We start from the raw sequence: 72,089 nt of genomic DNA, 5'->3' as shown, positions 1-72,089 counted from the left end.
TCTGGAAAGCCTTCAGGGACATCTCCAAGAAGAGAGAAAAACACCTGACATCTACAGCGTGCTTACTATATGCTGGGTCCTGGTCCAAGAACTTGATTTTTTCAAAAGTTAATCCTGTCAACGACTCCACGAGGAAGGTATTACTATGACTTCCATTTTACAGATGAAGAAACAGAGGCCCAGAAAGCTTAAATAACTGGCCCAAGTTAATAAGAGGTGAAATTGGCATTTGAACCGTTGGATCTGGAGCCTTGAACCTTTTGCTCTATTGCCTCCTGTGATACACCCAGTCTAGTAGTTTCAGGGCCTCACCCTGGGCCCCCTCAGAACACACCTGTTGCCCCTGCCTCATGACAGCCCTTCAGGTGTGTGGAGAAAACTCTCAGGTCCCGCCCGGAACTGCTCTTCTCCAGGCCAACATTCACTGTTCCCTCAACTGGCCTCCCTGTGACGTGGTTCCATAATCACAGCTGCCAGTTGGATCACCACAGCTGGCTCCTGAACGCTGGAAGCTTCCACATCATCCTCTCATTGGCTGCCTTTGATTTCTCCGATTTCCTGTTTCAGATCACAGGGCCCAAGCCTTTGCATCAAGAATGATGACAGGGCTTCCCTGGTGGCGCAGTGGTTGAGAGTCCGCCTGCCGATGCAGGGGACACGGGTTCGTGCCCTGGTCTGGGAAGATCCCAGGTGCTGTGCTAGGCCCGTGAGCCATGGCCGCTGAGCCTGCACGTCCGGAGCCTGTGCTCCTCGACGGGAGAGGCCACAGCAGTGAGAGGCCCACGTACTGCAAAAAAAAAAAAAAAAAAAAAAAAGAATGATGACATGACATGCATGCTTTCTGAAAAATCTCATTTTCGAAAGCCATTTCCTATTGATTTCCTTCCTTATCGAGGCCCCTCCCAGCCTGGCTTGTGTTAAAAAAAGAAAGAAAGAGGAAAAAAATAAAAGAAATCTGTGTTTTTCCACGCTCAGACTGGCTAGCAGAGCTGCTGCTTGGGTCCCCTTATGGATGAGCTGCTCAACCAGTGTCTCCCAAAACCATGGGCCTTGGAACCATCTCTGCAAACCCAACCACTGAAACTCCCCTTAAATGCCTACCTTCACCACCTGTGTGGGATTTGTGGCAGTCATTTCGCTTAGGGAATTCTCTGGCTTGAAAGATCAGCCTTGGAACTGAAAGGACCACTTCTCACCTTTCCTCAGCCTAGGAAGTCTAGTTTTCTCATCTTAGGAGACACACGGCTGCACTTCTCAAACACCCTCACTTCTCACTTGAAGGAGGTCTGAGTGCTGTCTTTAAAGTCTGATAAGCCTGAGCTTGAATGGGAGTTCCTTGTTAGCTGGGCAGCTTTGAAGAAGGCATTTAACCTCTCTGATCCAGTTTTCTCATTTGTAAAATGGGGCTAAAGATAATGCTGTATTAGTGTCCTAGGGCCGCAGTAGTAACAAATGAGCACAAACTGGGGGGCTGAAAACAAGAGAAATGCTCGCTCTCACAGTTCTGGAGGCCGAAAGTCCAAAAGCAAGGTGTTAGCAGGGCTGGACTCCCTCTGAAGGCTCTGGGGGAAGATCCTTCCTTGCCTCTTCCAGCTTCTGGTGGTCCAGGTGTTCCCTGGTTTATAGCTGCATCACCCCAGCCTCTGCCTCCATCTTCACTTTCCCTTCTTCTCTTTCCTTTCTCCTCTGCCTCTACCCCCACCCTGCCCTACTCCCTCTCCTGGGAACAGGTCTCCTGAGCTGACTGCTTCCAGCTGGCCCAAGGCCAGTAACAGTCATGTTAACAACCTGTTTGTGATCGTGGCTCCATGAAGCCCTCTTTACGTAGACAGACCCATCTGACTCATATCAACAGCCTGGTTGGTATTTCATGGCATGTACTTCATTTATCCCCATTTTACAGATGGGTACATGGAAGCTCAGAGAGGTTACATCACTTGCTAGGCCCACTCAGCCGGTAACTCAGATCAAATGAAGCTATCAAATTTCCCTGAGCTCTAATGTGTGAGCAGAGGGTGACCTTGAGGATGATGCCCAGCTGTGAGTTGTCTGGAGGTGCCAAGAATGCAGGGAGATGGCTGCCCAAGGAATGCCATTCCTGCCAAAGGTCAAAATCCACTTCTGCTTTAGCTGCTCACCAGACCTTAAGTGCAGACAATACAGCCATCCCAACGGCTGCACCAGAGCACCTGCCCACCTCACCCTTCCACTGATATTAGAATAACTTCAGAGTTGAAGTTCTTGTTTCAGAGTCTTGTCATGGTCGAAGGACTCAAGTGGGAAATAACCTCAAAACCACGAGTGCCTGGCCTAGTATAGGTGCCCCAAAAAACTTTTGTAGGAGGAAAGGAAGAATGAAGCTCTGCCTGGGTTGGAGACCCAGTTCAGATGCTCACTCACAAGTTGTGTGATGTTAGGCACATACCAAGCCCTCTCTGTGCCTCAAAGTAGGTTTGGATAGGCTGATTTCCTCAGAGGGCAGGCTGCTGGTTCATTCATTCTCATTCATTCAACAAACAGTTCCTGAATCCCTCCTTGAGTTGGAGGCTGTGCATACTATTGGGTCACAGCGACAAACAAGACCTGACCCTGCCTGGAGGAGCCCAGTGACCAGTGGGGGAGACAGGCACGTCCGCAGATCGTGGCTTGCGGTCCAGTGAAGACCACGGTGGAATCTGAGTGGAGGGCAGAGCATGGAGGAGGGAGGTGGCTGGCTCTGGGGGGAAAAGCAGGAAAGGCTTCAGAGAAGAGGAAGCCTTGCATCTGGGCCTCCAGGTGGGAGAAGCTCACACAGCAGTGGAGGGAGGGAAAGGACATTCCCAGCAGAGAGGCAGCTCTAATAGCAAGGGGGCCTGAAGGGCTTCGGGGTATCAACTGAACAGACGAGGACAATGAGTGAACAAGGGAAGTGAGTTGGGCTAGGAGCGAAAGAGGCCATGTGGGCCTTGCCAAGGAGTCTGGACAAACAGAGCCAGAGACCCAGCAGATCTGACTTTGTCCACAGTGCTGTCCGCAGGCCAACACTATCAGTATCACCAGGAGATACTTAGAATTGCACATCCTTCTGCTCATCATGCTGTATACCCTAAACTTATACAGTGCTGTGTGTCAACTGTATCAAAAAAACTGGAAGAAAAAAAAAGTAATTAATTTAATTTTTAGAAAGGAAAAAGAAATACAGATCCCCAGGCCCCACCCTGTACCTGCTGAATCAGGAGCCATGGGGGTGGTACCTAGGAATCTGTGTTTAACCAAGCCCTCCAGGTGATCCTGTGGCAAGATGCAGTGTAAGAGAACTAGTCTCAAACATATTAACTAAGGGCTCCTGTTTACAGAGCGCCTACTTGGTGGCAGGCACTAGGCCAAGTCCTTTACATGCTTATCTGATATAATCCTCACAACAAGCCTATGAGATGGGTCTGTCATTATCCCCATTTTATAGGTAAGAAAACTGAGGTTCACAGAAGTAAAGTAACTTACTTGAGGTCGTGAAGCTACTAAGTAGCAAATCGGAGATTTTAACTCAAACTGTGAGACTCCCAGGCATCACCGAGAGAAAGGTGGTCTGCCTTAGGAGTTTTTGATGCCAGGAGATAGGAAGGAGCATCAGAGAACTTGAGATTTTCTGGGGCTAAACAACAGGATCCGTTGACCTTAATAGGTACGGGGAGAGAGCAAGAATAGACAAGGGGGCTTCCCTGGTGGCGCAGTGGTTGGGAGTCCGCCTGCCGATGCAGGGGACGCGGGTTCGTGCCCCTATCCCGGAAGATCCCACGTGCCGCGGAGCGGCTGGGCCCGCGAGCCATGGCCGCGGAGCCTGTGTGTCCGGAGCCTGTGCTCCGCAACGGGAGAGGCCACAGCAGTGAGAGGCCCGCGTACAGAAAAAAAAAAAAAAAAAAAAAAAGAATAGACAAGGAAGACCCCAAGCTCCCTAGGTTGAGAAATTGAGGAGGTGGAGACACAGGGGCATCAGGAGGAGAAGGGAAGAGATGAGGCTTCCTACTGGCCTGTGCAGGGCATAAGGAGAACATCAAAGATGCAAAATGTTCCCGTGAGAACTGGAAAGCAGGGCTGTTATCCACCTCTTGGTGGGTGGTATAAACATAGGTATATTGGATTAGACCAAAAAGTATACTTGGCTCAAATTATTTAGGAGCTTTAAACTTTAGGGAGCTAAATCACCCCCAAGATTTATTAGTGGGGAAGGGGTTCAGGCTGAGGGACATTGTACTCACCATGAGCAGCAGTGAGGGGACCCCAAGTCTTTGGAACCCATCCAATTCCTCCCTTGACCTTGATGTGACCTTTTACTGGGTCTCAGAAGGAGAGGGGGAAATGCCTGCCCTCACAGGAGAGGGTGACAGAGCAACTAATAAGGCGGATTCTAAAGCTTCTGAAATGCGAGGATCCAGGTGCTGAATTCATCTGCTCGAAAGATGAGAAAACAGAAAACCCTCTTTTTGTCCCTATTTGGGTAAAGCTGGACATAAATCATTCTTTGAAAAGGTGTCATGGGTGCCTTTGGTTGGAGGGTCTCAAGCTCTTTCCAAACATCACCTCATTAATCCTGGCAAACACCAGGAGAGGAGAGAAGGCCCCGACAGGCGGCCCCTTTTGTGTCACTGAACAGATGAGACCTGGCCTCCAACTTAAAGACCGGACAGGTTCCAGGTGGACGTGGCACAAGACTCTGCTCACTGGTGTTAGCTACTCTGCCCTATGGGGAGGTGTGGGGAGGGGGGCGAGGCGTGAGTGTGTATGTGTGTGTGTGTGTGTGTACTCTCTGTGGCCTTTTAGTCTTCTTAATTATCTCAGACCAGGAAAAGAAAATGAGGCCACAGCAGCTGGAAGGTGGGTGACATGTTACTGCGAAGTCCATATTCTCCTTTGAAAATGACAGATTATTGCAAAGATATAATCCCGTTTTCTTGCAGCCTGTCCTTGATAAATGCCTCTTGTTTATTTCCAGCCCTTCTACATGTGTGGGCATTACTGCAACGGTGCAGTTCTAACCTAAAAAAGGGGGATAGGGAAGGGGAGTGAGAGGAGGAGAAAGTTAAGAGCTAACTCCACCATCAGATGCCCAAGTGTCATTTGTCTCCTTGGGGTTTGTCTGGGGGTTGAGTCCGCTTTGGTGTTTCAAAGTCAGGAAAAGATCTAAAAGTAGCAGGTTGTCTTAGAAATGGAAACTATTTGATGTAGTCTCTCCTTTTCTTTTTAATAAAGAAGGGAAAGGAAATAAAAGAGAATGTGAAGAAAGAGGAAAGGAGAAACAGAAAGAAGAGAAAGCAAAAGAGAGAGGGGGAGAGAAAGGAGAGAGAGAGAAGAAAAAGAAAAGAAAGAAAGAAAGAAAGAAAGAAAGAAAGAAAGAAAGAAAGAAAGAAAGAAAGAAAGAAAGAAAGAAAGAAGAAAGGAAGGGAGGGAGGGAGGGAGGAAGGAAGGAAGAAAGAAAGGAAGAAAGAAAAGAGAGGCACAGAGCCGATGGCGAGCGCCGAGTCGCGCTATCCCGGCTCCCTACCCGGCAGAGCCGAGCGCTTTCCTCCGCGGCCGCGGGCTCGGAGCTTTTAAGGGTTTCTAATCCTGGAAGGCTGTCTGACATCACCCCGTTTCTTGTCGGCTGATGTTTCGTACAAGCCTCTCATTTCCTCAGTGTTTTCAGAGCACCAATTACTGCAACAATCTCGTGTTTATGTTTGCTCTCTCTCCTGCCTCGCTGGCCCTCCGCCTGGAGCCTCTGCTGCTCTCCGACGCGGGGAGCCCAAGGGGGCTGGGTGGGGGGAGCGGGTGGGGGGACCTGGATCAGGCACTGCAGAAAAAGGGAGGGGTCCCCCTTAATTTTTTTTCATTGACTTCAGCACCATGTGATCAGGAAGTCTGGCCTCCCTCCATTTCCCCTCCCGACTAAAGGGAAACATTGTGTAGCAGCCGCCGCGGCCACTGGTGGGATGGCCTTCGCTTCCTGACGTAGGGAGATAAAAATAACCGGCATATTTAAGGCAGGAGCAGGAATCCCGGCGCTCACACGCGGCCTGGTCAGTTCCCGAGGCCGGCCGGCCGCAGGGCCTGCAGGGAGGCCCGCGCGCTCCTGCGCGCACGGGAGCTATCGCGAGTGCCAGCGCCGGCGACCTGGGGACCCGGGCAGCCGGGCACCCGGGCCCACCGCCCAGGCCCGCCGAGCCCCGCGGGGCCCCGGAGAGGCCGGCAAGGCTGGTCGCCGGCAGCCTGGCTCCAACGCGCTGGGCCGGGCCTGGGTTCCGTGTCCTGGAGATGGGAAGAAGGAAGGATGCGGTGGCAGAGGGAGGGTGGCGCGGAGCCTGACGCTGAGCCGGAAGGCACACCCCAAGCTGCCACTAAAAAAGCCTGCCAGTCATACACACCACGGTCCACACACTCTCTACTCAAGTCCCCGTCTCCAGCCCCTTTAGACGCTGGAACTACCTATTGCAAAGCAGGACTGGAAACAAACAAAAACCAGCTCGCCAAAGAAAGTGGGGCAAATCCTTGCAAAGTTCAGAGGAGAGCACAGATTTCCCAGGAGCCTGCTACCTAGACACCCACCTAAGGCCTCTACAGATTTCCTCAGAACTCCTTACCACTGTCCTCACCTCTGTCTGTCCAGGGACACAGAAAACAGAAAAGGAGGAAGTGTCCCTGCCCCCTAGGTGAGTCCACATCCCCAGCCTCCACAGCACAAACCATGGGGACGAGTAGTTTACCCGTATGGTACCGCACCGCAAACCGTCCCACATGGGAGGTTTTATGACCCTTATTTTACATAAAAGGAAACTGAGGCTCGGGAGATAAAATGATTGCCCAAGTCCACACGTGGGCAACGCTTCCCCAACACCTCAGTCGCCTCCTTCGACTGCATTTACATGACCCCATTGATGTATCATTCTGGAAACCACCTTCCTTCTGTTTCTCCTACTCCCTAAATAAAATTAATACCAAGCAAAACAGTGGTGGTGAGCTTTGCGCTGACCTGTGAAATCAGAGTTTTGCCTCTGGGCCACAAAGAAGTTTTTATTTCTAATTAATAACGGGAAATCTCCCAGCCTTCTGATGTCTAACGTAGAAAGATATTTCAAATTTTCTGGCAGAGTTTTTTACCTAGCCAAACCGGCTGATGAAAAGTAAGTGATACTCACCCCTAATTTTTTTTTTTGCCATTACAGAGATAACAAATAGCTATTTTCTGGGTGGAAGAGGCAAAGAAGTTTCATTTAGGGAATTTCAGGAATTTTACCACCTGTGAGGATGGAGACACCAGCGTCTGGCATGGTCATTGCTGAATCCCCAGCACAATGCCTGGTACTTAAAGTTCTCAACCCATAATTGTTAGAGTGACTGAAGAGTGGGTTGTGGGAAAGGGAGCAGCTCTCAGAGACACATCGCGGTGATATGTGTTGCTCTTACCTTTGATAACTGTAGAAGCATGACCATATTTAGTCCTTAGAGTAAACCTAGGAAGTAGGCATCATTATCATCCCTGCCTGGCATATGGGGAAACTGTAGCACAGAAAGAACTTACCCAAAGTAACACAGGAAGTACTAGCTCTGGAATTCGAACCCAAGCAGTCTTGCCAAGCCCTCAAGCACTAAAGAAGTAATTTAGTGAAAGGGACCCACCATTTACTAAGCAGCCCCTCTGACTCAAGTTCCACGCTTGCTACTGGATTGTTGGGTGCAACACCACACGCTCCACGCCCTCAGGCAGGTGAGTCCAAGCAAGGTGGGACCAGAGGTTCTGTGAAGGCAGTCTTGCTTCTCATTGTCTCTGTATTTCCAACCTCAACTCTCACGAATGTCTGTTCAACTGTCCATCCTGAGAGAAGCCTTCTTTGGCCACTGCCAGCCCAACTATTCAGCTCCCCTCTCCATCCCCCCAGTAGACACTGCTGATGACTGCATTAAAGCACCTGTCACATCTCCTCGCTCACCGGCCTGCTCTCCCACTGGTTGGGGAGCACCTGGAAGGCAGAATCAAGGTCTGGTTCAGCTCTGTATTCCCAGTACAAGTGCAGGGCATGGTAGCCAACTAAATGTTTGCTAAATGGTGAATGAGTATGTATTAGACCTCCACTAGTCTCCTAAGGATACAGACCCCCATCACCACCACTCCTAATTTTCTCTATCTCAGCAGCCCTCTCTGTTGCACCACAGAATTTGTCACGCTTTGTAATTCGATCTGTTTCCTTCCCCTCCCCCCAGTAATCCATGAGTGCAGGAACCACTTCTGTTTTCCCACCCTAGTATTCCCAACACTATTAAAATGCCACATGTTGCAGGCACTCAATAAACAATTGTGAAATAAATGAGTGAATGAATGAATGAATGACCCTACACTCCTTGGAGCAATCCTTACCTTTCTGTTTTCAATAAGTTTATTCCAAAGTCAATCTTAATTGAGCAAAGCCACTTGAAATAATGTCATTGCCCAGATTGTATTCATAAAGTAAGTGCTTTTTGTTTGGTGACCACTTCAAATCCAAGTCTCATCCATATTGATGATAAGACTTAAAAGGGGGGTTATTGAATAAGGTCCTTCTTCTCATACAATGTGGGCTCCAGTGACCACTATAGTTGGAGCTACACACAGGCTCCCTTTATGCCCCTCTGTTTTCATTAGCTCGGGTAACTTGCCAAAGAGTGATCCTTTTGGGCTGAAATTTTCCATGCTGGGTCTTGGCAAAAGGTGAATTTTGGGGGAAAGTTTGAATAAAATCCCTTCAGCCATTTTTTAGTTTGATGAGGATGAAAAAAAAATACATTTTTTTCTTGCTTTTAATTGAAGACGTTTTATGGACACAGGAAACTCCAAACCAGTTTAACTTTGAAAACTTGAAACTCATGTCTAAGCCCATCTAAGGAAACTGTGGAGATGATTTGGGGCTCAAAAAAAATTATTTTCTAATTAAAAAAAAACCAAACTAAGAAGTAATTGAAAAAAAATTCTTTACAGCTTTAGCAATCAAGACACTTTTTCCCACTTGGGCTACATAAGTCTTTCTGTGATTCTAGCAAATTATAAAAGCTCAGAGCTGTTCAGAAGGGATTATAAAACTTGGATTTCAGCTCCTCTGCCATGACAGATGATATTATTCTCCCCCCCATCCCTGCTTTTTTTTTGTCTCGAGAATCTTCTCTCAACATCGTACCAGGAATATATGATTTGAACCATAGCCTCAGAAAACAAGCTAAGGTTCCCGGAGTGAAAGGACCGCTCCTTCGAAGCCAAATCTACAGCTTGCTTTCCAAAGCTTTCTTAGACAAATGCTAACCAAAATATTCTATCTTACATTGGATTTTCTCACTACTCACGCCAGTATCGGATTCTTGATTTCTTATTCACTGGAAACTACCTTAGACTAGTCATACTCTAGTTCTTGCCACAGAATTATTTTCAAAAAGCAGTGCTAGGCTGGAAAATCAGGAAGACCTGCGTTTGACTCTCTGCTCTGATATTTACGAAGCAAATATCTTAACCTAAGACTCAGTTTGCTCACTTGTTAAACGGGGATATTATTTACTCAGCAGTTGTCATAAGGATTAATTTAGGCCCAGTGTTGCCCACAGTGCCTGGTACAAAATATGTGCTCGATAATGGCAGTCTTTCTGCCCCTCCCCCATCAGCCGTTGATTCACATTTATCCTGTCATTATACCACCTAGTTGGCATCTTATGTCTCTGGTTCACTGTGGTGTCTAGTGCAATCTGAGGCCCATGGTGATTATTTAGCAGAAACACACAGAACAGAATCAATGGTGTGCTGGCCATTTCCATCCATGCTGTATATTTCCAATGACACAAGCAAATGTTCTGTCTTTACCTGTTTCCTTGTCTTTCTCTCTTACTAGAAGGATCTCTTTCACCTTTGTAAACCCAGGATGTAGCTGGGTAAGTGAGTGAGTGGATGAACACACCGGTCAAGGCCTCCTATTCCTTTATAGGATCTGTAGCCTGAATCTTGGCCTCAATTTTCAAGTCGTTTTGTTTTAGCTCAGGTATTGCCTGACAGCCAGGATTTGTTTGGCATGATCACTTACCTTGGTTATATATTCAAAATCAACCACATCTCAAATGATCCTCTTTATATGCAGTTTTATTTAGCAGTGAGCACGCAAGGGATCTTCAACTGAAGTCTTTTGTTGGGGCAAAAACTGCCCCTGTTTGAATTTCCAAGAGGAACTCAAAAGGAAAAAGGAGGGAGGGAGGGAGGGAGGGAGGGAGGGCTCACTTAAGCCAGCATACCTCCACTGCCACCCCCAAATAATGTATATCTGATTATTGGTTTGTTTTTTTCCTTCTGCAAGGTTGGCTGGCCTTCTTGCGTCCTCTTTAATAGTTAATTTTTTTTTAAATTAAAGATGATTGAGTTCCAACCATGTGCCATTTCTTTTGGCACATTTTGTATCACTTCATCCTCATCTCATTTTCTAAATGCGAAAGGAACTCAGAGAGTTTAGGAGCCTTGCTTCCAGTCACACACCTAGATGCCCGAGGGCATTTTAAAAGCACTTCTGCTTTACAAAGTTTCTCCAGTCTTACCCACCACTTCACATCCTTTCCTTATAACACCCAACCCAACACATGTGCTCACACACTCACGCACATACTCACACTTAATGAATTATGTTTTATAGAAAGATTCAAGAGTCGAAGAAGCCTGTCTATTGAAACAAACAGGGGATGAGTATCAGTATGCGAAGGATAAGCCCCAAATCCACTACAGGGTTAACTCTGGGGGATGGAGCAGATACAATCAGGAAAGAGAGCATACAAAGCTTCAGCTGTGTTAGGTCAAGTTTTACCTCTTAGGCAGGGTGGTATTTATATGGGTGTTTTTTTCTGTTTTTTTGTTTTCTTTGCGGTACACGGGCCTCTCACTGTTGTGGCCTCTCCTGTTGCGGAGCACAGGCTCCGGACGCAAAGGCTCAGTGACCATGGCTCACGGGCCCAGCCGATCCGCGGCATGTGGGATCTTCCCGGACCGGGGCAAGAACCCGCGTCCCCTGCATTGGCAGGTGGATTCCCAACCACTGCGCCACCAGGGAAGCCCTATATGGGTGTTTTTATTATTTGGACTTTATAAGTGTTCATTTGCCTTAAATGTGTCATAATACAATTTTTGAAGATTCAGTAGCATTGCCTGGTGCTTACTCCCAGTTCTGGCCATCCGCACACACACACACACACACACACACACAGTCACACTCAGTACACACTCACCCACTGACAAGTGCACTCAAGCACCGACACACACACACTACACATAAACATTCACATGTTCACCTACACATGTTCAGTCCCAGAAGCCACACATTCAAGTGGACACACACACACACACACACACACACACACACTGCCTGCCAGCCCCAGCCTCACCACTACTCCACTCCCTGGGTCAAGGGCAATAGGGCCACACACAGGGACCCTGAAACTTGGGGCACAGAGATGACATAGCTGAGCAATGGGACCACCAGGCAGAGAGCAGAGTGAGGATGCATGGGGCTGCTTTCAGGGGCTGACGCAGCTGATGCCACCGAGGCCAGTCCCGCTGGGGCCAACACGTGATGTTCTCCCACCACAGGCTCATCTGGCAAGGGACGAAGTTAAGGACCGCAGGGAAGATGCTGGTCTTTCACAGTTTGGGGTGGGAAGCAGTAACTTGTGTGGGAAACAACCTCCTCAGAAACCATAGCAACACCCATTTGGCGGCTCTGGATTGGACCCCGACCAGACATTTATTAAGCAGCCTCATAAGCTGTGGTCTCCAGAAGAACAATACCAAACTGATCAAATGTTAATAGCTTCAATCTGTTCCTCCTCACTAAACTCCCGCCCCATCCCCTCTCTCCAGACTTTGCCTTTCTGCTTCCCAGCCTCAGCTGAAAACTGCCTCTGCTGCTACCCCAGAGCCCAAGTTCAAGGCCAGGACCGTGAGGTGCAGGTGACGTAGGCAGGTCAAACACGGGGACCCTGAGAGTCCAAAGAGGTTAGACGGCCCCAGCTGAAAAGGTTCCAAGATCATCTGATCCAGTCATTCTCAATCTGGCTGCATTTGAGAATTACCTGGAGAACTTTTTTCAAACTATGCCAATGTGTGGGGGAAAAAAAAATGCCAATGTGTGGATTGCACCCTAGTCCTATTAAATCTGAATCTCTAGGGGGTGGTGATTTGTATTTTGTAAAGCTCTCCAGAGAATTCTCACATGCAGCCAGGGTTGAGAGCCACTGAATTAATTAGGCCCCCCTGTAGAGGTGAGGGTGGGGACCCCAGAGAGGGCCAGGAATCTGCCCAAGGTCCCAGAGCTGGGGAGGCACCAGCCTGAGAAAGGAACCCAGACATCCTACCTGCCGGCCCAGCCTTCTGTCCACTTGCCTCACCACGAGTCCCACTCTTTTCTGCTAGGAGCCTGGAAGGGGGGCGGAGGGGGGCAGGGACAGGGGGGATAAAATGAATCCAAGGAGGGTGCGAGGAAACGTAATTTTAACAAAAGTATGGGGACCAGACAGTCAAGGAATCGCAACAACCACACTGACTGATTCCCAGTGTTTACCATGGTCACACAGAATTTACTGTGGCTCACCAAGTGACCTTCACCCAGACACCCAAGCCCCAAGCCCAAACCCTGAGAGACATCTTCAACTCGTCCAGCTTTATCACTCACATATGCAGTTGGTCTCCAAGCCGTGAAGAGTTGACCTCCTAAGGCTAGAGCCCCCAGGGTCCAACTCACTGGCTGACGCCCAAGTTCATGCCGTCTATAATGCCTTAACTAGTCTCCCTAAAGGGGCGTACATTCTCCAACCCATCCTCTGCAGAGCTACCAAAATATTCCCTCTCCAACACACGTCTGCCTATGTCGCCCCTCAGCCAAAGCTCCACGGGTCGGCCCCTGTGCATGAGTCCAGATGCACTCAGGCAATGTGCTAATAGCCCGCTAACCACACACAGTGCTAGGGGCCAGGGCCTCCAGGAGTAAACAAGGTCACCACGGTCCCCGCTGATGTTCACCTTACATTCTCGATGAGAAGACAGATGCTGACTAATCATGCGATCACTACTGGGATAGAGCTGAGAGAATGGTACTGGGCGAATGTAAATGGGGAGCAGCCTAATCTGTTCTGGGGGGGTGTCTCAAGAATGGCTCCCCTCAGCAAAGCATGGGACATTTAATCTGATGTTTGAAGGGTAAAAGGGAATTCAGCAAAGGAGAGGACTGGTCTAGACCCAGGGAACAATGGAAGGGGCACAATGTCCTGGGTGGTGAAGGAGTGCCGTCTGGAATCCCAAGAGCAAGGAGAGATGGGGGCAAGAGGATGCTGGTCAAAGGTCAGATCAAGCAGAGTCTTTTCAGTCATGGAAGATGCTTTGAATTTAGCCTTTGGAGTTTAGAAGAGTGACCCACCATCCCAGTGTACCCAGGACTGAGGGGTTTCCCGGGATGCAGGACTTACAGTGCTAAGATGTGGGGGGATGATGGAGAGGAGTGACCGAGGTTGGCTCCCAGGTCTCTGACCTGCACTGCCCATGTGTGATGGAGCCACAACTTGGAAGGGACCGGGATGGGAGGGAGGGTGACAAATTCAGCTGTTGAGTTTGGGAAGTTAGGGCAGTATTCAAGTGGAGATGTCAGTAGCTAGGTTCTTGGTTCTGTGGTCTGAAACTAAAGAAAGATGTAGATTTGAGAGCTATCAGCATAGAAATAGTCATTGAATTATGGGAGTGGATTAGGCACCTAAGGACAAAATTAAAAGACAGCTCACAGGAGGACTTACCCCCCAGCCTTGAGGAATTCCAGTGTTTAAAGATCTGGTAGGGGGCTTCCCTGGTGGTGCAGTGGTTGAGAGTCCGCCTGCCGATGCAGGGGACACGGGTTCGTGCCCTGGTCTGGGAAGATCCCACATGCCGCGGAGCGGCTGGGCCCGTGAGCCATGGCTGCTGAGCCTGCGCGTCCGGAGCCTGTGCTCCGAAGCAGGAGAGGCCACAACAGTGTGAGAGGCCCATGTACCGCAAAAAAAGAAAAAAAAGATCTGGTAGGCAAGAGCAAAACCCAAGAAAGGAGGCTGAGGAAGAGCAGCCATGGTTATAGGAGGAAAACCAAGAGTCTGTGATGTCTCAAAGCCTGAGAAGTGCGTGAGTCTAGAAGGACAGAGTGGTCCATCGTGTCCAGCGGTGCTGGAAAAATCAAGTAAAATGGCCGGAAAATGCCTACTGACTCAGGAACGTTGAGGTCATGACGTCCTTCTCAGAAGTGTCTGAGTGAAGCAGTGAGGGTAGAAGTAGATTGAGGAGTGACTGGGAGGGAAGGAAATGGAGGTGGCAGGCACAGCAGGGAAAACTGATGTGGGGAATTTGGCTGGGAAGGAAATTGATGGGGCAGGAGCTAGATGGAGACAGGAGGTGGATGGAGAGTTTGCTCTAAGGTGAGAGACCTGACGGTGGTTAACCACTGATGGGGAGGATGCAGCAGAGTGGAAGAATTGAAAGAGGAAAGAGAAGGGCTGTCACCACGCCCCACAGTCCACCTCCCGCCGCCCCTCCTGCTGCACCGGCTCTGCCAAGGCCTCCCTCCCGTTGGCGTGCGGCGAGCTTTCCTTTTGTCTGTATCAAAGGCTGACCCCAAGAGGCCTCCCCTCCTCTGTTTTCGTACAGCCCGCTGTGCACACCTCCACCACTGCACTCAAAGCTGGCCGGTTTCCATGTTGTTGCTTCTCCCAAGGCAAGATGCTCATCTCAATTCTTAGCCCACAGCATTGGCTGCCCAGAGTATGTGCTCAGGAAACATTTGTGGAATGAACGCTGTTATGAATGAATAATGATGAACTCGAAGGCGCACATGGGTGACCATGAGGACAGTCTGGGCTGGCATGAGGAGGGGTCTCTGTTCTCCGAGAAGTGCAACCCTAAGAAAATTCCATTGCTGAGGTCCCGGTTAGGGGCAGGGGGGCAGGGTGGGGCGGCCTGCTCACGGGGCTCACATTCTTACCTCCCATTGTTCCTGACAGCTGCACATGGAAAGTAGAACGCTCACCGAGGCCCAAGTGTTCCCCCTCCTCCCCTTTCTCAGCAGGAAGGGAACAGATGGGCGTAATTTATGCTCAAGCCTTTCCCTTGCAGCCCTGGCACTGGGGAATGGGGATGCAGGAGCCGAGATCCACCCAGGTTGCACAAACTTCTCTCAGCATCTAGGCAAGAGGCCAGCTGGGGTCGGGAGCAGGAAAGGGCAGGCGGCGGAGGAGAGGGGGAGGAAGATAAAGGGACCTGTCACTTGCGCATGACCTTGGCATTCCAGCCCAGGAGCCACCAGAGCGCACGCGGTACCTCAGTGCGATTCTACAACAAACAGACTCTTGCACCTGCTTCAAAGATGAGAAAACTGAGGCTCAGAGAGGTGAAGGAACGGCTCCAAGGTCACCCATCTGGTGACTGGGGCCAGAGCCAGGTCCGTCAGGCTCCAAAAACTGTGTCCCCGCCACCAGGCACCCCTGAGGGAGAAAGTCATATTTTCAGGCCTCCCTTCACCCTCCCTCTCGTGGGTCATCTGGGGTGACAGGCGAAAGAGACCCAGAGACCCGGGCTCCTCTGCTGAGGGCATAACACACACTGTAGAAAACACTCAGATGAGAAGGAGACTGTGCTGCAAACACAAAGGGGCGCCTGGAGGGTCAAGGAGCAGCTTTTGTTGGCTTTTGAAGTCAGCCTGCTACAGGGGCCTGTCCTGCAGCCAACCCTCAGGGCTAGGATGGGGTAAAGGGGAGATTCTAAGGGCTTTTGAGCTCTGAGTCACCAAAACATACCTCCCAAGCCCCTGCTTGCTTCCTCATTCAGTTGTAATTGGGGCAATTGCCGCGGAACCTACACATGGCGTCTGGGAGCCAGTGAACGTGGGTTCAAACCCCACATGCTAGCTGTGTGCCTGGGGCCAAGCCATGTCACCTCCCTGACTCTCAGTTCTTTATCCATAACATGGGCTTGTGAGAAGGAGATGGCGGAACCCAACCTGCAGTTGTGTCCATTTGGCCCATTCGGTGTTGTTTTAGTTCCTCTTTGCTCTATTGGATTGGTTGTTCCTTGTAAAACTTGAGACAATGTACCTCAAAGTACAAATTTCCAACTTCTTGAACTAATCAGAAGGCCTGCCGCTTGGGCCTGCAGGGTCCGTGGCTGCAGTTTAGAGGGACGTGCACACTTCAGTTTTCCACTGTCCCCACCGCTCCCTCCCTCCCTCCCACAATGACATCACCTGCTCCTGGGATGGGGCATTTATTACCCCTGCTGTAAAAACCATTTTGCCAGAGTCCTGAAACTCTGAGCACCCTGACAGCAGAGAGTCTCACCGATTACCGTTCATCAACCTCCCCTGCCCCCAGAGCCCAGCACAAGGCCTGGCTGGATACTCAGCCATTCGTTTGTTTAACAAATACATATGTGTTGAGTCCCTGCTCCATGCAGGCACCTCATGAGGGGTTGGACACTGAGCAACAAACAAGCCAGACACGAACAGTATCTCACAAGAATCCATGAGACCAGCTTGGTCATTATCCCTGACACACAGGTGAGATAGGGAAACTGAGGGACCAAGAAAGGCAGGAACTTGCTTGAGATTCCAAGACAGGGCAAGGCAGAGAGGTAAGATTCAAACACGGTTCTGCTGATTCAGACCAATCCATGTTCTGAACCAGGGCTCTGCAAACTACAGCCTAGGAGCAAAATCTTGTCCACTACCTGTTTTTATAAATAAAATCTTGCTGGAGCACAGCCAGGCCCATTGGTTTACATTGTCTGTAGCTGCTTTCACAGGATAATGGCAGAGTTGAGTGCGTGCAGCAGAGACTACGATGCCCCTCAAAGCCTAAAATATTCACTATCTAGCCCTTCACAAAACAAGTTTGCCAGCCCCTGCTCTGAGCCACTATTCTGAGCCTCCTGCCTTCAAGAAACGTCACTGTTCTCATAAGATTATACTGGGGTGGGAGTGGAGGTGTTAGATAATTTAAAAAATACATTAGAGCTTCCCTGGTGGCACAGTGGTTGAGAGTCCACCTGCCGATGCAGGGGACGCGGGTTCATGCCCCGGTCCGGGAAGATCCCACGTGCTACGGAGCGGCTGGGCCCGTGAGCCATGGCCGCTGAGCCTGCGTGTCTGGAGTCTGTGCTCCGCAACGGGAGAGGCCACAGCAATGAGAGGCCCGCGTACAGCAAAAAAAAAAAAAAAAAAAAAAAAGGCACATGCTAAACAATAAGATCTTACTGTATACCACAGGGAACTATATTCAATATCCTGGGATAAACCATAATGGAAAAGAACATAAGAAAGAATGTATATATATGTATAACTGAATCACTTTGCTGTACAGCAGAAATTAACACCACATTGTAAATCAACTAAACTTCAATAAAAATAAATAAATAAGTAGAAAGGCACATGCTATGGTCGAGCAGGCCTAGGTTGCTCTGATACTGAGTACCCAGGGAAGGCCTTTAAATAAAGCCCATTGGGCTAAGATCTGAGTGACAAGGAACCAGTTACACTGAGAAAGGGAAGGAGAGCCTTGTGGCAGGGGGATGAGCCCAGCAGAGGCCCGAGGGCCTGAACAAGTGTGGTAGGCTCCAGGAGCACCAGGAAAGCCAGCATGCCAGAGTCCAGAGGGCAAGGAGGAGGGCACATGGGTAGAAAAGGGTCTGGTCCGAAGGACTTCCTGAAAATGTGTGAACCCATGAGCTAAGCAGGGCCTGGATGTGACATGAAACCTCCATCTGACGTGTGCTGGCTTTCTGCATCCAGATCCTCCCTTTAAACTGGCAGGACCTCCTCTCCCTGGGCTGTAAAATCAGTTCTCACTCTGAGCCGCCCCTCTGGGACTGGCGTGGGTCAGAGACAATAAAGACATGACGGAAAAGCCCTTGGCAACCATTCAGGGCTGCCCTGAGACTTGACAGCTGCCCCGGACGTGTGTGCTGGGAGGTGCTGACCCGCAGACCCCTGAGATGCAGCCTCCTCCCTTCCCAGCCCGCTGGCTTGCGGTGTAGCCTCACACAGGCCCCTCGGCCAGGCCGCTTCCCCTTCACGTAGCCCTTGGCTAGTGGGAAAGTTTTGAAAAAAGGAAAGGTGGCCATTGGAGGGGGCCACAGACAGGGGTGCCTGGTAATATGTGACCAGAGCAAAGCAGGATTTCTAACGGTCATTTATCTAGTTCCTGGGTCTTTGCTGTCAGGGGTACTGCTAAGCACCCATTTAAGTGACTGACTTGTCAATCCGTAAGGAATTAAAAAGTGAAGAAATGAATAACATGAGTAATGCTCAGATGAAAGCCAGAGTCAGCTTCCCAGCTCCACCACTTATAAGCTGTGTGACTTGTGGAAAATCACAGCCTCACTCTCCGTCTCAGTCTCCTCACCTGTCAAGTGGGAATACCACCTCCTACAAAAGGTTGTTTTGAGGATTAAGTAGAATCGGAGTAATTATGTGAAGCACTTAGCAGAGTGCTGGCTTCACAGTAGCTCTCCAAAACATTAGCACCTACCTTTCCCCTCTTGGACCCCCGTGGTCTCACAGCACACCTGGCACAGCTGGGCTGGGGGAAATTCTGAACAGCGCAGGAGCGAGTGGGTTTCTGAAGCCTTTGTGTGCCTGATGAATGCAGAATGAGCTGGCTCTTTGGGACACAGGGATGAGAGTCCTGAGAAAGCCCAGGGTAACAAAATGTCCTATGATGTAGCTTCATTCATTCATTCATCCACTCAACAACAACAGCAACAAAATTTTTGCATTATAGTTGATTTACAATACTTACCTGGCAGGAAAGATACCATGATCATGAAGGTGGTTTTCCCAAGGCAAAGCTTATCCATTTCACACAACGAAAATTGACGGGGCACCCCTCCGTGTGCTGGACCCTGCAGGAAGGCAGGGTATACAGAGAAGAGGAAGAGAACAGGTGTCAGGAAGCTACCAGATCTCCAGGTTGGAGAAGGATGAACAGCACACAGTGGGTACACAAGTTAATCATGGCAAAAGGCAATGAGTCATGGCCATTTTCCTATGTTCTCTGGGTGCTGATGTAGCTCAAACACAGGCAGAGTAGTCCTTCCTGCTCATGGGAAAACATCACCTCCATCAAAAAGCATGACAAGAGGCTTCCCTGGTGGAGCAGTGTTCAAGACTCTGTCTGCCAATGCAGGGGACACGGGTTTGAGCCCTGGCTTGGGAAGATCCCACATGCCGCGGAGTAACTAAGCCTGTGCGCCACAACTACTGAGCCTGTGCTCTAGAGCCCGCAAGCCACGACTACTGTGCCCACATGCCACAACTACTGACGCCCACATGCCTAGAGCCCGTGCTCTGTAACAAGAGAAGGCACGACAATGAGAAGTCCGCGCACTGCAACAAAGAGTAGCCCCTGTTCGCCGCAACTAGAGAAAGCCCATGCACAGCAATGAAGACCCAACACAACACGGCCAAAAATTTAAAAAGCAAACAAATAAATAAATTTATTTAAAAAAAAAAAAGCATGACAAGGGAGCAACACAGGTTTTATACTCCACACAGGTCTGGATTCAAATCCCAGCTCCTCCAACATCCAGCTCTGTGACCCGGGCAAGTCATTCACTTCTCTGAACCTCTGGTCCCTTAAGGAACTCAGCTGGCAATAATACCTACCCCTCTGGCCCAGAGGTTGGGAAGGGTGGAACAGTGGGAAGGGAAGCTCCCATCTGTGGTTCTGACTCTAGTTACCCTCCAATATCGGCTTCCCCCTCCTCTCTTCATAGCAGAACCCCTTGATACTAGCTGAGTACATGGCCGCCTAGAATAAAGTACAGCCTCTCTGGCTGCTATATTTGGCCAACTAAGTTCTGATCAGTGGGATATATTAGTAACTGGACAAGGTTTCTGCAACTTCCAGGAAGTGTGCTTCAAGAGTGCTCGACCTAATCTCTGTCTTTCTTCCTTCCTGCTTTCTGGAATGCAGATATAATGGCTGGAGCTCCAGCTGGCATCTTAGACCAGGAGGTAATCTTGAGAACAGCAACAAGGCAGGAGCCTGAGCCCCTGACACTATGTCACATGCTGAGGGTGTGGAGGAGGGGTGATGTTTCCAATCCCTCCAACAGAATCCAGTTCTGACTCACCAAGCAAATCACATTCAGGGGGTTGGGGACCCCGTGTTCTCACAGCTAGTGAGCTCTTGAGGGGTAAACACTACTCTGCAGGTGGTGGTCTCCTTTTCCTCCTGGCTGAGGACCCACTGGCTCTGCCACTGAAGTGTCTCCCACACCACCAGCCCCTCCCTTGCTCCCAGTTCTCCTTCGGTGAGGTCATAGGCCTTGCAGGACGCCCTTCCCAGCTAACAATGGCTCTGCTGCAGAGTCAGGTGGTTGCAAGATTAAAAGTACGGGAGCACGTTTATAAATGCACCCAGATGAGAACATTTCCAAAAGCGGGGCCCAAATTCCTACACAGACCAAGACCGGCTGGGTGATTCAGCAGTAGCAGCCTGAAATGCACTTGTTCACTGTGTACCAGGGAATGCCTTCTCCAGCTGGGGCACCGTGCCAGGCCCTCCAGGCGGAGGGAGGGAGAGGCCCCATCCCTGAGAACCAGGAGCCAATGGCCAAATGAGGAACTAACATGTTCATACCAAGCAACACAGAACACAGTTCATTCATTAATTCATTCCTTCATTTATTCAGGGACTATTTACTGAGCACCTACTATGTACCAGGAAAAGGGCCAAGGAGCAAATAGATACAGAAAGGAATCAGGAATCCAGCCTGGGGCTGCCCATCGAACATGAAAACATCCATCCTCACCATCTCTATCCCAAAGAAGCCACACACGCACTCACACTCCCTCATTTTGAAGTCCAAATATTTCTAACAATGAAAGGGGGCACAGGGCTTAACAAACAGACTTGAATTTTTAGGAGCTGCCCACTGGTAGGCAGGGGTCAGTAGTGCTGGGAAAAGACCGGCGGTTTCCTACGCGGTCATGGTGAATCTGAGTCCTGGCTCAGCTGCCACCTCAGGCCGTAAGGCCTTCCACCCGTTGAGCCTCAACATGCTCATCTGTAAAATGGGATGGTGATGAAGAGAAAACCCTGTCATCAGGCACGCCTGAGATGGAATCTTGGTTCAGCCACCACACAGCCAACTAACCTGTGTGACCTTGGCAGATTTGTTTAATGTTTCTATAAAATGGAAACAATATGCTACCCACCTCATGTGATACCAGGAGGATAAACTGCTCTCTGTGGAAAAGAAATGAAGGATCAGGAGGGGACAGGGAGGGTGGTGGGAAGAGTCTAAAAGCTCCCACCCAGCATCATGCTGTATCCTATGCTTTATCTATTCATTTTTAAAATCTTTTTAAAAATTATTCTTGTAAAACATGTATAGTATTCAAGCTCCTTCCCCTCTGGGCCTCAGTCTCCCCATTTAGAAAGTGAAGGGGCTGGCCTGGAATGATTCTGCTGCTTGGCCTCTGTCAGAAGAAGTCACCTGTAACATTCAACTAGAGGATTTTCTGGACTTTTCCCAGTGTAACTTCACAGCATAGTTTTATATTTGCAGGGCATTTAACAGTCAATCATCTCGGAGCAACATCAGGTAAACATTTTACTGGGAAGTAAAAGGAGGGGTGGACAGGGGGCACGTGACCTGGCCGGGATGCGCCAGGCATGGAGTGGGGCATGGTGAGTGCTCTGGAGGCTGCATTCCTGCCCCGCTCACCAAACCAGCCAATCCTAGGGCTCCCACTCTATGCAGAAATCTCGTTAAGTCCACTTTATAAGTCTTTCTTGACAAGTGAGGCCTTTAAAACATGTTCCTCATTGTGCAGAGGGTGAAGTTCAGTCCAAACATTTGTCTGCAGGAGACACTGGGTGGATCCAACTGCTGGGGAACCATCATAAACTCCACTCATACTCTGGGGCCCCAAGAAGGGGTGCTTCTTCAAGATACCCTGTCAGGGGCTCTGCTATGAATAATAATTCAATACAAAGAATAAAAAACCCGGTGCCCAAACACCTCTCAGCTGTCTATACTTTCTATGATCTTTAACCTCACAAATGGTTATTTTTATCCCAGTTTGTCATCCAGAGTCACATGGCTGGACAGGGCTAACCCACATCCAAATTCTGGTCCCCTTAGTACCAAAGCCTTAACTCTGTCTGTTCCACCATCCACCCGCCAGTGTGAAAGGGCGACACAGTGAGTGCTGGGAGTGGATTCCCTAACAGCCCAGCTTTTCATGAAGAGTCCCGGGGACCCTAAATCATCTCACTTTTTGTCAGGCTCCAAAGGAAGACCACTCCCCTGTATAGCCTGGTCTTGACATTGTGTGTGGTGGGGAAAGCTGTCTGTAGGAGTTGAGTTTTGCAGCCACAAGTACAGGGCCGCCCTGCTGGAAGGAGATGTACCTCGTAGCAACTGGGGACCAGATTTAAAAGGTCTTTCCTGGTTGAGATTCCATGCTTCCACTGCAGGGGGTGGGGGTTCGATCCCTGGTTGGGGAACTAAGATCCCGCATGCCACAGGGTGTGGCCAAAAAACAAATGGTTTTTCCTGGGAAGTTTCTTAGGGCCAGAGCAGGTGAGATGGGCCCCTCGGTGACTCCTGAACGCCGCTAGAGTCACAACCACAGACTTGTTAAGAGAAGGTCAAGAGGGGAAGTCAGACCCTGGGGGAAGCAGGGGTTAGGACGGTGGAGGGAAAGTCCATTTCGCAACAGCCTCCTGGAGAGAGATTTCTCAAACTCACCTGAGCAAGTCCCCAGTGCCTGTCTTAGAGGTCAAAGTCAGCTGCTTACAGCAGGACACACAAGTCCTTCAAGGAATGGCCTATCTTCCTGAGCAGCCACCTCCCACCCACCTGCCCAGGGCCAGTGCTGGGCCACACGGAAGGGCCGAGCATCTCCAATGCTTTAGGCTCCCCTCAATTTCACACAGTACGTTTCCAATGTTGACTCCACCCCCGACCAACACCTGCTCATCCCTCGAGTCCAGTCCATCTGGCAGCACCACGGGAGGTCTTTCTGAGTCCCCTGGTCCCTCCTGCTGCCCAGCGCTGTTTGTCCCTATGTAAACTATTAGGCCAGTTGATGGCTCAGTTCCCACCTGTGTAAATCAGAGATAATAATAATAATAAGAATACGTTTCTCAGAGGGTTGATGCGAAGAGTCGATGACGTGAAACAAAGCCAGGGTTGAAACAGGGCCTGGCCCGCCTCAGTGCTGATACATCCGGCCATCGTCATCCTTCTTGGGTCTGGGTTCCAAGGGAACTGGTAGGGAATTTGCTAGCAGGAGCTCCAGCCTCAAGGCTCAGCCCTCGCCTTCAAGGGGGACTCCTTGTTTCTCTCAGGGCTTGGCTCAAGCTCTGTACTTGAGGACATCCTTGGCTACCCCAACAGAGAAGCCCTCACCCCTCTGAGGCCCCCATTCGGTTGCATACGTGCCACCATGAAGCCCCCGGGCCCCTATACCGCAACATTCTGTTTACATGCCTCTCTCCCATTACACTAAGATAGGGACCGTCTCTGAATCCAAATGCTGGCTGCTTCAGTGATGAAAGAATGCCAACAGGGGAACTGTTTTCTTCACACAGCCCTGGAGAAATCCCCTATATTCAAACCACAAGTCCAGTTTGAGAGGAGATAGATAGATAGCAGACACAAATAAAACCTGCACTATTTGCCGTAGGCTGTTGTCCATGGAAGCAAGAAAGAGGTAAGGATTTTGTATACACATTTAGTTCACTTTGATCTCAGACTTTCAGAGGTTTGCAGCATCACATTTTGGCAAAAACCCAGTCCAACCCCCATTGGATGCTTGAATACCATTCCAAGAGCACACCTCCAGTGACAGGGCACTCACTACCTGTCAAAATAATCCATTCCATATTCGATACCTCTGACTATTGTAGTTTCCTTTGTGCTGACCTACAGCTTTTTCCATTAGTTATCTTTCTGCCCCTTGATCCCCATAGAATCCATCTGCTTCCTCTTCCCGGGATAGAGATTTCAAGGCAGGGCTCTTATACCTCCAGCCCCATCCTTCCTCCAAAGCAACACCCCAGTTTCCTCTGCCAAGGCTTCAGGGCCCTCCCCAGCCTACTTCCATGTCAATGGACTTCCGCCAATTGGCCCCACTCACAGTGCAGGACCCAGAGCTGTGGGCAGAACTTGGGGTTGGCTCCAACCAGCTCAGAACAAGCAAGGTCAACTCTCAGAACCAGAGGTCCTTAAAGATCATCCCAGGAAGTTCAGCTCCTCCCCCTTACAGATGAGACCGAAGGCCACAGACATGCAGTAATTTACCCCAGTGTTCTGATTCCCAGGAGAACAATGGAATCACATTCGTCAACAGTAAACAATATCATCATTGTTGCTCCTTTCGTTGGCAGTCACATCACAGGATGAACTCATGTTGGACTTCAGTCCCAGAATTTTGATATTTTCTTCAATGTTGTCAACATTCATCTTGGAATTCCTTCCAGTAAACAAGTCAGCAAAAATAAATAAATAAATACACGGTAGAGAGGTAGGTAGACAGACAGACAGATAAAGGAAACCCTTAGAAACAGGAAGTAGGTTAGTGGTTGCAGGGAGGAGAGGATGGGGAGAGATTGCTAACGCGTCTAAGCTTTCTTTGGGGGGTGATAAAAAATGTTCTGAAATTTGATAGCAGGGATGTTGCACAATTCAGTGAACATACTGAAAGTCTCTGAATTGTGCACTTATGAAAGGCGAATCTTACAGTATGTGAATTTTCTCTCAACAAAGCTGTAAGTTTTGGGAAAAATATAGGAATAGCTGACTCCAACTTCCTTCAGCTCAGTAGCCTTTCCTTAGCGCCTCTAGTCAACAGATTCTCCAAAGGATCCCAGGGATTTAGAGGATTGCTATCACCCGTCAGAACAAACCTTGGAAATTCCTTCTTGGGTGTTTCCTAAACTCCTGATTCCAAGTCAGCATTCCAAGAAATGGACTCCATCACAGTCTGTTTGGGTCTCAGATGTGAACTCCCAGGCTCCAGGTTATGAACACTCTCTGTGTGTCAAATGCCTTAAATAACGACCTTGCTTAGTGTTCCCAGAAATCTTTAAGGCAGTGGTACTCAGACTTGAGCGTGCATCAGAAATGCCTGGAGGGCCTGTTAAAACACGGAGAGTTGGTCTCCGCCCTCAGAGTTTCTGATTCAGTAGGTCCGGGGTGGGACTCAAGTTTCCAGGTGATGCCACTGCCGCTGGTGTGGGAACCACACATGACACTTAATTCTCCTGTTGTACTAGCGTGGAAACGGAAGCCCAGAAAGAGTCAGTAAATTGCCCAGAATCGCAGGAGGTGGCAGAGACTACGGTGAACTGCCCCAAGAGTGTCTCTCAAATCTCTCCCCTCAGCTTGCTGCTCTCAAGAAGAGAGGTCGGAAATGTTCATAATCCTTTTCCAACCTTCCTTGCAGCTGGGGATGGCTGGGCAACACGATTCCAACCAGGGTCCCTTCTTCCTGCTCCAAATGCTGGCAAGATGCTGGGAAATGTGTTCTCTGGCCCCACAGGAGTGACATGCTAGAGACACTGAGCAGAAAGACAAAATGTCCCCGGGTCCTTGAGGACTGGCTGCTGACGCAATGATCCCAACACTATGGCAGGACTCTGTTATGTATGAAAAATAAACCCCTATTGATTTAAGCCACTGTTAGTCAATCATTCCATTATTTATAGCTATCGTCCCTAATAATACAAAAGAATGATCAATATTAGAGCCAGGATTTATACCTAAGTCTAACTAACCCCCGACTTATTCTTTCCACTCTCCATACTGCCACTAGGAATGGAATTTTTTGGCTCTGAAGTACTCAACACACCTAAGAAATCTTTTAACTTCCATCTAATAATGTTTGTCAAAGGGAAGTCGCTTGAGTAATTCTCCTCAATTCCCAAGCAAAGGAATTGGATGTGGTTTGAATCTAACCAATGTCCCGTGACTGACCCAAGTAATGGCGCCTTTAGACCCTTACTACTCAAAGTGTGGTCCACCTCCCAGCATAAGCAGCAGTTATCACCTTGGTGACAGAAGCAGAATCTCCAACCCTAACCCAGTGTTACTGAATCAGAATCTGCACATTATCAAGATCCCCAGGAGCTTCACGTGCTCATTGAAGCTTGAGAAGTAGAGTTCTAGTTCAATGGTTCCCAAGAGTGAGCATTAGAATCACCTGGAAATCTACAACCAAATCTACAAACCAAAAAACAGACCTCACCCCAGACCTACTGAATCAAAATTCTGCTTGAGTAGGAACCAGAAGCCACATCTCTAGTTTTCTCTAGTTTTTTTGTATTATTTTGTTCAGGGACTTTTTGAGAAATTCATTTGAGAAATTCATTATATATATATATATATATATATATATATATATATATATATATATATATATATATACACACACACACACACACATTTTACTTCCAATTTCAGGAATTTAGAGAAGTCTACCCAGGGTGCTCCTAGGATGTGTGAACTGCAAAAAGGAGCTCTCTCTACATGTCTGGGCAGTTACAGAAGTGCACTCAGGATCCTAATTAGAAGAGGCAGCCTAGCTCCCGTCAGCCCGGCCAGCCCCGGTTAGTTCTCACCTGAAGATGGTATGTAACCAGCCTGAGCCCAAGGTCACGATTCAATTAGCAGCTTCTGCAGCAAGTACAGCTCTGTGCTCCCTGGGCTTTCCCATCACCCCAGATTACAGAGCTTTTCATTTCATTTTCACCAAATTAACCTAATTCACATGGAGGATGACTTCCTGCTCAACCACTGCCCACGAGAATGCCGCAGAGGCAGGTGCCTTGTTCAATTAGGAGATTTTGAAAAACACACACAGAACACACTCTTCAAAACAAGGTACCCAACAGGCAGGGGCAGAGGACCACCACCTCCCCCAACCAACTGGCAGAATTATCTCCCTCCAGCTACACATTTCTACTGCCACACTTATTTCCGCATTTTATCATGTAATTGATCACTGGTTTTTTCGGACCACGGGTTCCTGGAGGCAAAGGGTGGGTTTTCATCACTGTAGTACTAGACCTAGACCTGGTAAAAGTAGACACTGAAAAGATGATTATTGGTTGGTTGGATGGATGGATGGATGGATGGATAGACAGAGGGACGGAAAGAAGGAGGGTGCTGTTCTTTAAATAGAGTAAAATGAAAAGAACTGGAAGTTAGAGTCTAGAAAACTCAGGTGCAGGCTCTACTTTGCACTAGATAGCCATGAGGTCTCAGTCAAGGCATTTAACCTTGAGTCTTGGTTTACCCTTTATAAGATGGCATCACTAAGCACACACAACTGAATTTCTATTTATTGTGACAACTGAATTAGAGAGTACACGTAGACATATTTTCAGAGAAAGCAGTCCTCAGACTAGGACGGTGGAAAGGGATGGGTCCCAAAGCAGAGCTGAGCCTAAGTCTGACTTCACCATTGCCAGCTGTTTGACCTTGGTCAAGCATCATAAACTCTCTGTGCTTGCTTCCTGTTTGAGTAAGGGGGATGGCAATGACCCCTCCCCAGGGCCTCTGAAGGAGGCACCGAGACGTGGGCAGAGTGTGGTGCTTGCCAAACACGCATCCTCTTCACTTAAGGCCCCTGTGCCCTGTTGCTGGATGGTGTCTACATTGATGGAAGTGCCAGTAAGAGGTAGTTGGATAAGAAAAATTGCTTTTCAATTTAAAAGAAAATTTTAAAAGATATTTTATTTAAATTTAAAGAAAAATTTATTTTCAAGAAACGTGATCAAATTGTGTGGTGAAGCATAATCCAACAAACAGATCTCTAATTAGAGACTGGGAGGGAGCGGGCTGTGCTGGGAGAATTCTCACCACGCAGGCCTCACAGCTCAGCGCTCTACAGAACATAAAGCTTTCAAAGCCAAGTTTCACAATTTTGCACCACATGAGCAAACTTCATTTGCCTCAGTGAGGCAACAACTGCATGCATTTATGTATTTCCCTCTTCCTCCCCCTTCCCCAGACTCCTCACTAACCCACTGCCTTCTTTTTATATTTTATTTATTTATTTATTTATTTTATTATTTATTTTTGGCTGTGTTGGGTCTTCGCTGCTGTGGGCTTTCTCCAGTTGCAGCGAGCAGGGGCTACTCTTCGTTGTGCTGCATGGGCTTCTCATTGCGGTGTCTTCTCTTGCTGTGGAGCATGGCCCTAGGTGCACAGGCTTCAGTAGTTGCAGCACGTCGGCTCAGTAGCTGTGGCTCACGGGCTCTAGAGCACAGGCCCAGTAGTTATGGTGCACAGGCTTAGTTGCTCCGTGGCATGTGGGATCTTCCCAGACCAGGGCTCGCAGCCATGACCCCTGCACTGGCAGGCAGATTCTTAACCACTGCACCACCAGGGAAGTCCCCCACTGCCTTCGTCATAGCCCCCTGCTTCAGCCTACTTCCCTCCTATCCCCTGAGGTGCAAGCTGTTCAGCGATTTGGGGCCAGAGTCCTGGATTCAAATCCGACGGCATGACCTCCCACAAGTCAGTTCGTCTCCCTGGACCTCAGTCCCCTTTGTATCTGGGATCCATCCACTCCAGCCTAGGGGCAGGGGCTGCTGTCGGGAGTCAGTGAGATATCACAGCTGCAGTGGTGGGTGTTTCTCTCTTCTCTGTGTGTGTACGTGGAGATCCAGCTAGAAGAAGCTCCAGTGGATCTGATTCATTTGCTCAGGAAGAAGGGGAAGTGAGAAATCCCCAGACCCAAACCAGTCTTGGATGGAAGCCCTTTACTGCAAACGCCTACAGAAACATCCTGGTATTTTACAAGCCTCTGGCGCCTTCCACAAGGGCTAGGAGGCTGATTCGGCCAGAAGGGCCAGCAGCTGTTCTCTTGATAGCCCGGTGAGTCTGCATGCCTCTCACCCAGCTGCTGTCTGTCTAGAGGCAGTTAGACATCGGTTGCCCAGGAAGAGACATTCTTTGCCCAGAATGATTCTCCCCAAACCCCCAACTCATTCAACCCAAACCGTGGGCAAGCCTGTAATCAGGAAGAGCTCTCACAGCAGAAGAGCAGTGGGGAGGCTTGTGATGGGCTCTGATTCCGCCTCCAAAGTACAGCTCCGTGGGGCAGTGGCCAGCTACCTGTTCACATTGTGTGAGCCCTCCTGCGTCCTGGTGCGGCTCACATCAAGACCAGGCTCACGCACACTGGGGCTCTGGGCAGTGTCCATTATCTTCTCCAGTCTGTCAGTTCTCAATGACGGGGAGAGGAAGAGGAACTATTGAGTAGCCCCGAAGGGCTTCCTGAGAGACTGAGCATGGCCTGAGCAGCTCAGTTCTCTTCCTACAACACACTGGGCTCTTTCACAGGCATCTCATGTCACCTCTCCCCTGTGGTAGACCCTACTGGGCCCATTTTACAGATGAAGAAACTGAGGCCCAGAGAGGATATAACGAGCCCAAGTGAACTCAGCTGGAGCATAGCAGACTCAGGTTTCAAATGCGTGTCTGGTTGATATTCTATCCAGTGGCCTCTCCACTCCCTGGGGGCTGTCAGACACCCACATCCCTGACGTGTAATTTTTCAGTCCTTACTCCCAAGTTTCCAGTGTCTAGGCCCAGCTTGAAGGACAAGCGGAAGAAAGCACAAGGTGCCACCCAGCAGAATACACATGCTGGCAGGTGAATGGGGGCTTTTCTTCTGCACAGTCGTGAGGCAGGAACACCCAGCCTTCACCTATGGTAGTACTGACCACGGCTCCCAGAAGTCACCCCATAGCAGAATGGGGCACAGAAGCCATCCCCATCAGTGCCTGGAATACCCAGAAGTTCCAAAGTTCACGACTTGTCACTGATGTAGCCTCAGGTCTAGGAACTACCCTTCACATGGCCAACTTGGGCCAAACAAGTACCTCTCAAAGGCTGCAGTTATAGCAAGGGAAAATGACCTGGCAAATATGGTTTGGGCCTATAAGCCAAAATGCCAATGTTAAATAACAGGCCAGGGAAAGAAAACAAATAATTTATCAGTAGAATGATAGGAAGCCCATGGGTAAAACCGGAACTGCACTTTCTCACCGTGCAGAGTAGATGTGAAATTTCCCCCCATTTCTCTGTGAATAAGGGGCTGGTGCTATCGGTGAAATAATTTACGATCCAATGAGCTCCACTGTAAATGGCTGTTCTGTTTACGGGCTGTAAAAACATCTCTGAACACACTGACCTTCAGCAGGTGAGCCCTGGAATTTATAGCGCTGAAGAATTGTTTTACTGCTCCAGGACTGGCAACAGTCATGCTGGACACCTGTTGCGGGTGAGAGGTGAGAGATCCAGGCCTCCAGAATTCCAGGAAGACGAAACCCTCAGAAGAGCAAGGAACCCCGTGCGAGCCAACCAGATAAAACAAACCACCAGTGCCCTGGCCAGGTCCAGAGCCAGCATCCGTGTCCAGCATGAGCTAACTAAACAGACCTAGGAGGGAATTCCCTGGTGGGCCAGTGGTTAGGACTCGGCATTTTCACTGCCAAGGGCCTGGGTTCAATCCCCGGTCTGGGAACCAAGATCCTGAAAGCCACGTGGCTTGGCCTAAATAAATAAATAAACAGAAATAGGCTAAGGAGTGCAGCCTGGAGGGCACTACTGGAGTTGGAGGATCCCGTCAGAGGCCCAGAGGATGGAATCCGAGACAAGTCCTGAGGGAATGCCACGGACCAAGCTGGAATAACCTAAATAAATGGATAATTATGAGGGGGGCAGGAGCAAGAGAAAGCTCAGAGGTGGTGTGTTAGTCAGGGTTTCCAGAGAAATAGAGCCAATAGGAGATATCTATATAAAGGTACATATAGAAGAGGAGATTTATTCTAGGAATTGGCTCATGCAGTTATGGAGGCCAAGAAGTTCCACAGTCTACTGTCAGCAAACTGGAGACCCAGGAAAGCCAAGGGTGTAATCCAGTCCAAGTCCGAAGGCCTGAGGATTGGGGACCAATGGCATGAATCCGTGTCAGGGGCTAAAGGCCTGACAACCAGGAGCACCGAGGTCCAAGGGCAGAAGATAGATGTCTTAGCTTAAGCAGAGAGAGAATTTGTCCTTCCTCCCCTTTCTTGGTCTATTCAGGGCCCCAGGGGATTGGGTGATACCCACCAGCACTGGTGAAAATTACCCTCTTCATTCAAGCTACCCATTCAAATGCTCATCTCTTCTGGAGACCCCCTCACAGACACCCAGAAATCAGACACCCGGAAATCATGCGTTACCAGCCATCTGGGCATCCCTTAGCCCAGTCAAGTGGACACATCAAATTAACCATCACAGATGGGGGACTTCTCTGGCTGTCTAGTGGTTAGGGCTCTGTGCTTCCACTGCAGGGGGCACAGGTTCAATCCCTGGTCGGGGAACTAAGATCCCGCAAGCCACATGGCGTGGTCAAAAGCAAAAACAAAGCTTCACAGATGGGAACTACAGCCTGATAGGGAACACATCTAGAACAGAGGTCGACTGAGAAATGTTCTAGAAAGTATTCATGAGCCAAAGAAGCAGAGCATGGCAGCCACCAAACAATGCATGGGTGAATGGAGCTGACAGAAAAGAACAGGTTCAGAGCAAATAAAAATACTCTTTCTTCTTGACCCTTCAACTGGCTCTGAGAATGTTTTCTTTTTCCCATCAATGCCTCAGTATGGAGATTTCAGAGAGGCCCCAGTGCGAAGCTCACATCCCCAAAGCCAATCACCAAACTATCCAGGAGGATGACAGTGCCAGCCTCAGCTGAGCAGATATTCTTTAAGTCTTCACCAGAAAGCTAAGGTGACATCTGACAAAACCTCTAGTGTTTTACACCAAATTATTGGGCACAGACACTGTGAGAACAGAGCATTCAAAAGTATGAAGATTACCCAGCTGAAAGCACACTTGGAGGGTTCCGAGCCCTTAAAGGCAGTGACGAAATCGAGGACTGTGTACAGTTTGTCCACATGAAGAGTCCTGGAAGACGGCTTCCCACTCCACAAGCGTCCTGGCCAAATGAGGAAGAGTCAGAAGGGTTGGCCTGAAGTTGCCCAATACCCTGGGCCTCTGGGGAGAAAGAAGGAGGAAGCAGGCCATTGTGTCCACACCAAGTTAGAAACCTAGTGACTTCCATTCCTGGTATTATTAATTCTGTACCTTTGAAGGGCATTTTCATGTTTTAATTGAAAAAAATATTACGGTTGATGACCTGCCAGTTCTTTGCACATACAATTATCACTGAAAGCCAGAGGCCCCCAGCTTTTTGTAAATAAACAGGTAGAACAATGTCTGAGAAGACCTGAAGTTTGGAGGCTGGGGCTAGGGAGGAGGTCCTTCATTCCTGCTCGCCCCAGTATGCACATCACATGCCCACACACGTGCATGTGCACATACAGAGACACAGGCATGCACACATGCACACACACATGTGACTGCTCAAGCAAGCCTTCTCCACCATCATAACCCAGCTCCTAGCACTGGGGCTGGGATAGTACAACTATTCGGTGACTATTTTGGCAAATAAATCGTTTAACAAATAAGGACATAAATGAGAGCTAGAAACCAGACCCATGAGGAAGAGGGAGAGGAAAGTGTACAAAGCAGATGTGGATTGAAATTCTGCACCCAGAGAGCTCAGCAGTCTATTGGCAAAAACAAAATTGCATAACACTTTCAAGATCACAAAACCCCTCCACAGCCCACATCACTCTTGATTCTCACCCCCTGCAAGAGGTAAGGGTCTCTGTGCTGATGTTATAGAAGAGGAAACTAAAGTCCAGAAAGATCTGCTGGCTTGTCCCAGGTGGAAAGGAACAGAGCTGGGAACTGAAACTTTTGAAGTCAAAGCTCTGGTGGCTCCTGGTCTAGGGCCTTGGAACCCCTGGACTAAATCTACATGATGTAAGCCAGTGACTCCATCACAATCTAGGAAGACTGGAGAAACTAACAATGTCCATCTATTCATTCCTTTACTCAACACCTGCGTAATGGGCACTTGATATGTCCCAGGCTGTTTGTGAGCTAGAGTCACAGCAGTTAATAGGATGGTCACAGTCCCCGTCCTCACCAAAGACCAAAGGGTTAAACAAAGATATAAATGAGATAATTAGAGACTGGGAGAAGTGCCATGAAAAAGAGAAACAAGGTGATGGGATAGAAAATAATTGTGGGAGTCCACTTGGATGGGTAGCTCTACACGCTTCTGAGAAATGGTCATATGGACCAAAAGCTAAAGGATGAAAATGAGCCAGTCTTTCTGAGAGCATTCCAGGCAGAAGGAGGGAGCACATGTCAAGAGTTGGAGGTGCTAAAGAGTTCAGGGGTCCTGGATGAGGAAGGAGGCCAGTGTGACTGGAGTATGAGTCAGAGAGAAGAATCTTTCCATGGATATAGAGGTAAATGTCAACATAGATGTGGATGTTGATGGAGACCATTTGGTTTTACCTGCCCAGCCTCCCACTCCCTTCTTCTGCCAGCAGAACATCATTTTCCTTTGAATAACCACCCTTCCAGTATTCTCATCCCGTGAGGTTTGGGTGGGTTGACCCCGCTCCTATCACCAGAAATGCATGCAAAATCCATGCTTGGGTCATCATTCCCTGCCTCTGTCTACCCCCCATCATCCCAACCAACTCACTCATGCACCTACGCCCCAGCCTGGACACCATGCTACCCAACTGGGCCAATAAATAAGACTTCAAAAAAAAAAAAACTTCCTCAGAACTGTTGGTAAAGATGTAAACGTGAGCTACTGCTGGTGACCATCTCATCACAACAAGAGGAGAACATGCCTTGGAATAAAGCCAGCCCAGAGCAAAGCAGAGCTGAGAATGAATCCTGCAGCTATTGTTTGAGCCCCAGGATCCAGGTGTACCTGAATTTCTCCCCTATGTGAGCCACAAGATGTTTTTTTCTTTTTTCCCCTCAACCAGGTTTGAGACAGAGTTTCTCTGACTTGCAACTCACACATGATCCACCTTTACACATTCATGCTGGCTGTTGGGTGGCAAACTGATTGAGGAGGGACGAAAGTAGACCCTTCAGGAGGTTATCCAGGCTTTGAGAGAGCAGGATCAAAACTTGCACCAAACAACATCCAGAGTTTTGGAGCAACTGATTACACTGAAAAGAGTTGGCCATCTGTATGCTGCACCCCGCTCACAGGTCAAGTTCGCCTGACGTGTGGAGGCGTGTGCACTTTGCACGTGCTCCCTCCCTCTGCCTGGATCACTCTCATTTTCTAGGTCTCAGATCAAATGACCCTTTCTCGGAGTGGCTTCCAGGAAATCTACCCAAGTGGACTCTGCCAATTCTTCTCTATCCCATCTCTCTGCTCACATGTTCACGGCATATCGCCACAGTCCATAATTATCTCCCTTACTTATTTATCCCTTTGTTCTGTCTCCCCGAGGGGAATGAAGGCAAGCTTGAGGAGGACAGGGACATGTCTGTCCTATTCAGCTCCCCTAGCTGTTGTGTCTCTCGCTCCTAAACACAGCCTAGAACACAGCAGGTGCTCAATAAATACAGGCTGACCACCCTTTGACCCCAGACCCCCTCTCCTGACAATTTATTCCAAAAAGGCAACTCAAAAGAACTATTTTAAATGATAGAGACACAGATAGTCCTTGTAAACAAAACTGTTCCAAAATCGAGGTCTTTAAGTGAATAAGGCCATAGCCACAAAGTGGTTACTGCAGTCTGAGAAAATGATAAAGATTTAGAAAACTGTCCCCAAATAATGTCAAGTAACAAAGGCATTGTATGGATTGCACTTATGTTTAAAGACAAATACATACCTGTAATCAAAATCTAAACACACATGGATAAGTACAGGAAGGGAGGTGCAAAAATAAACAGGTGATGTGGAAGGTGTATGGATCCAGGGTTTTGTTTTTTTTTTTAAACAGTGCTTCTTATCTCCTTACAAGTGGATTTAACAATAAACAGGAAACGTGGAGTTGTGCAAAACGACAAGATTTGGAATAAAATGCTGTAAGACATTGGGCTGTAGAAATAATGTCAACCACAGGGCTCCTCCCTCCCAGCCGCCCCTCTTGCTACTCTGAGCACTTGGACACTCGGCTCCACTCACACTGAACCCGTAGCTGCTCCCCCAAATCGTCATGACTTCTCATGACTCGGTAGGGGCCCCATCTCTGTGCTCCCCCAGCACCTGTGTATCACACTTGGGAGACACCTAGATACTGAGCTTTCATGGGACGCCTAGCTGTCAGTCTCCCCCACTAGTTCCTGAGTCCTATGCAGACTCGCATCTGATTCATTTCTCTCGCTGAGCCCAACCTGTGTTGTACTGAATGGAAATATAATAAACCGTGCATTGTGTGGTAGAAGCAATATGGGTAAAACGTAACTAAAGAGAGAGTGAGCAATGGTCAAGCGGTCTAGAGCGAGGGCCCTGCACTTACCAAGAAGCCTTGTTCCTTGCAACGAGCCCCAGCTCTGCCCAGCAGGGTGGAGTCAAGTCTCCTGCCTTCCACCCCTCCGTGGGTGCCCCCACAATGAACATACACAGGCCTCATGCCATCTCTCTACCCAGCTGGCTTCCTTGCCTAAGCTTGAAGGAAAGCAGAATAAACAGCATGTCTGCACATGGTCAAGGTCAAAATCACCATCCCCCATGCCCCAAAGGCCCTTCAACCACTCTTTTTTATTCATTTGTTTCCAACTACTCTTTCTGAGTCTCAGCTTGCAGGGATGGATGTAGGGGATGAGAAAGAAGGACCAGATCTTAATGGGGCACTCCTCTGAGAAGCAAAAACACAAGTTCCAGAGAGGTGGAGACGAAGACCCATGTCCTGGGAATTATACTGTCACAAGAATGCTAGTCACTAGCTCATGACAAAAAAACAGATTTATTCCCCCAAATCACAAATTCATTTCTCCCCAGAAATCGATCACAAGCTCAAAGCCTGCAGCCTTTTTTTTTTTGAATTTTTGAATTTTATTTTATTTATTTTTTTATACAGCAGGTTCTTTATTAGTCATCCATTTTATACACATCAGTGTATACATGTTAATCCCAATCTCCCAATTCATAACACCACCATCCCCACGCCCCCACGGCTTTCCCCCCTTGGTGTCCATACGTTTGTTTTCTACATCTGTGTCTCAATTTCTGCCCTGCAAACTGGTTCATCTGTACCATTTTTCTAGGTTCCACATATATGCGTTAATATGCGATATTTGTTTTTCTCTTTCTGACTTACTTTACTCCGTATGACAGTCTCTAGATTCATCCACGTCTCTACAAATGATCCAATTTCGTTCCTTTTTATGGCCGAGTAATATTCCATTGTATACATGTACCACATCTTCTTTACCCATTCGTCTGTCGATGGGCATTTAGGTTGCTTCCATGACCTGGCTATTGTAAATAGTAAAGCCTGCTGCCTTGATATGATTATCCCTGTCCACCTGCAAAGACATTTTCCTGAAGATTAGATTTATTTGTTATCTTCTGCAATGCTTTGCAGATAAGGAGTTAAGAGCCAGTTAAAGCATGTTGGAACGTGTACAGAAGAATTGAAGATTATCACCACTGTTACTAGGGTGGGTCATAAAGCTGGACAGATGCTCAGTTGAGTACCAATAATCATTCTACATAAATGATCTGAGACCCAGATATGTCATGTGTACCTAACTATTTCATACCTCGATGTGATTATTTCTCTTTTTTAACTATGTAAACACAAGATGTGGCTCTTTCATTTCCCACTGTGGCCAACTCAATGGACACATTTATTGAAAACAGTGCCATACAAACCTAGATTTTCTAATGACAGTTGAAACAAATCTCTCCTTCCCTGACACAACTCAGATGACTTAAAAATATTGAAATGACACATGTGTGGTCTCTGAGGTATTGAGAAGCTTATAAGGGAGTTTGGCACGTAGAGCAGCCAGAGTGTTTGTCAACTGGAACATAACTCCCCACTGGAGGCCCCTGTCTCCATCTTGTTCCCAGAGGCTGGCATTTGGGAGGAAGGCAACAGGTTCGAATGAATGAATGAATGAATGAATGAGTAGGTGGACTAGATAATTTTCAGACATGAGCCTGGTTATCTTTAGGATTCACTGTGAAAACTTAAAGCTGAATTTAAAAAGCACAACCTTTGCAGGAATTCCCTGGCAGTCCAGTGGTTAGGACTCAGCTTTCACTGCCGGGGCCCAGGTTCAATCCCTGGCTGGGGAACAAAGATCCCTCAAGCCACGTGGCATGGAAAAAAAAAAAAAAGCACATCCTTTCTCTATGTCCCTAATCCTAGGGTTGCTTGACTCCGGTCAAGCACCCCCAGTTTAAAGAACATTTATTAATTAGGGTGTTTTCAACAGCGACAAATAAGCCACCCAATTTAAAGTGGCTTAAAGAACTAGGAAAAGTATGATCTGAAATACAGCAACTACAGAGGTTTCAGGTAAGTTACAGAAGAGATCCCTCCCACCCACACACAGTTTTATACATGAGCGCCCATTAAAGTAAGTCCTCAGTTTCATCACCCAAAGGTAGAGAATCTTATCCAACTCAGAATAACCACACCAGGCAGGTGTAGATCAGAGCACATGTCTCAGTGAGGCTTCTGCTAAACTTCTCATGACACTTAAAGGGCTGTGTCACTCACCTTTCTTATTCATGGCTTATGTCACTACACTAGAGGAATTTACCCTAACATCTATGGCTTCTGTTCAAGGGAGTATTCAAAGCAATCATGAGTGAGTCCATTTCCTCACCTGCAGGAAGAAAGCAGAGTCTGCACTCAGGAATCCTCAAACATCACTCTGCCTTCAGTATCACAGGATACCAAGAACCCCATTTCCCCACATTTTATTTGAGATTTTGATACAGAATGCTAGCACAATGATGACAAATCCATCTTCCCCAATTCAGATAACGTGATAGTGAGAGGTAGGGTGAGTTCAAGGTTGATTTGACAACTTCATCAAGGATCCAGAATTCTTCCATGTCTCAATATATTAACTTTGCTCCCAGACTGACTCCCTTTATGGTCACAAGAGAGCTGCTATAGTTCCAGCCATCACACCTGAACAGGACAACATCTAGAGAGACTGAATCTTCTAGTTTTCCCCTTCTGAAGCGTTGAAGAAACCTTTCCAGATGCCTCCATTCAGCACCCTCTTTACTTCTATCTCTTAAACCATAGTAGATGATACACCTGCCCTAAAATCCATTGCTGAAGAGGGAAAGTGGGATTACTAACTACTGTAACTAAGTAAATGAATGACATTTGACTGGAGATAAACACCTTCCACGATCCAACTGTGGTTTTGTTAGCAGAGAAGAAAGGGGGAGTAGGCAAAGTCCAGGCAACTAACAGGACCTGTACAAAATGTTCCCCATCAACAGAGACCTTTCCGGGGACTTCCCTGGTGGCGCAGTGGATAAGACTCCATGCTCCCAATGCAGGGGGCCCGGGTTTGATCTCTGGTCAGGGAACTAGATCCCACATGTATGCCACAACTAAGAGTTCACATGCCACAACTAAGGAGCCCACCTGCCGCAACTAAGACCTGGCATAACCAAATAAATTTTTTTTTAAAAAAGAGAGGCCTTTCCAGTTTGATGTTGTCGGGTTCCAGGGCTCCCTTCAGGCAGGGAGGCCATGGAAGGGAAGGGCTTAGGCACTTGGATCACCTACGGGTTTGCTTCTGACTCCTCGGGAGGCCTAAGCAAAATGTGGGGGGCAGGGCTTCCCTGGTGGCACAGTGGTTGAGAGTCCGCCTGCCAATGCAGGGGACGCGGATTCGTGCCCCGGTCCGGGAAGATCCCACATGCCGCGGAGCGGCTGGGCCCGTGAGCCATGGCCGCTGAGCCTGCACATCCGGAGCCTGTGCTCCGCAACGGGAGAGGCCACAACAGTGAGAGGCCCGTGTACCGCAAAAAAAAAAAAAATGTGGGGGGCATGCACTGGCATGATGATTTCTGGCGTTGCTGTCATCACTGGTTATTTGCTTGTCTATGCCACTTCCCCAGATTTCCACACCTCAGAGGATACAATAGGAAAAAATATAGTCAGGGTACAAGGGCAAAGGGAGCCACTTTATTGGGTGCCTACTGGACACAAAGCATTTTTTCACACACCAGGTCATATCATTCTCACGGTAACTGCCAGCTGAGTATCTATGGCAGTCTGTCATAAATGAGGAAGCTGAGGCATGATTAAACAACTGCCAACATCCCACAGCTAGAAAGTGGCAGAGCCAAGCCTCAAGCTCGGAGCTGCCTGACTCTAAAACCTGCAGCCTCTGAATGCAGACATGTTAACCTCCAGTGCGAGATGCAGCACCAAAGCCACTGGTGATGAGAAAGAGACACAGCAGAAATTATGAAGTCAGTGCCAGAAAAGCTGAATAAAGAGTTAATAATGTTCAGGAACCCAGAGACTGGCATCCCATTATGACCTCATAAACACAGATCACACGCACAAGTTCCAAACAAGCCACCCTCTGCTCCCAAAGCCCTATCCGTGGGTCATCACGAATGGATTTCACAAGACCTCTAAACAGTATGGCCCACGGTTCCACACTGGGCCACAAACTGTTTCCAGCTCACGATAAATACAGAAATGGAAGTGAGTGATTAGAAACCTTTAAAATGCTTTGACATGGTTGTGATATTCAAGCACATAATTAGCGGACGCTTTCACGGAACAGGGTCTGTTTGAGTGTTGAATGCAGGTTGCATCTGGCACAGGCTGCATTCTAGTACTGGTCTCTGATGAATTTTAAAAATGTTTAATGAAGATAAATAAATAAAATTTTTAAACCCCGGTTCTTTACCACAGAGCGTTGGAAAAGCATTGCCCTAGCGTTGGCTGGGTAGATATAATTACTCCCATTTTACAGGTGAAAAGAATGAGACAGACTGAGTCACTCGCCCAAGGTCAACACCAACAAGGGTAAGAGGCAGGAAAGGCAAACTCTCTAGTTCGGCAACAAATGAGAACCATGAAATCTCTCAGCTCCTGATAACAGAAATTTAGCAAGAGTTGTAAAAGAGCAAGAGTTGTAAAAATATGGAGGCTTATTTAAAAAAAAAAAAGAAAGAAAATTTCCTCTAGCTCTGCCTTTACCAAAAGTTCAGCTAAGATGTCTCAGGGGAGAACTACCTATAAAGGGAGGCCAGGAATAAAAGGGATATGGATGGCTTCATTCCTGACAAAGGCCAGTCTTTTGCATCCTGATGTACAGATAGGCTTACTAACTGTTACTGCAATTTCACTTCCACAAATCATGAAGGACTCTTTTTAAAATCCTCCCAGTCTGGTTCTAGAACTCATCAGCCCCATCACTGTCAACCCAGCTGACCAACCCACCTCCTCAGAGCTTGGCCCTTTCTAGAAAGTTCTACCATGACCTCTTCCCTTCCCCAACTGGAAAAGCTCTGCTCTGCCTGAAGCCATTTTTGAATAGATTATTGTTATATCAACACTCTGGGTTTCAAGAACTAAGAAGCATTCAAGTCATTTTACTTTGTCATATTTTTAATTATTATTTTTTAACTGGTACTATATTTATTGAAAAAATGTTCATGTAAGTAAGACTTGTGCAGTTCAAACCTGTGTTGTTCAAGGATCAAATGTATTTGCATATATATATATATATAACATATATTTATTTATATAAAAATAAAATGAAATCTCTATGTTCATATATATTTGCTCTTGTTAAAAACTCTCAATTCCTATTTTCTTGAGGTTTTTTTTTTTTTGCGGTACGCGGGCCTCTCACTGTTGTGGCCTCTCCAGTTGCAGAGCACAGGCTCCGGACGCGCAGGCTCAGCGGCCATGGCTCACGGGCCCAGCCGCTCTGTGGCACATGGGATATCTTCCCAGACCGGGGCATGAACCCGTGTTCCCTGCATCGGTAGGCGGAGAAGATGTTGGGGGTAGGAGTTTATTAATTAATTTTATTTATTTTTGCTGTGTTGGGTCTTCGTTTCTGTGCGAGGGCTTCCCCTAGTTGTGGCAAGTGGGGACCACTCTTCATCGCGGTGCGCGGGCCTCTCACTATCGCGGCCTCTCCTGTTGCGGAGCACAAGCTCCAGACACGCAGGCTCAGCAGTTGTGGCTCACGGGCCCAGTTGCTCTATGGCATGTGGGATCTTCCCAGACCAGGGCTCGAACCCGTGTCCCCTGCATCGGCAGGCAGACTCCCAACCACTGCGCCACCAGGGAAGCCCCATGGATGTTAGTTTTTATTGAAGGCTTTTTCAGCATCTATTGAAATAATTATGAATTTTCCCTTAGATTTTAAATATTTTTTCTCTTGGATTTTGTTTTAAAGTATACTTGATTTACAGTGTTTCAGGTGTACAGCAAAATGATTCAATTATATATATATTCTTTCTCAGGTTCTTTTCCATTAATCAAGCTCATTTTAAAAGTGGGGGGGGGCGCGGGAATAGGGACTTCCCTGGTGGCGTAGTGGTTAAGAATCTGCCAGCCAATGCAGGGGAAATGGGTTCAAGCCCTGGTCTGGGAAGATCCCACATACCACGAAGCAACTAAGCCCGTGTGCCACAACTACTGAAGCCTGCGTGCCTAGAGCTCATGCTCCGCAACGAAGAGTAGTCCCCGCTCGCCACAACTAGAGAAAGCCCGCGCGCAGCAACGAAGACCCAGTGCAACCAAAAATAAATAAATAAGTAAATTTATTTTATAAAGGGGGGGTGGGATACATAGTGGGGCTGTTCTGGGGTCTCTAGAAGAGCACGCTGGGGACTGGAAAACCCAGGGACCTCTTGCTCCCTCTCTCTTGGAAACTACTGGACTCTCTCGCACTTGCTATATCTTAGCTTCTCTCCACCTGTCTGCCCCAATCTCCTTTTTTTCCAGTGCTCCTCTCCTTACCTGTTGCTTTCCTGCTCCTATACCTTCACTCGCACACAATCAGTGTGGCCTCCCAACCTCAACTCTACCTCGCAACTTTGTAAATGCAGCACCAGCGCCAACTAGATCCCTCTCTGTTCCCAAGTCTAACTTCCTGGAAGAGGAATCTGATTGGCTGAGCGCTAAGCTGGGCTGCTAATCAGTGGTCACCAGCCTACCTGAGAATCAGCTTTCCTGGGGTCCAAGGTCAATCTCTGGTCTCAACAGCCGTTGCCAGGAAAGGCCAGGTGTGTGATATGGAGAATGTCTGATTCTGCGAAGGACACTCTAAGCAAACTGGCCAACACTGCTAATGTGGTCTGGTCAGGAATAAATGAGAAATAAATGAATTCCTATTCATCCTTCAGTTCCCAACTCTGCTGACACCTTCTTGGGGAGGTCTTCCATGATTTCTCTAGGTTGGTTTGTGTTTTCTTTTTTTAACATCTTTATCGGAGTATTATTGCTTTACAATGGTGTGTTAGTTTCTGCTGTATCACACAGTGAATCAGCTAGACATATACATATGTTCCCATATCTCTTCCCTCTTGCATCTCCCTCCCTCCCACCCTCCCTATCCCACCCCTCTAGGTGCTCACAAAGCACCGAGCTGATCTCCCTGTGCTATGCGGCTGCTTCCCACTAGCTATCTGTTTTACATTTGGTAGTGTATATATGTCCATGCCAATCTCTCACTTCATCCCAGTTTACCCTTCCCCCTCCCCGTGTCCTCAAGTCCATTCTCTACATCTGCGTCTTTATTCCTGTCCTGCCCCTAGGTCCTTCAGAACCTTTTTTTTTTTAATATTCCATACATATGTGTTAGCATACAGTATTTGTTTTTCTCTTTCTGACTTACTTCATCCAGGTTGGTTTTTATTCCTTGTGCTTTTGCAGCGCATCCCTCTACAGGAACACTCTCTGTGTTAACTAGAAACTGCTTTCTTGGGACTCTGCCTTCGCCACCAGACGATGAGGACTCTGAAGATTCAGACCATAACCTGTGTATCCTCAGTGTGTGGCGTGGCGCCTGGTGCTGGGCGAAGAAGGAGCTCAATAAATGAGCGGGGAGTGAATAAATGAATGAATGAATGAACACCCGAATCAGCATCTGAATGAAAGACTAGACAGTGAATCATGCTATTCAACTTGACAAATTTTAGTCTTTCTGCAACCACTCAGGATGAGGAGAAGGAAGAAGAGGAGGAATTAAGAGGTAGGAGGACTCTATAAGGAAAGGTAAAAAGAAAGAAAATTACCCCCAAAAAGAAGAGACAAAGAAGTGGGTGACCTGCCGGCTGTGTTGCAGCATCTTTTATTTCTAGGTGGTTTTTTGGGGGGGATTGTTAGATTCCTTAAAATAGCATTTGGGAATAAGGGATTAAGGCTTGGATTCAGTTTCCCCATCTGTGAAATGGAGATAGTAGCAGCTGCTTTGCTGGGTGGCTGAGACGATAAAAGTGAGGTTACAGATGATAAGCGCCCAGCAGAGCACCTGAGGGCAGGTAAAAGGTGCTCCTGGGTTCTGGGTGGAGTTTTAGAACTGCCCGGAACACCCAGGCAGGCTCCCAATGACAGAAGGTAGTCCGCATGGGGACTTTCACAGAGAAGCACTGACTCCGGATGAAATTATTCTTCACCACGGGGCTTAGAGCACGAGGGAGCTGACAGCAGGACGTGCTGCCCAATGACAGCAAGAGGCTGGCACAGGCCGGTAACAGTGTTACGAGGTTAATCATTAAAATGCCGTGTGTGCGTTTCTCCGGGGATGAGGCACGTCAATCTTTGTTCTCCTTCTATTAGATGAAAGGTGAGGCGCTACCAAAGGTGGTGACTCTGAGGTGAGAGGATGGCAGGCCTGCCTGGCCACCTGCACAGCAAGGCTCTGGCTCCCGCAGCCCCCAGCATTCTTGGAGTCCTTGAAGGGGACAGCCGAGCAGGTGCAGGCGGAAAGGGAGGGCAGGCAGGTTAGCTCCTCCCAGGAATCCAGGCTCCGCCCAGCCAAATGAGAGTCCTCTGTAGCTGACTGGCAAAAGAGAGTTAAAAAGGAAGAATAGGGGCTTCCCTGGTGGCGCAGTGGTTGAGAGTCCGCCCGCCGATGCAGGGGACACGGGTTCGTGCCCCGGTCTGGGAAGATCCCACATGCCGCGGAGCGGCTGGGCCCGTGAGCCATGGCCGCTGAGCCTGCGCGTCCGGAGCCTGTGCTCCGCAACGGGAGAGGCCACAACAGTGAGAGGCCCGTGTACCGCAAAAAAATAAATAAATAAAATAAAATAAAAAATAAAAAGGAAGAATAGTGGCTTCCCTGGTGGCGCAGTGGTTGAGAGTCCGCCCGCCGATGCAGGGGACGCGGGTTCGTGCCCCGGTCCGGGAAGATCCCATATGCCGCGGAGCGGCTGGGCCCGTGAGCCATGGCCGCTGAGCCTGTGCGTCCGGAGCCTGTGCTCCGCAACGGGAGAGGCCACAGCAGTGAGAAGCATACCGCAAAAAAAAAAAAAAAAAAAAAGGAAGAATAAACATGACATGATGGTGCCTATCAATATTTTTTTAAAGCAAGAATAAAAATTTTTAATAATTTTACAAATTAAAATAAAATTTTAAATTAAAAGTAAAAACTATATTTTTAATTTTAAAAAATTAAAAAAATTTTTAAAGCAAGGTGAAGATCTATACCCAAGAGAAATGAAGCATATGACCACACAGAAACTTGTACACAAATATTCATGGCAGCATTATTCACAAGAGCTAAAAGATGGAAACAAGCTAAATGCCCATCAACTGATGAATGGATAAACAAAATACAGTATATCCACACAGCGGAATATTATTCAGCAATAAAAGGAATGGAATATTGATACGACAAGGATGAAGTTTGAAAACGTTATGTTAAGTGGAAGAAGCCAGTCGCAAAGAAACCCCACATATGTTGTGATTCCATTTATATGAAATGCCCAGAATAAGCAAATCCATAGAGACAGAATGTAAATTAGGGTTGCCTGGGGCTGGGGGACAGGGGACTGGGGAGTGGCCACTAATGGGCACAGGGTTTCCTTTGGAGATGATTAAAATATGAAACTCTGTAACTATACTAAAAAACCTTGAATTGTACACTCAACAGGTGAATTGTGTGATATGTGAATTATAGCTTAATAAAGCTGTTACGTTAAAAAAAAAAAAAAAACAGTGTGGAATAGCAGTTTATGCCTGCATTCTAGGTCAGATTTTTAGCTCTCATGTTTTCATTGAGAAAACGTTGAGCACCTATTAAGTGCCAAGCCCTCTTCTAGGTGTTGGGTCCACAGCAATGAATAAGACAGATAATGTCCTGCTCTATTGGCACTTATGTTTTATTGGAGAAATCTGGCCCCCAAGCTTTTTTTTTTTTTAAATTTAAGGCAAATAAATAAATAAACGCAAGTGTGCTGAGGCCATGAAGCAAATACGGAACTTAAAGAAAGAATCCCTTAGAATGCAGAAGCATGTCTGGAAGAGGAGGAATTCCAGGGAGAGGGGGTAGCGTGTGCAAAAAGCTTCCTGTGGACCTTACACCAGTCCCTCCAGCTTTATGAGCTGTTACACACAGTGTGATGGCGAAACACCCATTCCTCACTCAAGGGAGGTCCTGGCTCTGTGCTCGGCAGAGAGTGGGACCCAGATATTATTTCCCTCCCTCTCCATCCCCAACTCATATGCTCTATGCCTCCAGCCTGGATTGCGTATCCTTCCTCTCTCTCCCTCTAGAAGGGCCACAGAATCAGCCTGTGATAGTTTGTGATCTCTTTTCCCTTGAACAAGGCTGAGCCATCGGTCCCTTGTCAGGTCCCTCGTGGCCGGTATCCCCCTAGAGGCTGATGCCGTGGCCTTCTCCTCTCAACGGCCTTCCAGCTGGCTCTGGGCTCTGTCTGGCACTGGTCAGAGCTGGAAGCTTGATGAAAAGAGAAAATGCGATGCTGTTAATAAAAGCAGAGGTTTTAGACTCAAGCATATCTTGATTCCAGACAGACTTACTTGTACTTTTTCCTGGCTAAGTGCCCTGGGGGGTGGGGCTTCTCCCCTCTAACCATTTTTTTTTTTTCCAGGAGCATCAGCCTTCTACTACCATTTATGGAGCATCATCCAATATCTAACTGAATCCTCACCATCACCCATGACGTTTGACACCTCCGTTATTACCAGTTTACAGAAGAGTAAACTGAGGCTCAGACAGTTGAAGTCAAGTGCCCATACAGCTAGTTGATGAAAGAACCCGGATTTAGGGCCTCCCTGGTGGCGCAGTGGTTGAGAGTCCGCCTGCCGATGCAGGGGATACGGGTTCGTGCCCCAGGTCTGGGAGGATCCCATATGCCGCGGAGCGGCTGGGCCCGTGAGCCGTGGCCGCTGGGCCTGCGCGTCCGGAGCCTGTGCTCCGCAACGGGAGAGGCCACAACAGTGAGAGGCCCGCATACCACAAAAAGAAAAAAAAAAAAAAAAAAAAAAGAACCCGGATTTAAACCCAAGAAGTTGGGACTTCCCTGGTGGTGCAGTGGATAAGAATCCACCTGCCAATGCAGGGGACACGGGTTCGATCCCTGGCCGGGAAAGAACTAAGCCTGTGCGCCACAACTACTGAAGCCCGCGCGCCTAGAGCCCATGCTCCGCAACAAGAGAAGCCACCGCAATGAGAAGCCTGCGCACCGCAACGAAGAGCAGCCCCCGCTCGCCACAACTAGAGCAAGCCCGCGCGCAGCAATGAAGACCCAATGCAGCCAAAAATAAATAAAATTAAACCCAAGAAGTCTGGATCCGGAGCCTATGGTCTTTACAACTACACACTATGACGTCTCACAGGTATGAAATTGGACAATAACGCCTGCATAGTGGGTTCTCTGTGAGAATTGACGGAGCTAGTGTACATAAAGCATCTTGGTGTTTGGAATATAGTGTCCAACAAACAGTACCTAGCCTACAACCCCTACGTCCCTGAAACTTAAAGTGGGTTCTGCTGTTGGAATGGATTTTTTTCAGACTTCAAGGTGAGGTGTGTCCCAGGGAGAGACGGACAACATTGAATAACTGTCCTGTGGAACTCTCCAGCATTCCCTGGAGTTCCCATCAGGTCCTGGGACTCCCCCTACAGAACAGACCCAGTAGAGGTGACTTGAGCTTTAAGGCAACCTGCTGGCATCAGCTACAGGGGAGCTGGAGCCGGACAACAGCTCTGGGCTGGATGGGGGCTTCAGTGGCTAAGTGGAGAAATCGGGAGGGCTCCCAGGAGGTGGGCTGGGAGTGGGGGGTGGGGGGTCCAGTCTCCTTGGCCCTGTCAGTGGCAATGGCTCTCAAAGTCAACCCGGAGGCAAAGAGAAACTTTCAATGAGAAACTTTCAAAGGAGACTTGGACCCCAGCTTGGCAATGAATGAGAGGGTACCGCATTCAACCACAAGGAGAGCCGCGCTTTACCCCTGTGGAGTCAAGACAGCAGCAGACGGATTTGGAGGGAGCCTAAAATCAGTTCTAGCACTTACCAAGAAGGCGCTTCTAACTGTTCCAAGATTGTTTCCCCATTTGCAACATGAAGCAAACACCACCAACCTTACAGGGATCAGAGCACCAGATACATACAGCAAGTATCCAGCACAGGGGCAGGCACATATTTTTATTTAAAAAGAGTAATCCTCAAAGCCCTTATTTACTGTGCTAAACTTCATACATGCATTTGATATTCTCATTCAATCCCTGTAACCACTTTGTGAGATAGATCTCGTTATTAGCCCCATTTTGCACACGCGGATACTGAGGCTTTAAGAGTTACAGGATTGCATGTTCCAGGTCGTACAGCTCAGCAGCTGTCAAGCTGGGATTTGAATCCGGGCAGTGAGATCTCAGAGCCTCCATCTGAACTGGTTCCATGCGCCCTGCCCCTTCTCAAGAGATCACTCAATCCACCCCAACACCAGTTCAAGATGACCAAGTCATTCGTGGTAACTGAGACAGGCGGCTTACCCGGGACAGTTACCTGTCCCAGGTAACTGGGACAGGGGGCTTAAGACCATGCATGGGTTTTAGACAATACCAGCTCTTCCTTCCTAGAGGTGATGCAGTCGTATCTCATCGAATCCTTGCAACAGCTCTGCGAGACGTGTAATCTATTAACTTCACTGTGCAGACGAGCAAACAGAGGCAGAGTAGTGAAGTGAATCATTCAAGGTTATGGTCAGGCAGTAAGAAATGAGAGCCCACTTCAGCCCTAGGTTGGGTTCCAGGGAAATAGTTGCTGGATAATAAGTTAGCTCACCTCTGGGAGGCCAGGAAGCCTTGTGTCTACACAGGAAAACAAAAGTAGATAAATGCAGGAATTCACAGCCCTATAAAAAATGAATTAAGATAAAATACGTACCCTTACTACCTCATGAGGGAGGTTTATGAACACTAATGCATGACAATGACTCAGAGGACCATAATTATCTTATCATAAGTTAAAGGCAATCAATTTTCATTTCTAAGTAAATATAATATTTCCTCAATCCTAAAACACACCTTTTTTTTTTTCCCCCACATTTGGTCATTTCTGAAGTCTGGGTGCAGCTACCATGGATGTGCATGTTGAATTTGTGTCTTTCTTTCCCCCCAGAAAAGCTGGTATTGAATGGAGACTGTGTCAGAGAACGGATGTTGCCTTAGAATTGAAGTTCCTGCTTCTCGCCTCTGTCCTAGGTGAAGTCCCCTGCCCCTCCTCCTGCCTTCCTTTCCCTCTCTCCAGTCAAAAGAGGAAAACTGAGCATCCTTTGTTAGGAATAAGAGATACCCAGCACTCTCTTAGAGGACTCGTGGAAGAATTAAGTGGTGGGGGAAAGCAAAAATAGAGATCTTCTCTCCCCCAGCCCAGGACACCCCCTGTACTCTGATCCCTGATGCAAGGACATGGGAATGGTTGACTGAGCCTGGATCTGCCTGTCCTAGGCTGGAAGAGTATGGTCAGTGGACAGCAGGTCTTTGTGCAGCTGGGACATGTGAGTCCAGACACGGCAGACCCCTCAGCAATGCCACAGTAGAACCTGGTGGTAAACCTGAGGCTCTGGGTTCCCAGAATGAATGCTTCTCACTGTGCTGCCTCCGGTTTTTTCTCTCAATCTCCCTGCCGGGAAGGACCCTCCCGCTGACCCAGGAGAGGTGATGCTGTCCTCCCAGAGGCAGAACAGGCTGTGTGCCCCTGGGCAAGTCACTTATGGCTTCTCTGGAGACTCAAACGCCCCCAGCCTCATCCTGCCCCAAGCTCTTTCTCCGGATAAACAAGTGGCCTCCTTCAAGGGCCTCCATTCTCAAATGTGGGATTGATAGAGATCATGGGCCCTCAAGGGTCTCCTTCTGTCTCCTGGACTCTTAAAATGTAAAAGGTGGCGGTCCAGTGGTTAGGACTCCGCACTTTCACTACTCAGGGCGTGGGTTCGATCCCTGGTCAGGGAACTAGGATCCCACAAGCTGAGGCACCGCCAAAAACAAACAAACAAACAAACAAACAAACCCAAAAACAAAATATAAGAGGAAGAAAAACCTCAAAGAAAGCACCCAGTCAGAAATCAGAAGTGCTGGGTTCAGCCCTGACCCTCATCCTTCCTTGTCCGTGAAATGGGCACAGCCCTTTCCTATCTCTGAACCTGGTATCCCACTTCCCTTCCACCCTGGCCTCTGAGGCCTATAGGCAAGACTCCATAGTTCCTGGCAGGCTCCGCCTGGCAGGGACTTCTGATAAAGCCCCTGCACTGTAAATTTTGAGGGGGCAGCCTCTGGCCTGCCTTGTTAATGTCTGTTGAGTTGAATCACTCAGAAGCCTCACTCTCGCCTCCTTTTAAATGGCAGACCCCAAAGACAGGTACAACTTTAGTTTATGCCTCTTAAGTAAACTGTAGCCTAAGGATCTCTGCCTCTATCCCTGCGTACAGAAAGAGAAAACAGAGCCAAGCCTCAGCCCAAGATATGTGGGAGGGGGTGTGGGAAAGCAGGGAAGGGAGAGCAAGGGGGTGGATGAAGTCCGCAAGATGGCCCAAGGATAAGTCTCACCAAGGCAAATGGCTGGCAGTGCCCAAATTAGCTGGGAGTCACTGAACCCAACCAGTGCTCAGCAAGCACACATCTCCCCAGGGCAGTGGGTGCTGGGTGACAGCCAGACTGCTGGATTCATGATCCCAGCTCTGCCGCCTATAACTTTTCTGACCTTGGGTCACGACTTAACCTACCTGTAAAATGGAAGGAAGTAGTACCTGCCTTCTAGAGCCATGGAATGATGAGAACAGTGCTAGCACAGAGCTAATTCTATGGTATTTTTCACTGCTATTAACTGCCCCGAGGCTTACATACATTATTATCTCATAGAATCTTCAGGACAAGCCTGGGAAGAAATAATTATTTTCTAAATGAAGAACCTTGAGGCTCAAGTCACACTGCTGGTTTCTAGCAGGGCAGGGATTAAAGGCTCCCTTGTTCTTTCTAACTTTAAGTTCCACCATAGCAGGTCCCCTCCCCGACGGAGGGATAGAAAAAAAGTACAAGGTTGTGGGAAAGGGAAAGAAAAATGATGAAGGGAAATCAGTGCCACCGGGAAAGGCTCAAGGTGGGAGAGGCTGGCTGGTGGGACAGGTAGGAGGAGGATGCTGGACAGGAGGATGCTGGCTGCAGGCTGAGGGCCTCTGGGCACTACAGGTCTTTCCCAGCAAGGCTGCAGCCTCTGAGGCTCAAGAGAAATCCTACTGCAGACCACACCACAGATCACCAGCCACAAGGGAGGAAGGAGAAAAGGAGAAAGCAATAAGGATGGGCCAGCCTGGGCGGCCCTGGGTCCGTTCCCTGTGCAGGCCCTGGAGCTCAAGGACAGCCCCAGGCTCCTTGGGTCCCAGACATTTCATTCTGGCTAAGGGAATGGGGAGGCTGGGCCCAGAGCGGGCAGAGTCACATGGGCGGTGGACAGGCTGCATCCCTACCCATCCCAGCAGGCAGCAGGCAGGCCAGTGGGGAGGTGGGCAGGAGCCCAGAGGGCCAGCCGCTGTGACCACAAGCCAGGCATCTTTCTGGCCACAGGGGTTGGCAAAGGGCAACCAGACTGCCTTCTCAGACTGGAAAGAGAAGGAGTCTCTTCAGGTCGGAGAAATTCCTGCCTGTGCCACTTTCCTATTCCCAGACTCGCCAAATATTAGAGCAGGAAGGGGCTTCCCAAGGTCAGCCAACGGGACCTTCTCATTCTGCAGTGGAGGAGAGTAAGGTCACCCAAATTTTGAAGGTGTAAATGACACCAGAACTTGGGTGCTCCAACGTCAACACCCAGTCCCATGGTCTTTGGGGAAGTAGGTGAGACTCGAGTCAGGACTCCACGGTTCTGGCTCTGCTCTCGGCTAGCAATCTTCCAGATGTGTCCTTCAGCTTGCAGATTCTATAGTTCTGAGATCGAGAGTGGCGGGCATGCACCAGGTGTGTGTTTGTGTCTATTCATTCAGCAAATATTTATCGAGGGCCTTGGGCCAGGCTCCACTTCAGGCCCTGGAGATAAAGCAGTTCCCCAAACAGATGAAGCCCTTCCTCTCGGGGGGCTGACATTCCACTGAAGAGACTGTGGAAGTCTATGTAGAAGGACCCTTGCATATCATTTGTGCCCAGACTCTGGTGGGTGGGGAATGTCCCCTCCATACCACTGAGCACCACACCCTTCTCTGGGCCTCCTTGCGCATCACAGGGGATCTCAGACAAATCTCACGAAAGTATTTCCTAAGCCACCACCCTGCACCCAGGCCCTCGGCCCCCACCGCGCGGGGTGCTTCAGCTGACACCCTTTGCCCTGCCTTGCAATCGCCGATTTTGCTCGCTGACTGTCTGAACAACCTTAAGTGGGCCTGCCTCGTGACGTCTCCTCTGGTCCCCAGCGCCTGGGAGACGGGAGCTCCCTGGAACCTCTTGATGAATAAAAGTCTGATTGAATGAAGCCATTGATTCTGAGCTCCGATCACTCATCTGTAAGACAGAGGCGATCCCTATCTGGACGACTCCTGATTGCCCCACAGTTCAGATGAGACAGGAGATGAAAGGACCTTGGAACCAGCAAGCTGTTCTCCCAGCGATAGTCCTTATTATCCCCCATAAAAAATGGCACCAGTTAAGTGCCTCTCTCTGGGAAAGGCGGCGATCCTGGAGCTGGCAGGGAGTGTGTGCTGGTGCAGGAATATGTGTGTGCACGAGGCCCAGAGATGCTGCGAGGAGAACCGGCTGCCCGGGTCAGCAGGGCCCAGCTGAGTCAGTTCACGGCAGAGAGCAAAGGGGAAGAAGGGAAAGAGAGAAGACACCCGAGCCCCCATGTCCATCCATCCGTCTGTCTGTCTACTGCAGCCAGTAACCTCCAGGCAGGACGGAAGCACTGCCCGGCCGTAAATGACTGCTGGCTCCAGGCTGGCCACCCGCCCTGACTGCCCTCACGGAAGGGCTGGACTTTACCCAGCAAATCGGGAAGGAACTGGAACCTCTGAACTTGGGACTTGGGCTCCGTCGATAAGGCCAGTGGACAAACAGAGGGCAGGGGCCGAGGCTCCCCTTTATACACACAGAAGCCCGGCTCCAGGCTGATACTGCCGAGATCTTTGCCCTTTAGCTCAGACAGGAAATCTTAAAATGGAAAATGAGCTGCGTAAGGAAGGGGCGCGGCCACCAGCTCACAGGGAAGACAGAGCAGGTTGTTCCCAATACAGCTTTGAATGGGAAGGGACCCAGCCAGCCAGGGGTGTCTGGGCAACAGAGAAGGCGGCTGGGCAGGTGAGAGCAGCATGAGACTGCGTTCCTGGTGTGAACGAGGCAGCTGGAGGGCCGGGGAGAAGCAGAAGCCTCATCTGAGCCACAATACACCACCTCTTCCTCGTGGGGATTGAACCCACCCGTAGGAACCTCAGTTTCTCCATCCATAAACGGGGCTAGCAATACCATCTCCCTCAGAGAGCACACGAGAGGATCCGAATGAAGGCATGAGTGTGCCCTGCAAAGTGCAAAGGGCTTGACAAGCAACCCCGCATCCTGGTCGAGCCCTCCCACGCCGCACTCCCCAGCCCCCAGAGGTATTTCACGATCAAGAGGAGAAATCCAAAATAACGTCTCCTGCCCCCCATGTCACCCCCATACACCCTCGCACTAGCAGTTCAAAGAAAAGAACATTGGGAGAAGATACATAATTAGAGAACCCCAGCAGTCTCCCTGCTGAGGTTTCCAAGTAGTCATTCACCTGCAAATTACTCCTCTCATCTTAATTCTATCTCCAGATCCTTTTGACAAGGTAAGTTCATTTATTTACATATCTAACCATCCTGCTTTGGTAAACATTCCAACAAGCTTGGATGGCCCATTAAAGAGACAAAAAGTTGAAGAAGTAAGGCAGGCGGGAGAGAGAGAGAAATTCACTCCCGGTCATTGCTGGCACTTACAGAATTACCCTTGGAGAGTAATTAATGAGGAATCAAAGCCAAGGCAAACCTCATCCCCTGCCCAAAGGGAGCTGGTCACAGCAGGGTGGGAGCTGCTGGAGGCCCCTGTTCCACATGGCCCATACCTCCCACCAGCAGTAAGGGTTGAGGGGAGATGACTGGACGGTTCTGGGCAGTGCTGTGGGCTGCACTTTCTCATCCAGGAAGAACCCTCCTGATCCAGTGAAGTCACTCCTTCTCATTCACAGACCCCCAGCCCTACCAGACCACGCCCCACCAAGACCTGGCCATTTCTGGACCTGGCACATCTTAGGCACATCCATTGCTAGCTGCTGAATGGATGAATCAATGTACCGTTCATTCTGGTGTCTTAAAGCCTGTCAGACGTGTCTAATCCACAGCCACCCCTCGGATTAAGGCCACCATCGTCCCTTGCCTGGACCAGGGCCTCAGATTATTCTCTCTGCTTCCAGTCTCTCCTCCTCTCAGCTTCCACACAGAATTATCTCCTTACAAAGCAAATGGTAAAAGCAAGCAAGGTAACACTTCAGCTCTGACCACCAAGGAGAAAGTCATGGTTAAGACAGGGACCCCTGGGGAATTCCCTGGTGGTCCAGTGGTTAGGACTCGGCACTTCCCCTGCTGGGGCCTGGGTTCAATCCCTGGTCAGGGAACTAAGATCCCACAAGCCGCACGGCCAAAAAAAAAAAAAAAAAAAGACAGGGACCCCTGGAGTCAGACAGCCTGGGTTTGAAGTCTCGGTCCAAACAGACCACCTGTGTGGCCTTGGGTAAGTTACTTAACATCTCTGAATCTTAGCTTCTTCATCTATGAAAAGAAAATAATAACAGTATCTACCTCTTTACAGGTGTTACCGTTTCCAGTATGAGTTAATGAAGGAATGCCAAACGCTTAACAAACATTAGCTACCAGCAGCAGCATAATTATTATTGTCATCATCATCATCATTGCTTAAAATGTCTTCACTGTCTTCCCATTGTCCTTGAATTAAAAGCCCTAGAGGGGTGGGATAGGGAGGGTGGGAGGGAGGGAGACGCAAGAGGGAAGAGATATGGGAACATATGTATATGCATAACTGATTCACTTTGTTATAAAGCAGAAACTAACACACCATTGAAAAGCAATTATACTCCAATAAAGATGTTAAAAAAAAAAAAAAAGCCAAGCTCTTTAGCTCAGCTCGTGAAACCTGAGCCTGCTGGCCTCCCACCCTCAATTCTCACCCCTTCCCCACTCTCCCTAGTCCAGCCACAAAAGGCCTTGTCATTTCCCAAATGCTCCTCTCTCACTCCACCTCAGCTCTCTGCCTCAGGCTGCTTTCTCTGCCTCTCAGAACCCAGAGGTGCACACCCAGCAAACCCGAAAAGTGCCCACAAAGGGGCTCCATCCTTAGAGACTTAACCCTGGTTTGGGCAGAGAACGTGTGTGAAGCTCAGAGCTGGACCTAGTGACCAGACTATCCAAGTTTGTTGTCTTCTCAAAAGAGCTTCCTAGTTGTTTTGAAACATCCAACAATTCTATGGAAAAGAGAAGGTAGGTATGGCTGCCCCCACTTTAACATGAAGGACCCATGGTCCACACAAAGCCAGTGCCTTGCCTGTGGTCACCACTTAGCAGCTACAGGAATAGAATCTTAAGTCATCCAAGACAGCAGAATGGGGGGAAAGAACACCCACCTGAAGGTGGACCTGAGCTTGCATCCCCAATCAAGACCTTGGGCAAATTTTCACCCCTCTAAGCTCCCAATTTCTTCATCTGTAAAGCGGAGGAAAGAATGACTTTCTTGCAAGGTGCTTTGGGAAGATGAGTTGAGACACCTGCTGTAGGAGAAAGTGCTCGGCCCCTGCCTAGCCTTGGAAACAAGAGCAAAGGGATGGGAGGAGAGGGAGGCTGCACAGCGGCAGGTGTGCAGGGATGTGGAAGTGGCACAGGAAAGCAGGAGTAGGCAGCCTCTGCCTCCACCCCGGGGCTCTGGGACTTTCACAGCCTTCACTCCTACAGGCCAAGGGCAAAGGGCATCCTCAGCGGAAAGGCACAGGGCAGTGAAGACCAGAAGTGCAGGCAAGATTGGAGCTGGAGACACAGGTCTGGGGGAGCCAGCATCCACGAGGAAGCCACAGTGATGGGACTGGGTGCAACTTCCTAGGGAGAAAGCTGAGGGTGGTACCAGAGGTGCACCTGGGACCAGGAGACGGGGGAAGAGACTTGGAAAGGGCAGGGACCTAAAAGATACAACAGTGATTATAGAATGGTCACCCCAACCATCAGCCCAGAAACAGCAGCTCTATTTATTCAACATTTTCCTCCAAGTGTTTTTTTTTTTTAACATATTTATTTATTTATTTATTTTTGGCTGCGTTGGGTCTTTGTTGCTGTGTGTGGGCTTTCTCTAGTTGTGGTGAGCAGGGGCTACTCTTCGTTGCGCGGGCTTCTCATTGCGGTAGCTTCTCTTGTTGTGGAGCATGGGCTCTAGGCACGCGGGCTTCAGTAGTTGTGGCTCGCGGGCTCAGTAGTTGTGGCACGTAGGCTGTAGAGTGCAGGCTCAGTAGTTGTGGTGCACGGGCTTAGTTGCTCCGCGGCATGTGGGATCGTCCCAGACCAAGGCTCGAACCCGTGTCCCCTGCATTGGCAGGCAGGTTCTTAACCACTGGGCCACCGGGGAAGCCCTCCAAGTGGTCGCACGCACTCTCGTGTGTGTGTTTTGGGGGGTTTTTGGTCGCATTGCATGGTTTGCAGGATTTTAGTGCCCCGACCAGGGATTGAACCCGGGCCCTCAGCAGCGAAAACACTGAGTCCTAACCACTGGACCACCAGGGAATTCCCCTCCAAGTGTTTTCTAAGAGATTTTTATATATTTCACTAAAAGAACAAATGATCCCACCCATGCTACAAGTCATGTTAGGGGAAAGTAAAACAAGTTGTCTTCCCTGTCCAACTAGGACATGGACTTCTCAGGGACAAGAAATAGATCCAGAGCCTGGCCCAGGGCAGCGTCAACAGAGATCGTGAATGACTGAAGAAATTAAAGAAGAGGGAACACTAAGATCAGAAAGTGAAATATCTAGATAGCCCTTAAATTCATATTTTCTTAATATGAATAATATTATAGTTATATAATAATAATAATCTGATTATTATTATTTAACCTTATTTTCCAAATGACAAAGTAAGCTGTTACATAAGTAGAAAAACGGTTTTGAGTAAACTAAACTGGATTAACTCCTGCCTCCCACACTTACTTCTCTGAGCCTCAGTTATCTCATCTGTTAAATAAACATTATTTTGTATTTGGAATCAGCATTGGGAGGAGTCAAGATAATGTATATAAAGTGCCACCCATATGGTTTTCACTTAATACATGAAAACTTGCCTTGCAGACCATAAAGCAAGTCCAACAAAATTCAGACGCACAGCATGTATGCTGCTTTCTCTGACCACAAAGCAATTCAGTTGGAAATAAATAATGAAAAGATAACAGAGAGCCTTACGGTTTTGGAAATTTATGAGCATACTTCTACAGAAGTCAAAGATCAAAGAAAGAATTAAAGTGGAATGTGAACATAGATAGAACTGGATGTCAATGAAAATGTTACATATCAAAATAGATTGGGACGTCCCTGGTGGTCCAGTGGTTAAGACTCCACGCTCCCAATGCAGGGGGCCGGGGTTCGATCCCTGGTCAGGGAACTAGATCCCGCACGCATGCCGCAGTTAAGAGCCCACATGCCACAACTAAAAAAAAGATCCCACGTGCCGCAACTAAGACCCGGCGCAGCCAAATAAATAAAAATATTTTTAGAAAAACAAAAAACAAAATGGATTGAACACAGCTAAATCAACACTCAGGGAGGAATACGTAGCCTTAAATGATTAGATTAGAAAAGAAGAAAGGGTGAAATACCGTGAGCTAAATATGCAACTTAAGGAATTAAAAAAATAATTACAGCATAAACCCAAGGAGAGCAGACCATAAGAAAGAAATAAAAATGAGAGCAGAAATTAATGAAATAGAAGATAAAAATAAGATAGCTTTAACGAAGTCAAAAGTTGGTTCTTTAAGAAGTCTAATAAAATTGAGAAACTTTCGGTGAGAACAATCAAGAAAACAATGACAGGGTTCAAATAAATAATATTAGGAATAATAAAAGGGAAAAAGTTATAGATAGGCAGAGATTAAAAAGATAAGAAATACTACGAACAACTTTCTGCCAATACAGATAAAACTTAGATAAAATAGAAAGATTCCTAGAAAAGTATGTGACCAAAATGGACTAAAAGAAATGAGAAAACCTAGCTTTTCCTTTAAGTGTTAAAGAAATTAAATCTATTATTTAAAACCACCCCATAAAGAACTCACAAGCCCACTGGTTACAAAAACAAGTTCCAACTAAATGTCAAGAACAGGTAACTACAGATAATTCAAACTCGCAGAAAACTGAAAGAGGGGAATGATTTCTCCATTCATTTGATGAGGAAAGTACAGCTTTGATATCAAAATGAGGCAGAAATAATATAAAAAAGGAAAATCACCAGCCAATAAAAATTACAATCCATATGAACCTAGATGCAAAGTCCCTGAACAATATATTAGCAAATCAAATCCAGAAACTATAAGGGATGATTATACACATGACCAAATGTGGTTTAACCAAGAAATGCCATGTTAACAAAACAAAACAAAAAAAAGAAATGCTATGTTGACTTAAATTAGCTATTTATTTATGCAATTCATCATTATAACACATTAAGTGAGAGAAATCACAAGGTAATATGAGTAGACACACAAAAAGCTCTCTAAAAATTCAACACTAGTAAGTGTTTGAGAAAAAACATTTAGCAAACTAGAAATAGAAAGAAATTACCTTAACTTTAAAAATGATATTTACAAAAATCCAAAGTAAATATCATACTTGATGGTGAATTATTAAAAGAATTTCCTTTACAGTCAGCAAAGAAGCTGGTATCCTGGTTTAAATCTGATTTTTTTTTTAGAGGTCCTACCTCATGCAATGAGACAATATAAATAAAAGAAAGGTATAAAAATTTTCTTTATTCCCAAACTATATGATTATCTACCAAAAAAATCAATGGAAACTATAAATTATTAGAAAGAATAAGAAAATTAGCAAAATTGTTATCAGTAAACAAAACAAAAAATTGCATTTAAAAAATTGTAATTTTATAATCCAACAATCATCAGTTTAAAATGAAATTTAAAAAATATAATTTACCATGGTAACAAAAATAATTCTAATAAGAAATATACAAGACCTTTATGAATACAGCTATAAAACTCATTAGAAGACATTTTAAAATATTTAAATGGAAAGAGAAAGTGGGTTTATGTTTATGGATAGGAAGTTTCAATAGATAGATGTCAAATGTCCCCAAACTGATCTGCAGATTCAATACAACTGAAGTAAAAATACCAGCAGGGTTATCCAGGGAACTTGAACATCTCATTTGAAATGTATGACCAAGAGCAAAGGGCCAATGGTAAATCAATTACCATTGTAACCGAAGAATAACAAATAACAAAACTTGCCCTTCCAAATATCAGAACTTACTATAAAATTATAAAAGTTGATAGGATACTATTGATATATGGAGAGACATATATGCCAATTGGGAGAGAACTGAGCCTAGAAACTGGCCCATGCATTTATAGATAATAGGAAAGAATTTCAATGCAGGTCAGCAGATAGAGATGGACTATTCAATAAATGGTTATGGAGCAATCAGTTGTGCATATGGAAGATATAACAAAAATGTTGATCCCCACCTCACCCTTACCAAAAAATCAGTTTCAGGTATTTTAGTGACTAAAATGAAAAGCAAAACTGTAAAATTTTTTGAAAAAATATGTAGAATGTATTGATGGTTTCAAGGTAGAGAGGGAGTTCTTAATCAAACACTAAAAAAGCATTAACCTTTATCAAATTGGTAAGTTCAACAACTTCTGTTCATCAAAATACAATACAGAAAAGTGAAAATGCAAAAACTGGAGAAAATATTTACACCACCAGCCAAGGAATGGTACTTGGAGCATATAAAGAATTCTTACTGAAGGAAGGAAGGAAGGAAGGAAGGAAGGAAGGAAGGAAGGAAGGAAGGAAGGAAGAGGGGGGAGGGAGGGAGGGAGGAGGAAGGAGGGAAGGAGGGAAAAAAGGAAGAAAATGAACAAAAGATGTAAATTGACATTTTGAAAAAGAGGAAAACTTGAATGGCAAAATTTTTAAAATTTAAAATGCAGTCAACCTGATTAGAAATCAAGAAAATTCAAATCACAATGTGATATTTTCATCCACCAGAATGGCAAACATTGAAAAGTCTGACAATACCCCCAGCAGAGCCAAGTATCTGGAGCACTAAATTGGGCAATAATTTTGGAAAATGATTTGCCATTTTTCAGTATGTTTCAATATGTTTGGGAATGCACATACCCTATGACCCAGCATAGATTTATGTCCTAAATTAGGAATTCTTACACATGTGAGGCAGGAGACAGGCCTAAGGATGTTCATAAAAGCATTGATTTGTCTGGGTTTTTTTGTTTGTTTGTTTTGGGCTGCACCATGCAGCTTACGGGATCTTAGTTCCCTGATCAGGGATTGAACCTGGGCCATGGCAGCGAAAGAGTCAAGTCCTAACCACTGGACTAACAGGGAATTCCCAGAGCATTGTTTGAAATAGCCAAACACTAGAAACAACCCAAATGGCCATCTTCAGGATAATGGAAAAATCTCATAATGTGTGATACACTCATACATATACAGTAGTAAAAATGAATGAACTAGAAATAAACTCATTGTCATGGTTGACTATCACAAACTTATAAGGAATCAAATATAAAAGCAATGGTTTCCTAACTATTCTTTGTGTCTTGACTCACATTGAAAATGATAATACTTCTAATGTCCTCATAGCACACCAGGATCAACTTGAAGTCTGGGGTGATCCACCCAGAGTCACCAGTTGACCAGTCCCCATAGATTTCTTGGCATTGTTAAGCTCTAACATTCACTATGCTGGCCTTTACACACATCAAAAACATGCAAAATGTAACACTATATTGTTTATTGACACCTGAATATGTGAAAAACAATAAAGAAAAGAAAGGGAATAATGAACAAACTTACCTCTGGGGTAAGGGATGTGGGAAAGGGCGTGCAGTGCATTCTGCCATGTGTCAGAAATATTTCCTTACAACTGTGGGCTACAAAGCTATATGTATCATATGGACTTAACTATTTAAAAGAAGCATTAAAGAAAACCCCAAAACCAGAAGAAAATGTATTGAGGTATTAACCATGTTTATCTTTGAATGACAGATGTCTCTCTCTCTCTCTTTTTTTTTTTTTTTGGTAGTTTCTAATTTTCTACAATGAACATGTATGCCTTTTATAATCAAGGAAAGAAAGAAAAAATACTTTGTTTCACAAGACAGACCCCCTAATTGTGAGGATAAACACCAGGCAGCTGAAAGGAGAAGGAAGAAAAAAAAACCCACTAGGTATAAAAATAACTTTCCCTGGGTTTGATCGTCTAGCAGTAAGCTACAATCTCAGGAACTCTTTCTCCCCTGAGCTTTTCTGGGTCCTATGCGACAAAATAAGGCAAAATGTGCCTGTTGAATAATGCTGTTCTCAGTCAGGTAGAAAAGAGAAACCTTTTGTGCATTTAAGGAAAAAAAGCACACTGGTCCTCCCAGGTCTTATTTTTAGCTTTACTGTAATTCGGTCTCCTACGATGTTCTGCAGCCAAGTGAACTCAGAAAGTTTGTTTTTCCTTCTTTTTTTTTTTTTTTTTTTTTTTTGCGGTACGCGGGCCTCTCACTGTTGTGGCCTCTCCCGTTGCAGAGCACAGGCTCCGGACGCGCAGGCCCAGCGGCCATGGCTCACGGGCCCAGCCGCTCCGCGGCATGCGGGATCCTCCCGGACCGGGGCACGAACCCGTGTCCCCTGCATCGGCAGGCGGACTCTCAACCACTGCGCCACCAGGGAAGCCCTGTTTTTCCTTCTTGAAGCATCATCTGTTGCTCCGTATTTTGTGGAGGTGAGTGCCATGCGGTGTCACTGCAGGCAGGGACTTCCCTTGAGATTAGCGTGTATCCTGGCATTCATCTGATTTGGACTCAGCCCCTCACTGGCCGCAGCAGTTGCTAAATTATTTCCCGGGAGGAGACTACGAACTTGGGGCAGTGAGGGGATCAGAGTAACAGTGAGGTTCAGCTGGGCTTGTGGTCCCCTGATGCAGACGTCGGAACTGAGACACCAAGAGGTGAATGATCTGCCTTTTGTCACCGGTGGGGGAACCAGGTATGGAACCAAATGCCTCAGGCTGTGACCAGCTTGGCCTCACGCCTTGTCCTGCCACCCACGGACGCTGTCTTTTGGCCCCTCGGTGACATGCCACCTACCCGGATGCCAAGAGCTGGTTCTAGAGTTCCACCCAGGAGCCCTTAAAAATCTTCTCGTGGGCAACGTATGGAGAGAGAAGGAGAAGGAAAGGAGAGAAGAGAGACGAGAAGAGATTCATCTCCTTAATAACAGCTAGTGCTCTCCACGTGTCAGACTTTACCTCAGACAATTCACCCTATAGTAACTCATTTAATCCTCAAAGCCGACACAATGGATTCAGTAATGGTTTTTTGTTTGTTTTTGCCTGTTTTTCAGAGGACAAAACTGAGCTTCACAAAGGTTAAGCGTCTTGCCCACAGTCACATGCTATTAAGGGCTGGAATTGGACTTGACCCCAATAATATGGGTTTGGAGCTTGAATCTGAACTACTGCCCCCGCCCCAAGCACCCATCACAGGTGCCTGAGGAGTTGAGTTTTTCCTCCAAAACAGAAAAAAGGCTACATGTGGCTCGGCTACCCGCAAACATTCAGGGGCTCCCGATTTCCTGAACTTGTTTTTCAGGATTCCACGTCTACCTCTACAGTCTCTTCCCAGAATGACCCCTCCCTGTCTACCCAAATCCCAGGTCTGTGCAGAATGCCTGGTCCCCGCCTCGGGCCTCCACCCCTCCAGGTTCAAGGCTGTCTCTGGTTTTAACTGCCAGGCGGCTTTTCTCCTTTCTCCAGTTTCCTGGAATGACTTCTTTTCAGCCCAATAAGGCAAGAAGCCATCACTGATTTCATCAAATGCATTAACTCCTTCATTCAATCAACAAATTGTATTAAGCAGCCACCATGTGACAGACCCTGTGAATTAAATCATGAATAAATACTCCAGTGAAACTCATCAGGGAGGTCAAGAAAGACTTTTTTGAAGAACTGGTGGTTGATCAGGGATCTGAAAGACAAACAAGAGAAGTTATAACTAGAAAAACTGGAGGAGGGAAGTGTTGCTAAGAGGACCAGACCAAAGGAACCACCATGAACCAACAGACAGATCAGAGACAAACCATAAACTAACTGTGGGAATAGGGCCAAGTTATTCCACCAAACTTTTTGAAAATCAGTTACTCCACAGCAAAAAGCAAGTATCGGTGCTTATCCCATAATCAGAATACTACGTGATTATATTTGTAAAGTCCTTGGCACAAAGTGTGTCACATAGTTCTCATTAAATGGTATATCCCTTCTGACAGATGTTTCTCTTGGGGAGTAGAAACAATCTCGTAATTTTTATAAGCATCAGAGTTTTAGGGCGAATGGTAAGATGTAATTATCTGGTCAACTGCAGATCCCTGAGGTCACCAATGTCTGTTATTTGTGTCCCTGCCCAAAGCTCCACTGAAGAAGGGGACTTCACTTGTCTTGCTCACTACTATATCCCCAGTGCTGAAGCAGTGCCTGCCCCAAAGTGCTAAACTGGGAATGTTTGTTGAATGAATGTTTGATGGCTTTACTCATCTGCTAGACCAATGGTTCTCAAAGACTGTTTCTCCAAGCAGCAGTGTCTTGGAGCTTGCTAGAAACACAAATTTTCAGGCCCCACCCCAAGTCTAGTAAATCAGGAACTCTGGGGTAGGGCCAAGGAATCGGTGTTTTCACAAGCCCCCCAAGTGACTCTGATGCCCACTTGAGTTTGAGAAGCACTAGTCTAGAAATCAGCTCCTAGAGAACAGGGTTTGGCTTACTTAGTTCTAAGCTTACTAAGTTCTAAGTGCTGAGCAAATTCATCAGGTCTGAAAATTGTTGTCCCTCCTGAGCTCAAGTCCCTCTGCAACACTCAAGCCAACCTAAAGAATGTCAGAACCAACCGGCTCAGGGAATTGGGCCTCCTCCTTTCACCAGCCCCCAGAAAGGTGCTCCTACCTTTACCAAGGATGCCCTTCCCTTCTGGGTGCAATCAAGTCCCAACTCAAAAGTCTCCTTCCCTGGAAAGACTTTGGAAGCAATTCCCAGAAATGCTCCCTCTCCGTGTTCCCAGGATACAGAGGAGAGGCTTCATTATGGCCAGCATCCCATGATGGCATATGAATTAGTTTAGAGACATGTGCCCCTAGACATGCACCATCCAATATGGCAGCCACTAGCCACATGTGGCTACTGAGCACTGCCAATGTGGCTGGTACAAATCGAGATGTGCTATGGGTATAAGATCCATACTGCATTTGAAAAAAAAGTAATAGGAATAAAAGAATGTAAAACATCTCATTAACATGATCTCATTGACTATATGTTGAAATGATCATTTTTTGGATATATTGGATTAAATAAATATATTCTCAAGTTAATTTCATCTGTTTCAGTTTTCTGTTGTAGCTACTAGACACGTTAAAATTGCCTATATGGCTCAGTTTTATGGTTCTATGGGGCAGTACTCTAGACACTCGGAATTCCACCATGGTAAAGGCCAGAACTCACTCACTTTTGGATCCGTACACCCATCCCCTCTCTTGCATATAATAGATACACAAGGAATGAGTGTAGAAAAGTAAAAGAATTCACAAACACCTCAAGGCTTTGAAAGAAGTGTTGATCTTCTTAAACATGGATGCATTGATATCAACATCTGGGACCAATTCAGTTAGTTCCAACTCAAAGTCAAAGAAAGAGGACGAGTTTGGGGAGTTTAAAGGCCCTGGTTCTGGTGCTGAGCCCTAAGCAGCCAGATGATTTCACGCAACTCAACCTCCTTCCTAACTCCAACAATTGCTGCCCTGCCTGCTCCACGAGCTTTATGAGAGCTGAATGAGAAAATAGGAGCCTACTGCAGCAGCTGCTAGCATTGGAAGGGTGTGAGAAATTATCCTCCATTCCCCAGCCCCATCCCTCCAGTTGTTTGGCTTAGATTTTCTAGAAAGCTACAGAGTGTGCAGACATTGTGTTCCCAGGATTTATAGCTCGGTTTACAATGTTTTGGGTGAGGCCAGAAGCTTTACATGCACTATTGTTTTTCTCGTTTTAAAAATAAACTTGGGGCTTCCCTGGTGGCGCAGTGGTTGAGAGTCCGCCTGCCAATGCAGGGGACACGGGTTCGTGCCCCGGTCCGGGAAGATCCCACATGCCACGGAGTGGCTGGGCCCGTGAGCCATGGCCGCTGAGCCTGCGCATCCAGAGCCTGTGCTCCGCAACAGGAGAGGCCACAGCAGTGAGAGGCCCGCATACCGCAAAACAAAACAAAACAAAAACTAAACTTGCTTTCTCTCAAAGAGAAGAATTCAAGAAAGAGGGGGAGGCTACCAAGGCATTACAGAAAAGCTCAGGCTCCCTTCTCCTTAGTTACCCAGACAGCGAATCTCGGTCCATGTATAAGGAACTGGAGGGAACGTTATCTTCCTAGAGTCGCAGGTTTATCTTAGACCAGCCTTGCAAGTATCAAAAAATTCAACAGCCGACCAGATGTCTTATTCAATAGTTGTGTTTGATGCAATTACAGTCAACCTTCATGATTCTCAAATTATTATTCCTTATTTATGAATTCACCTACTTGCTAAAATGTATTTGTAACCCCCAAATCAATGCTCACAGAGCTTTTGAGCTCATTCACGGATAACTGCAGAGTAGCAAAAAATTTGTTCCCTGACATATACGGTTATGGACTAAATTGTGTCCCCCCAAATTCATGTGTTGAAGCCCTAACCTCAGAATGTGACTGTATTTGGAGATTGGGCCTTTAAAGAGATAATTAAGTTAAAATGAGGCCGTTAGGGTGGATTCTAATCCAATCTGACTGGTATCCTTATCAGAAGGGGAGTTTAGGACACACAGAGAGATAGGAGGAATGATCATGCGAGGTCATAGCAAGAAGGTGACCATCTACAAACCAAGGAGAGGGGCCTTGGGAGAAACCAAACTTGCCAACACCTTGTCCTCAGACTTCCAGCTCCAGAACTGTGAGAAAATGAAATTCTGTTGAACCACCCAGGTTTTGCTTGTTGTTATTACAGTGGCCCTAGCAAACTATGACACAAATGTTCCCAGCTGGGATCATGTGTGAGCTCTCAGGCTGTAAACAAGTGTCCTTTTCATGGTCTATTTAGTGCCACGTTTTTCACATTTTTGTGCTTTTGGTTATGATTTTGTGCTTATGACTTCACTGTTTAAAATGAGCCCCAAGAGCAGTGCTGAAGTGCTGTCTGATGTTCCAAAGCACAGGAAGCTGTGATGTGCCTTACAAAGAAAATACAAGTTAGATAAGCTTCATCCAGGTGTGAGTTATGGTGCTTTTGGCTGTGAGTTCAATGTTAATGAGTCAGCACTATATATTAAATAAGGTGCCTCTAAACAGAAACACATACCACAAGGTTGTGTATTGATCAGTTGATGAAAATGTTGTGACCAGAGGCTTGAAGGAAACTAACCCTGTATTTCCTGTAGGAGCTACAGCACAATAGTCACTAATTCCATTTTCATGGTGACTATAGACTGTAACTGTAACTACAGCAAATGGATCCAGCGATTCCACTTCTGGGGATTTATCCAAAGGAAATAAAATCACTATCTCGAGAATATATCTGCACTGCTACGTTCATGGCAGCATTAATTACAATAGCCAAGATATGAAAACAACATAAGTGTCCATCAATGGATGAATGGATAAAAAAGATGTGGTACAGAGACTTCCCTAGTGGTCCAGTGGTTAAGACTCTGCGCTTCCACTGCAGGGGGCGCGGGTTCGATCCCTGGTCAGGGAGCTAAGATCCCACATGCTGCGTGGTGCGGCAAAAAAAAAAAAAGATGTGGTATATATGTACAATGGAATATTATTCGGCCATAAAAAAGAAGGAAATCCTGCCATTTGCAACAACATGACTGGACCTTGAGGGCATTACGCTAAGTGAAATAAGTCAAACAGAGAAAGACAAATACCATATGATCTCACTTACATGCGAAATCTTAAAAAAACCAAACTCATCGAAACAGAGAACAGATTGGTGGTTACCAGATGCATGGGGAAGGGACTGGGCAAAACGAATGAAGGTTGTCAAAAGGTACAAACTTCCGGGCTTCCCTGGTGGCGCAGTGGTTGAGAGTCCGCCTGCCGATGCCGGGGACACGGGTTCGTGCCCCGGTACGGGAAGATCCCACATGCCGCGGAGCAGCTGGGCCCGTGAGCCATGGCCGCGGAGCCTGCGCGTCCAGAGCCTGTGCTCCGCAATGGGAGAGGCCACAACAGTGAGAGGCCCACGTACCACAAAAAAAAAAAAAAAAAAAGAAAGAGAAGAATAAAAAAAGGTACAAACTTCTAGTTATAAGATGTAAGGTACAACAAGATGACTATAGTTAACAATACTGTATTGAATATTTGAAAGTTGCGAAGAGAGTAGATCTTAAAAGTTCTCATCACAAGAAAAAAATTGTGACTATGGTGATGGATGTTAGCTAAACTTATTGTGGTAATCATTTCACAATATGTACATATATTAAATCATTATGTTGTACACCTAAAACTACTACAATGCTATATGTCAGCTATACTCAATAATTTTAAAAGTGTTTTCATCGGCTGTGAATGTCTTTTAAGTAAATGAGTTCTGAGTTCTGCTCTTTTGATACATTGCTCTTTCCATGCAGCAACATCTCTGGTCTCACCTCTTTTGAACTGACAATCACCAGCACATAACCCAGTAAAGTTTAGCAGATGTGCTCAGCTAAGGCAAGAGAAGGAAGAGATGATCATTTCACAATGTTGCACATAGGAAAACACCCTGATTTGTTTCATATTGTTCAGAGGAGGGGTTATGTTGGTCAGACACAGGCATCAGTTACGTGGATTAAAGAATGGAAATTAAACCCTTAATTGAGCAGACAGGCTCTAAATGTCCTGTTATTAAAAAAAAAAAATGTGTCTTTACCAGTGTACTGGCACATGGAATCCAGTACAAGATATCCGGACAATAATAAATGAGATGGGCAGCTTTTACTAGCTACCTGACATGAAAGGACCCTTGCCTTGGAAGAGGGAAACTTTTGACTCTATTTCCTGAGTCACTCATCTGGCGTCTCTCCTGCCCCGTGGAGAGGTCAAGGGTTGTGGAGTCAGACAGACATGGGTTAAAATCCTGTCTGCCCCACTCCCTGGCTGTGCAAATTACAGCCTCCGTATCCTCATCTGTAAATTGGAGCTAATAGTACCTATTCCGTGGATTACTGAACGCTTATTGAGGGAAATTAAGTGCTTATTGCAATCTCTAGCACATACTGACTGGCTTACTCCATAAGTAAGGGTCTTCGACATCGATGTCTTATTTTTCAAGTGCGCGTTTATTTGTGAATATCATCTCTCAGCGACTCTTTTTCCCAGGGAAGAAAGGACCCTGTGTCAAACTTTCAGTCCTTTAGCAAAGTTGAACTGTGTACCTACTACTTACCAAGCCGTGTGTGATACCGGAGAAGCAGATATATAAAGTTCACGTAAACCTGTTCTGAAGGAACTCTTTCTCGGGTCCACGATAATACTTCATATCTTAAATAATAATATCTTAGTATCTTATATAACCCTCATGACACAAACAGAGTGATGATAAGATACTCAAGGAATTGGGGCTAGAGCTGTAAACATTCCACAGAAGATATTATTTGCATGGTGGTCGGGGTGGGGAAATCTGAGAAGCCTTCCTGGAGGAAGGAATGCCCCACATAAACCTTGAATAGGGCCAAGATTCAGAGAAGTACAGATGAGATGAGAAAGCGGGGGAGATGGGAGAAAAAAGTGAGTCACTTGGTTTTCATAGGAATGTGTATCTGAGCCCTGAGGGCCTGAGTGGGAAATCACACAGTGAAAATACACTGGGTTAAACTTCTTTCTGCAGTTCCTCACCTGCCATGCCAAAGCCAATCTTACTTCTTCTCTCGTTTTTTTCTTTATTGAAGTGGGAGAAATTTTAAAATTTATTTTCTAGATTATATAAATATTGATTGTTCAATTAGCAAATTTAGACAATTCAAACAAATAAAAAGAAAATTACAATCACCCACATTCCTATTCCTTAGAGGTAACCACTGTAGAGACAAATCCCTTTTTAGAATATTATGTGTGTGTGTGAGAATGAGAAAGGTGCTGGGGGGGCGGGGAGGAACATGACATTTACAAACTAGGATCCTAGTGTGTGCCTATTTTAGAGCTTACTTTTTATCACTTGATTAACATGTTACAGACATGATTTCAATGTCAGTAAATATGGAACTCTTATCTTTCACAACTATACAGTATTCCATTGAATGTATGTACAATAATTTGTTTAACCCATCCTTGCTTGACAAATGGATGTGTGTGTTTTAAAGATTGTTCTAATTATTATAAAATAAAAATTTGGTCAGATAGACTACTTGGAAAGTATAGAAATGTAGACGTTTTTCTGTTTTTCTTATAAAAAATAAATTTCAGTCAATACAAATTATCTAGAATAACAAGGACCTAATCAACAAACTTATTTTACTTCACATCCAAGGCATCCAAGAAATTCAGAACTTGATAGTAATGCCTATCTGATAATGTGCATAGCAGTGCTAAGTTTTCCTGGTAGCTGACGCCATCCTCCTTTCTGATTAAAAAAAAAAATTTTCCAGATACTTTAATGCAGACTACTCAAAAATTGCATTATGTAGAAATTAAATTGTCTTAGGATACATGTATTTTTTAATTTATTAATTTTTCGCCACGTTGGGTCTTCATTGCTGTGCATGGGCTTTCTGTAGTTGCGGTGAGCGGGGGCTACTCTTCGTTGGAGTACGCGGGCTTCTCATTGTGGTGGCTTCTCTTGCTGAGGAGCGTGGGTTCTAGGCACACGGGCTTCAGTAGTTGTGGCATGCAGGCTCAGTAGTTGTGGCTTGCAGGCTCTAGAGGGCAGGCTCAGCAGCTGTGGCACATGGGCCTAGTTGCTCCGTGGCATGTGGGATCCTCCTGGACCAGGGCTCAAACCCGTGTCCCCTGCACTGGCAGGCAGATTCTCAACCACTGCGCCAGCAGGGAAGCCCCAAGGTAAACTTTTTTTAAGACAGAAGAAGTTGCAAGAAAAACAATATCACTCCTAGTCCTCCCACCCACTGTTAATATTTTGGTGTTTTTCTCTCCAGTCTTTTTCTATGACTACTTGGGAAACTAATTCTACACAGCTGGGATCATAGTATCAATATAGTCTTACATCCTGCTTATTTCAACAATAACATAAGCATTTTCCATTTATAAGCTCTTCATAAACAGTTTTGATGGCTGTATAATATTCCATGGAGCAGCTATGTAATAATTTACATAATGCTTCCCCTATGTTTGAACATTTAGTTGTTTCAAGCTTTTCTCTATGATACATAAAGTTTCCATCTTGACACAGAAATCCGGGTCTACACTTTAGATTATTTCCTTATGAGAGATTCCCAGAAGAGAAATGACTAGCTCTAAGGCAGTGAAGATTTTTTAGGCCTGTGATACACATTGCCAAATTGCTTTCCCAAAAGGACTGTACCATTTCACACTCCCACTGTTGCTCATTCCATTTTTAATAGCATCATGTGACTGAAATGGCCAATAGCAAGGTTTAAATAAACTATCATACATCTCGCCAGTGAATTATACAGCCAGTGAACTTGATTATTAGGCCTGTGTAACAACATGAAAAAATAGTTATGTTGCAGTGTCAAGCAGAAAACAGAATTGAATGTAATTGCCGCTGCGTTAAAAAGAAAAAAAAAAAAGTACGTCTGCGTAATGATGAGGACTGGAAGAAAAAAAAGAAAAAAACAGGAAATATTGACATGTAAGGATCAGTGTGGCAGGGTGATGACTTCAAGATTTATCACTGCCCCTCTGGGTTTAATTATTTTCATTTCCTGCGTTAATTTCACCCTATGTTGCTATAGCACTACTTCATATTTCAAAAATTTCAAACGCAGGCAAAATATTCAGGCTACAAAATGACACACGACAGGACTTCTCAAAAGCTGCTCCTGCCGACAAATTCTAGCATTTCCAAGGCCGGCCCCAGCATTTTCTCGGCTAAAGGATCATGGTGGTCTTTTCTGAGTTCCCAGAAATAATTAAGTCAATGAATGGAATTTTCTCAAATGTAAATTCTCCCATGATTTTTTTTTCCTCCAGCCTCTGGCAACTGCCACCAGTCCTCTGCTAGCAGATGACAAGAATGAAGACTTCACAAATAGTACCAGAAAACCACCGAAACAGCTGGTAACATTCTATGGATCCTGCCCTTGTGGTTGTACTATTTTGCCCCAGCATGGAAGAGAGAGTCATATTTTCTGCAAATTGTTCCAAATCTTGCACTGGCGTGAATATCAACAGGTTATGACTGTCCCCCAAGGGCACTGTGATGTCAGTTGCTGAGACTCACCATCTGAAAGACTTGGGCAAAGCTGAGTTCTGACCTCTCCTGTAGAGGATGACTTAACCCAGATGGGGTCTGGGTTCCCAAAGCTGATGGGAGAAGCAACAGCTTTCTTTTCTTTTTTTTTTTTCTTAATTTTTGAATTTTTTAAAATTTATTTTTTTATACAGCAGGTTCTTATTAGTTATCTATTTTATACATATTAGTGTATATATGTCAATCCCAATCTCCCAATTCATCCCACCACCATCACCACCCTCCTCCACTTTCCCCGCTTCGTGTCCATACGTTTGTTCTCTACATCTGTGTCTCTATTTCTGCCCTGCAAACCAGTTCATCTGTATCATTTTTCTAGGTTCCACATATAAGCGTTAATATACGATACTTGTTTTTCTCTTTCTGACTTCCTTCACTCTGTATGACAGTCTCTAGATCCAGCCACATCTCTACAAATGACCCAATTTCGTTCCTTTTCATGGCTGAGTAATATTCCATTGTATATATGTGCCACATCTTCTTTATCCATTCATCTATTGATGGACACTTAGGTTGCTTCCATGTCCGGGCTATTGTAAATAGAGCTGCAGTGAACATTGTGGTACATGACTCTTTGAATTATGGTTTCCTCAGGGTATATGCCCAGGAGTGGGATTGCTGGGTCGTATGGTAGTTCTGTTTTTAGTTTTTTAAGGAACCTCCATACTGTTCTCCGTAGTGGCTGTATCAGTTTACATCCCCACCAGCAGTGCAGGAGGGTTCCCTTCTCTCCACACCCTCTCCAGCATTTGCAACAGCTTTCCTGAGCAACCAACTCTTGGTTCCCCAATGTCTGCTTGGATGTTTTTCCTGCCTCCAGACTCTTCCTGCATCGGTCCACAGTGATCTGAAGGACAGCTACTTAAAATCTTTCTACTTCAAGTGTGTCCCAGGGCCTAGCAGCAAGTTCCAGCATATCTCTGGAACTTGTTAGCAATGCAGAATGACAGGCCACGC

The sequence above is a fragment of the Mesoplodon bidens genome, assembly GCF_964165515.1.
Source record: "Mesoplodon bidens genome assembly, chromosome: 6".
Taxonomy (NCBI): domain Eukaryota; kingdom Metazoa; phylum Chordata; class Mammalia; order Artiodactyla; family Ziphiidae; genus Mesoplodon; species Mesoplodon bidens.
The sequence above is the reverse complement of the archived record's forward strand: the minus strand, read 5'-3'. Positions refer to the sequence as shown.